This window comes from Teleopsis dalmanni, chromosome 1, assembly GCF_002237135.1.
Source record: "Teleopsis dalmanni isolate 2A chromosome 1, ASM223713v2, whole genome shotgun sequence".
Taxonomy (NCBI): Eukaryota; Metazoa; Arthropoda; class Insecta; order Diptera; family Diopsidae; genus Teleopsis; species Teleopsis dalmanni.
The window spans coordinates 74,073,588-74,139,358 of NC_051846.1; the positions used below are offsets into that span (position 1 = coordinate 74,073,588).

At 28.5% G+C, this 65,771-nt stretch overlaps 2 protein-coding genes, 1 long non-coding RNA gene and 2 other non-coding genes across 7 annotated transcripts; 2 read left to right on the forward strand and 3 right to left on the reverse strand.

Moving 5' to 3' along the window:
- The first annotated feature begins 17,707 nt into the window (after positions 1-17,707).
- LOC119667944 (guanylate cyclase 32E) lies at positions 17,708-42,073 on the forward strand. Its single transcript, XM_038077297.1, has 20 exons — positions 17,708-18,338; positions 18,406-18,670; positions 18,748-18,986; positions 19,067-19,189; positions 19,349-19,535; positions 22,238-22,488; positions 27,716-27,787; positions 28,060-28,205; positions 30,175-30,322; positions 30,636-30,726; positions 30,817-31,004; positions 33,107-33,286; positions 35,170-35,274; positions 35,476-35,547; positions 35,752-35,926; positions 39,632-40,332; positions 40,391-40,702; positions 41,401-41,705; positions 41,763-41,977; positions 42,043-42,073. The coding sequence occupies exons 2-19, from the start codon at positions 18,466-18,468 to the stop codon at positions 41,965-41,967; spliced, it is 3,705 nt and encodes a 1,234-aa protein (XP_037933225.1). The 5' UTR covers positions 17,708-18,338; positions 18,406-18,465; the 3' UTR covers positions 41,968-41,977; positions 42,043-42,073.
- Positions 21,469-22,023, reverse strand: LOC119667945. The gene is made up of 3 exons (XR_005251449.1): positions 21,982-22,023; positions 21,777-21,898; positions 21,469-21,691 (listed from the first exon to the last, which is right to left on the reverse strand). It is a non-coding gene; the product is annotated as an uncharacterized LOC119667945 (long non-coding RNA).
- Positions 38,576-38,657, reverse strand: Trnas-aga. The gene has a single exon. It is a non-coding gene; the product is annotated as a tRNA-Ser (tRNA).
- Positions 39,061-39,142, forward strand: Trnas-aga. Its single transcript has one exon. It is a non-coding gene; the product is annotated as a tRNA-Ser (tRNA).
- Positions 42,074-47,890: 5,817 nt separating the features above from the next.
- On the reverse strand, positions 47,891-53,405 carry LOC119670247 (tyrosine-protein phosphatase vhp-1). 3 transcript variants are annotated; one of them, XM_038080427.1, is made up of 5 exons: positions 52,667-52,873; positions 52,484-52,600; positions 51,968-52,418; positions 50,309-51,053; positions 47,891-48,071 (listed from the first exon to the last, which is right to left on the reverse strand). In XM_038080427.1, the coding sequence occupies exons 3-5, from the start codon at positions 52,395-52,397 to the stop codon at positions 48,041-48,043; spliced, it is 1,206 nt and encodes a 401-aa protein (XP_037936355.1). In that variant the 5' UTR covers positions 52,398-52,418; positions 52,484-52,600; positions 52,667-52,873; the 3' UTR covers positions 47,891-48,040. The 3 variants fall into 3 exon arrangements, with proteins under 3 accessions (XP_037936355.1, XP_037936353.1, XP_037936354.1); XM_038080425.1 differs by having other exon boundaries at positions 47,892-48,071; positions 52,671-52,873; XM_038080426.1 differs by lacking the exon at positions 52,667-52,873 and adding an exon at positions 53,327-53,405 and having other exon boundaries at positions 47,894-48,071.
- Positions 53,406-65,771: the final 12,366 nt, after the last annotated feature.

The window sequence follows — 65,771 nt, forward strand, 5'->3', positions numbered from 1 at the left end:
GAAGTCTGTCGGGTCCACTAGTAGAAAATATTAGAATACTTTTTTTTCAAACCCAAGTATATAAAATCGAAAGAAAGTGTCTAGTTTAAAAGTATTTGGCATCGAAAGACAGGTACAGAATATTGACTTTTATTAATGTTCTTCTTTTTAGTTTCAGTTCAATTAGGATTGTACATTCGAAACAAAAAAACTAAAACAATCATTGGTACATACTGGAACATTGGACATCGTTCTTAAAAGAAAATTGAGATTGTGATATTATGATATCTAATAGTTTTATTTATCATTTGCTTAATTTAAATTTACAATTTATGGATATAATTTAATCATTTTATGGTAATAAATGAATTTGCAAATATTTCATTATTGCTTTATAGATAGATAACAAAATATTTTATTCTGCCTCCACAAAATCTGTAGACATCATTACTCTTTAGTCCCATCTCAGGAAGGTGCTTATAAAAAACATTAGCATTTAGTCTTTGTAAATTATCTATTATTATAGGTTCAGATCGATTTCAACTAAACAATATTTTGACGTTTTTATATTGCTTGGGACTGGGGTCCCAGTCTTATTTTCTATATTCTTAAAATTAAAACTTTATATGTTACAGCAATAAATGTTTCATAAATTTCTCATTAAAGTTTTAAACTCTAAACTCTAAAAATTTTTAAACTCTATGAAAAATACTCTAAAGAAACCAAAAACCATTTAGGTGTCTAATATGTTTCAGGAGAAGTAAATTTTGACAGTTTTTGAGATTTTGAAGATGTCAATTCTCCCTGATGTTCAGTGTGTTATTCAGTGTGTTAATTAAAGACATGCCTAATAGCACTTTAGGATCATGGTGAGTGAATAAGAAATTCTATCAAAGTTTTACAGATTCTTTTTAAATATCCTATAAAAAAAATATGAAATATCGTTTAGGTGTTTGATATATTTTAAGAGGACTTAATTTTAATAGCTTTTTAGATTTTAAAGACGTCACTTCTTGGATGGAAATCGAAGAATACTTCACATTTTACAATTTTTATTCAGCGTGTTAGAATTGTTGTAAGTGGGTAAAAAAATCTGTAAAAGAAGCCAATAACATCTACAACAAATATAAAATCGTAGCTATATATTTAAATTTTGCATCATTAAAATGATATTAACGTTATTGTTGTTGATTTTCTATTTTATAATAGAAAATTTCATTTAAAATATTTTTCATATGACTAAGATTTTATGAAATCGGAAACTTTCCGGCAATAAACTGGTCTTGAACCGAAACTTTTGACTTTTTAGTGTAATGAACTGATCTGGAGTTCGAACCATTGTGGGTCTGCACATCCAATTAGAACCGCAGATTTGAAGGTTAGATATGTTGGTTTTTACAACGAAGCAAACATCAAAAATTATTAAATCGAAGTGCTTTAGAAATGTGTAGAGCATGTACTATATATAACGGTTTATATAACTTATGACAAAATAGTAGGGGTATTCATCTAAATGCCTTATAACCCTTATAAACATATAAATTTAACTGTCAGATAAATAAAGTGTCAAATTTTATATGAACAATAGTTTACACAAACTTGATAAATTTACACCAAAAATTGTACCGAATAAATTTATATCGTATAAATTTATTTGTTGTCAATACAAAGTTGCCAACACAAGCAAATCATTTACAAAAATATCTTTGTAAATACTTATTAGTTTGGAATTTTCGCTCAATTTAGGTATTTTATTTTATAATTTATTGATAGTGGCACAGGTATATAAATAAAGTTTGCACAAATATTTGAAAATGCAACGATATTGGCTAAAAAATTGCACTGCTGAGCATTGCATTTTGTGCTGCCATAATTATTACTGATATAAATAGTGTTATCATAGAGCAGATTGATAAATTTACACAAATATTACACTAAGTGCGTTTATATAACCGTGTACGTAAACGCATAAAGTTATACATTTGATAAATTTATATGCTAAGATGAGTATCTCTTATATTTCGTAACTCTGTTTTATAAATTAAATTTTTTTAATTTTACTGCATTTTTTTATTTTTGTTCCGAGCTTAAAAAATTATTTACATACTTTCAAATACCTTTTATTATCCTTTTATTATTTTTATTTTTTATTAGTTTTTCACTATTGAGTTTTATATCTTTTCGAAAAATATTGAATTGACACAAATATTTTTATTTTTAAGTGAAGTATATATCATCATGTAGAAAAATATTAAATATTCTCTAGTTTCAAATGTACTTTTATAGTTTCTTTTTTATGATTATCTTCAATTATCGAATAAACTTAAAACGGAAATCGTCAACGTTATGGTTTTAAAAATTCATTTCATGCTTTTCATTGCAATGATAATCATAGTAATGCATTTTCAGTTATTTTTCTCAATCATTGAAAATCCTTGCCAAATTTTTGTTGTTAAACAGTTTCATTTTTGTATGAGAAAATTACTTTTCAATTAAGAATCTATTTACACAAATAAAACGGTTGGTATTCTCTGAATTTTTGAATGAAAAGTAAATAAAAATAAAAATTTTAAGCTACGAATTTCAAAGAATGCAAAGAATAGCTTTTCGTTTTCAATGAAAATATTTAGTCTCAAAGATAAAGATACTCCCTGGCATTTAAGGACAACGCGGTTTGGTGAACGTTTACAATAAATTTATATTTTTATTTGCGTTACCCTTTTAACATTTTAAGCACTTAAGAATTATTATTGAGGTACAACTGTAACAACAAAAATGGAACTTAACTCATGAGTCTTGACACAGGGAATATACGAGGGAAAGGTGAACAAATAAAACGTTTACTTCTTGCAGGTTCCCCTGATTTCATTTTCTTTAAGTGCGAGTTTAAAAAATAAATAGACGGAGTTATTTCACGTTTCTATTATTTGAATTCCTTAGGGGATTAGCCCCATTTCTTTGCATTCGCTTCATTGAAGTGAAGTCAAAATATTTAAACATTTAAATTTAGGTTATGTTTATTTTAATTGCAATAAACATTTTTGTACAAAGAAATTTGTAAATAATGAATTTTCTAATAGATTAATTTACATTTCTTGAATTTTATTAATAAAAGGTTACGTGAAATGATAGACAGTATTTTAATTAGATATTTATTTGAATTACGAAATCAAAAAATTTAATATTCTAAATATTAAATATTAAAAATACATAAATTTAGAGTAAATGCCGTTCAATCGATTTAAAAGTAATTTTTATTTTTTTTTGAGAATATTGAATAAATATTTATTATATTGAATCTATTTGAGCCAGTGCACTTAAACACTTTTACCCTTTCTTAACTCGAGGTATTTTCAAAATCCCTTTTTACGCCTTGACTAGGTTAATGTTTATCCCTTCATCAGATTAAGCAATAACTGACCTCAGATCTGTATACCGCCACGAGGAGCCTGTAACCATTCTGAGATTTGATAACGCGGAGTTGGTAAGTCTGTCAGTTTTCGCAAATAATTTCAGTGCTCTATCCTTTATGTATTTTTTGATCGGATAAATCTTGAGTTCTCTGATGATGTCATTCGTCCTAATGTACCATGGTACTTTAAAAAATCTTTTAAGAACCTGACTTTGTGCAATTTCAAGCTGACGAATAGTAGTGTTGGAAGCTTTGCTGAACGCTACACATCCATATAGAAGTGACAGACGAACTATTTAGTTATATATAAGTTTCTTGTAATTTATATAGTTTATATATATAATTTAATAATGTTAAATTAATAATAACACAAAAATGAGATGACTTTTTCTTTACCGAAGATTACGTACCCTTTACACAGAGTTATTAAAAAGGTGTTCATAATAGTTTTTAGATAAAAAACATATTTTCGTAATTCCGTAATATTTATAACAGAATCATTGTTTTAACACATATTTACGTTTTCAGTAAAAGTGCTATAAAGAAAAATCATGCTTATAAATATCACTAAAAATTATTGATAACAAAAATTAAAGTATATAAGACTAAATTAAACAACACGTATAATGTTCTTAAGGATTTCATTAATATAGTTCTCCTTGCATTGTATTTGGATATGAAGCACCTATTTTGATCATAGTCTCGGTTATAGTGTTTTTGCAATAAATCTTTGAGTGACTATGTGTCTAGCACTCAGGCTCGTGTGGTTATATGGGTACTTTGAATTGCTTTTTTATCACAATTTTGATACTCATTCATATAAGTTTTTCTTGAAGCACTGCTAAGGCTCAAAATCTTCAATTATAGAAAAAATGTAATATTAAGGGAGTTTTTTTTGTTTATAAACAAACTATTCAGAATATCTAAAAATTCGGAACTCAATATCGACAAAAACATTACCTCATATATTTGACTCCAAGTATAAAGTACTCTTCACACAAAATTATTAAAAAGGTATTCATAATAATTTTTAGATTAAAAACATATTTTAATAATTCTGTATTAAAATGTATTCAATCAATGAAATTTTTCAATGTCAAAAGAAAATTTTTTTTTTCAACAAGTACAAGTACAATTTGTCTTTCGAATATCACGATTTTTGTAGTTAATCAGGCCGCACTGAAAGCAATTGAATCTAAAATGGTTGAATCCAAGATCGTATTAAAATGTCGCGCCTCACTGATGAGCATCAAACATCTGGACATAGCAATATTGAAGGGAATGAACTAGCAGATGAAATGGCCAGAAGAGTTTCTGAACTGCATACAAGAGCGGCCGACCTCTCAATACAAACACCGATATGTGAACTGTTTAGGATAATAGTGGAAATCACCAATACGGTGACTAACAATTTATGGTCTAACCACGAAGACTGTGAGGTCGCTAAAACCATATGGCCTAGTTTGGACAAAAATAAAACGAAAAGCCTTTTAGGCTTCAGCAAAACCTTCAGTTCGTGTATTCACTTGTGTACTAATGGGGCATTGTGCCATTGCGCCTATGCTTTAATTGTGGCGAGTTCCAATAAGTGGATTATGCAGGAGTTGCCAGGATGAAGAGGAGGTGGAATCCATCAGCCACTTCCTGTCTCTCTCTCCAGGACTGCAGACAAGGCGACTTCAATGTCTTGGCGATTGCTTTTTCACTGGCTTGGAAGAGATAATGAAAGCAAACTTGTCGAATCTTCTCAATTTCATCTGGAAAACCAAATGTTTTAACAAGGATAACAAAGGTTAACAATTCTCCTCTCCTGGCAAAATTTTTTGAGGGCATCACAATGGGCAAACTATGCCTCCGAGTGGAAGTGGAGGCATACGCATTCTGAACCTAACCTAACCTAGGTGAAGATTAATTTGATAAACTCATCAAAAACTATTTGAAAGTTCTATTTTTGCATTTATTTATGATTGGCTTGTCAATGCATCTCATCAAAATTATATTTCATTCCTAATATGTAGTAGTTTCAATTAGTGTAAATATACTGATTAATGTTCTATTAATCAATAAAAATTAGTCTGTTATTTATTTTTTTATTGAATCTGTAAGAAAATATTTTGAATTAGTTATGAAATTTTTTTTTTTATTTTCGACTAAATACTGAATATTTCTTTTTCTTCATTAACTTGTCGTATTTTATACTTCAGCTGTTTTTTTGTTTATAAATTTAATTTTTTAATATTAATTTTATGTTTGTCTATTTATTAAAAATTTAATACTGAAATGCTTCCCCATTTTCCCCCATCTAATTGCCCCACTAAGCATAAATTAAAGTAGATTTTAAATTTCACTCTGAATTAGAAATGGAAATCTTCATCCCTTATTAAATAATTTCGGCCACCATTGTGGCAGCAAAACTGGCTTTATTGCGTTTGAAACAGATTTAAAGAGAATAAAAAAGATACAATTAACTTAGCTTTATAGTCAAACGATGCGCTTTTAGATTGAAGAGGTGCTCTGAATTTAATTAAGAAAAGTCAGCAATAATGTATCTAATTGTCGAAAAGTGGAAATAATTTATAGCATATTTCTAGGGGGAAATTTTTGAAAGAAGAAGACTTGCATTGGATTTTAACCGTGTTCGGCTATAGCTTAAAGGGGAAATGCAGATAGAAATATTTCAAATTTTATAATTTATCAATTTTAGAACTGAAACAATAAAAAAAGGTTGTCTTAAAGCTACTACATAATTTTGTTTTCTTCTTAATATTTTCTTTAATGTTATCTTAAGACTGACTTCATCTATTGAAAGTACAAGTACTTTAATTCCAACAACTTATTTTCCAAATAGATCAAAAAATTTAATTGTCGATTTCTGTGATAATAAAAAATCCATTAACGTTTTAAATGTAATTTATGAATTTTTAAGAAATTCATATATATTTTATTTACACCAAATGTAAAATAATTTAACCAAAAGCATTTTATAAAATTTTCACTTTACATTGAACAAAATTAAAACTCACGCCATTCTAATTTATGGTTAAACATTAGTCTTGTTTTCTTAGCTTGTTCTTCTTCCTGCTACAGAACGCTTTCGAATGTTCCTAAAATTAACTACAAGAAAAACTCATTTTGTAAGAAATTCTACTTCCTTAACCACTTCGCAGACTTTGTGGGCGTATAGCTAACACGAATGTTTATAGAACAGAACAAATATTAGTTGAACGCCTCCGAAAGTCGTAAAATTTTAAATTTATATTTTAAATAGAAGTACGCAAACACTAAAGCGAACATATGTTCAAATCGGCATGAACCAACAATAATATTTGCGTTTACACAGTAACACTCAATAAAAGAAATACCGCTTGAGTGTATTTACATATGAGTAAATCACTTCGTAAGGACGATACCAGGAAACCATATCTGTTGATGTCTTCAAATTTGTTAATAAAAAAAATAAATAAAAATCACAAAATTAAATCAGCTTCCTAGCTGCCAGTGCTAAATTTTAATAATTCAAATTGATATATTCTGTTCAATTTAAAAAATATTTAATAATTTAATATCAATATTTAAATGAAATTTGATTCGGTAGCAAATAAAAGGAACATCTCCAGAATTTGTGAAAATCAACATATTTTGGTTAGTTATTTAGTATAGGCTCAGTGTGTCTTGTTTCAAAACGTGTCAGGGACTGGAAACATGTTCAATGTGATTTACAGGGATCTGTAAAATATTCAATGTATTTTGCAAGCACTGATAATAATTTGTTCCCAAAAAAAAAAGGATTCTTACAAAGGAAAATACATTATTTTATGGACATAAGAAGCTAATGCCGTGGACAGGCGAATGTAAAATTCAAACAAGTTCAATGTATTCTGGCTTTATTTGCTTGAATTCATAAAAATGTTCTGTGTAATTATTTATTTCACATACCTTAAATATGAAAGACAAGTTTGCAAATTGATGAATACACAGATAAAAAAATAGATGGACAGTAAAACTGATAGATAAACTGATATACAGACAAAAAAACTCATTAACACAATTTGACGATCAGTTCATGTAGTAATAGTGCCAATTTCACTGCATTACAAACTTAATATCACTATATGAGTATAGGATACATATATACCTTTGTTACTGCTCTTTAAGAATTACTTAGTTTACAGATAAAATTTTATTTTTCGGTGGGTAGAACCCACGAACTCACAATGGAAGATTACGAAAATCTTCTTTTGGTACTTATAGTCTCGAAAAATTATTTACGAATAATTAAACACAAGAATTATTTCCAAAACTACTAATGATGGGTATTTGGCAATACTCGAAACAGTTGTAATATCAGCCAAAAATTCAATTAATTAAAATAATATAAAACTGAATTTTTTTTTGTTGTAGCTCACTATTTTCCGAAAACCTCTGTATAAAATTCTATAATCAAAAATAAACACTAAATCAAGCAAACGACGGATATAATTAAATTACCACCATTCATATCATAAATTTATATAAAACAAAATTGATTAAGAATCAGGGTTATTCTTGCTAAGCATGGAATGTCGCATTTATGAATAAACTCAGTGTAAGCATTGCTGTAATCATGTTTGTAGGGTGGGCTTACTGGAGTGGCGTCAGCAATGTCATCCAAATAAAGAGTTAGGAATAGAGTAGGTTTTAAATTCAAACATGGCTCGGGTTACACTAAATAAGAGTTAATGTAGCTTAAAAAAGCGCTAATATCTATATTTCATCCATAGAATTTAATTATTTTACAGAATATCAATGACATTCCGGCATCCAGTGTTTATTAATTTCATTAGAATATTTCAAAGCGTTTAAATAGGTCACTACAGAGCATTCTAAAGAAGTTAGTATATGTTGAAAATCATGAATCTAATCAACATCATATAAAAGTATATCGGATTTAAGTATTCATTGCTATTTTCAGGACTAACGTCAATTTAAATAACTACAATAGGAAAATAAATGCAATTACAACATTTTTTTTATTTATTTTTAGTGTATTTATTTACACTTTTTACGATTCTATATGAATTGTCTTTAATTTTATAAATATTAAATAAAAAAAAATTATATCTCATAAAATTTTTCATTTATTTCATTTCATTCTCTGCACATAATTGTGAAAAATAAAAACCCATAAATTGCAATTTTACTTAACATTTAACAAATACAATATACTCCATTCCTCATAAGTACGTAAACGGTCATCTGGTGTCCATAATGTTTCAATTGTAAATATACTAAAGCTTAAGTCAGCAGCTGCTGCAGGACGAAAGTTAATAATTTGTACCAGTGAGGAGAATGACAAAACTACAGCTATTCAAACCGTGGAGTTTATTGAAACTTCTTAAATGTATTAAATTTCTTTCAATAAAAATAATAATAGAGATTGTATATATAGAAAAGTGCAAATCGTTCTATGTGCACTTCATGGAGGATATGTGATAATCAAGTAACTCTAATCGTTGTGCCAACACAGCGATGTCAAATGTGTTTACAAAATGACTGTTCAAAATCCTCCCATATTGACAGTAATCTCAAATAATTGATTTAAAATGACTTTTAAAATTAATCTTTATTTAATAAAAAAGAAATAAAGGAGTGAGTTGTATACAAGTATGACACTTGAGTAATTTAATTTGTTTTCTCAATGATTTACTATATACGAGATAAATTAAAAATTCAATTAAAAATAATTCAAAAAGTAAATTAAAATTTTTTTACGGACTTAAATCACAAACTTATATTATGTTAGTTGTAAATAATTACGAATTTACTATAATAATTTTTAGTCTACGGACATCTACTAAATTATAAATGAATGAGAGTAAACCGGAAGGTACATTTTCTGTGAATATGTGGTTAAGCAATGTGTTCTTGTGCGAAATAAGAGCCAAGAAAAAGATAAAGAAACAGAAATAGTGGTAATAAGTTATTAAAAATAAAATAAATAAATGTATGTGCTGTTAGAATGCCCTGGGTTAATGCATATACGGAATAGGCTCCGGGGAATATAAATTCTTACGAAAGAGGCAATAAAACTCTGTAATGTAGGTTCTGTACTACTTTTTATTGACACAACAGGTCTTAGAGACCTACTCTAAACCCAGAATGGGACACAATAGATAATAATAATAATAAGAAATATCCTGAATAAATTTTAACTCTAGGAGGTTGGTTAACTCTTAACTTATGGCAGAATGAACTTAGGTGTGAGTGTTTAGACGTAAATTTAAACTTCTTAGCTAATTTATACGAATTGTGATTACCCTATACTTGAAGATTTTTAAAAATATTATCATTTCTCATGCTCCTTCGTAATCCTGCCATTACCCTTAATATATTTTACTTATATATTGTATATATTTACTATATTTTTTATTTGATACACTTGCATTGTGATATAGTTAAAGGCCATATAGTTAAGACCATATATTGAAACAGGTTCAATCATACTATTTATAATCCTAGCTTAAAAAACATACATTGACTGTTGATTAGTCACGGCAGCTTAACAACTTCAAATTTTATTTTGGATTATTTTGAATCAATATGTATAGGTGATGTTAAGATTTTATGCAAGTGAACTCCCAAATAGGTTTCGTTAGTAGACTAAGACATGGGAACACGGGTTAATGTATATGCTGGAGAAACACCTATATACTATAAATACTGAAAATACCATATAGCATTTTCTTTCCTTAATTTTGATAACCCATTGGGCTAGCCAATTATTTCAATAAAATTGTTTTTAAAGTTGACTTGAAGTTTTGTAAAAATTTTTATGACAACATTAAATTGCTCTGTTGTAAACTTATCATATAAAAAGAGCCAAAAGTGCTACTCTGTACAATACTAGCATTTTATATTTAAAATGGTTGAGGTTACTAAATTTTTATGCTTTATAAAAAAATGCTTGGAAAAAGGTAAGATATCAACTATGGGTGTACATTAAATACTAGTAAGTTTCTAAAGTTATGTAAAAGTTCATTATGCCGACCACTATCCTAACTCTACTTAACGTAGAGTAACACTACAGAATAATACTCTTTATAAATTAAATTCAAATGAAATTAATTGAAATTAAATTAGTTGATGTATAATAAATAACACATGCACATAATTTAGAATATGTTATATATTCGTATCTTCAACATTCACCAATTTAAATGAGTGTCTCTCATGCATTGACTTTGTCTCTGATACTTTACTGACAAAGTACCTACAGTATATTATCCAAATGAATAAATTGCAATGTATTTTAAAATGTATACGTACTGTATATTAAATTCAATGCAGTGTTTGTATAATCGTATCTTTCATATATACTTTATCAATACTTTTGGTATTTTTATTGCATTTCTGCCCTTTTTAGCTTGATAAGCCACTGACTCGGATTCATTGTGCAAAGCACCACTTGGCATCATTCTCAAAAGCCGAATATTTGTTTTTCCTGAATTCTATTCAGTATTATTCCTTTGAATTTTCTCATATGAAATATTTCCGTTCAATTTTCTTTTACTGTCAATTTCACGCATAAAACTGTCAACATTTTCTTTTCAATTTTTGCATATTTTTGCTTTAAATTTAACCCCGTTCCATATCTTTATGCGTTTCTTAAATATTTTGCATAATATTTTTTTTTTGTTTATATGAATTGTTTTATTTTTATATTTTCGAATATAAATCTCAATGTAATTCAAGGTTTTTTTTTATTGAAGAGTTTTGACATTTTATAGTTTTTGACAATCTCCTGCAATAAGCAGAATGCATGCAGATGAAAGGTAAATAATTTTACATATTATTAAATTTTTTAATAAAAAGAAAAAATATTAATAAATATTTCCAAAAAAAAACTATTTATTTGTCTTTATTCTTAAAACTACTGTAATTCCAAATAACAAGAAGTAATTGTTTGCTAATAATAACTAATAAGACTTATATGAATTATTAAACACCTTAATGATTTATTTTATTAAAAAGTATTAACACTTATGCACTAGAATTCGAGAAATTAATATACTTAAACAGTATTAATGATCGGACAACAGTTCTTTAATTTTTGTATTTACCTAAAAAAATCAATCAGATTCTTTTGAAATTCAGTTTTTTACTGTCGTCCTTCCAGATTTTACGGCAAAAACCAGTATGGGGGTCACTATTTATATTTTATGCCTTGGCAACATTAATTATAAATAAATAATCCATATCTAGATTATTTATGATTTGTAAATTGAGTGTTCGCGAAAAAATGGAACTAACGCGAGAAAATTTTTTTTCGATAATTTATTACGACTTTCGACGTGGATTATCAAGACAAGAGTGCATCAAACAACTTAATGCCACATTTGTCGATGAAACTCCATCCTTTGCCACTGTGAAATGCTAATACAATAATTTTATATATATAAAATATTGCACGATCATTTAGCCGTGAGAAAGGTTTATTCTCGTTGGATCCCCCATCATTTGACAACATCTCAAAAGGATGCTTGTGTCGATTGGTGCACACAGCACACAAATGTTCAAGAAGTACAATGGCGGTGTTTCAAAAGAGATTGTAACAAATAACACATCATGGATATATGCATATGAGCCAAAATGTTAACAGCAGTCGAAGAGTGTTTCAAGATGAACGAATTCCAATAATAGTTGTTTGCGCCCGAATCACTTCGAAAGAAATGGTCGCTTGTTTTTTCAGGAAAACTGATCATGTGGCAACTACGAGTATACCAGGAACGGACAATTCCGATTGGGATATAACGGAAAACAAACAAGTGCCGTAGGATTATTCCCCATCAAGAGAATAAGAGTGAGAATGCTCACGCATCTCGTCTAACAACTGAGTATTTGAACATTCAAAAAATGAAGTTCATGCGTTATCCGCAAGAAGAAGTTATTCAATGACTTCTTCTTGTTCCCGAATGCCAAGAATAAATTGTGTGGACAACGATTTTTGTTGGCGGAAGCAACAACGAAGCCGCTGTTACATTTAACAACCATGTTTTGAAGGTGTCTGAAGAAGATTGGGAAAATGCTTTGACAAATGGTTCGAATTCATGCAAAAGTGTATTAATCATAAGGGAAGTATTCATAAGTTAGTATTTTTTCATTATTAGGTTCAAAATAAAAATAGTGACCCTCGTATAATGTGTTAGTACAATATTCTTTGCTTATTTAATAAAATAAAATAAAACAAAAGTGTAAAAAAACATATAAAATTGAAACAAATCTCTACATATTTCAAACTTTAAAATAATTTTCATGAATATATACAGTAAATATTACTCTTTGTATCTGTTCCCAGAGCTATAATCTTTACTGATGAATATAATTTTAATGAATATTCTGCTGAGCAATACAGAATTACTAATCGTAGTAACTTAAAATACAACTTAAAATGCAATTAGTATAATGCATGTATATTAAATAATTAATTAAAAAATTTACTTGAAATTTTAAAATATTATAATATGTCGTCCTTTTATGCAGATTTACAAAATGTGTACGAAACAGTTTGTTTCATTAATATATTCTGTCGTTGAAAGATATTGCAAATTACTGCACTATTAATCATTGGAAAATTTTAACATATTAAGGAGCACATAAATTTTAAATTAAATATTCGCTTAATATTCGTTACTCAGTGTTTTCTTTACCCTTAAAGTTTCTTCTGAGACTTTGCTCTTCCAGTTGGGGGCTGTGTTGCTCTTAGTACGGGAATATTTCATTAAAAAGCCATAAATGCTTATGACAGGCAGATTTAATTTGCAATATATTTTAGCACATAACTACATTGTGAAGGAAAACACTCTGCGGCATATCCTTGCTCAACACATTATGTTATCCTTAAGCAAACATAAACACTCGGAATAAAATCGAGCATCATAAAAGCATAAAAGCGTTGGATAATAAATTTCCGCTGAGTGTTGTCGTCGCTGTAGTGTGTAAATAACTTAAATAACTGAAATAACTGAAATTTTTGCATATATTTTGTTTATATATATTTTTTTTTAATGAGAAATGTTTAGCTTTTCCCATATTTAGTGTCAACTTTTTGACATGCAGACTGTGAAGTGGAATGGGCCACTTAAGCAACGCCGCCACTCTTTGCTTTGATGTACTCCTGCTTCGAAATTTATTTCCGAATGGCAAACTTTAAAATTTTGATGTGAAACATTTTTGCATTTGACAGGTGCGAGTTTTATAGTCAATAAATTAAAAAAAAATTTTTTTTTAAATAATTTCCAAAAACTGTGCTGTAATTATCAATAAAAAATATTTTAAAAATTATAAAAACGTAAAGAGTGCAAAATTGATTTATGGCTTAATTGTTGACAAATACATTAAAAAATAAATATTTAAGCAACGACTTTCGCATATTAATGGAATATTAAATTACTTATATTAAGTTTATAGTTGGATAAAACTTAATGATGTATGATGGACGTTTCAAATGACAATAGAGCTAATCCCTTGGTATTTAAGTAAAAGTACATAAACAAAAAATCGTAGCTTCTAATAAAAAATTATATATTATATACTAGCTAATTTTTTTTATGGTATATAAAAAAGGGTTTGTTAGTTAAATATTTATGTTACCTACATAACTATTAGTATCACTAACTAAATTTATAAAAAAAGAGGTTTTTCGAACAGTAGTGAACGACAACAACAAAAATTCTTTTTTTATTGGTTGGTTGGTTACAGTAGCAGGCCATTTGGTGACTTCAAATGTACCTCAATTAGCGATTTTCGCCGTTTTGTTACCATATTCCTCGCAAGAACCCTAGCATAGAAGAGTAGAGACTAAATCCATCCCGTTGAATTTAGGTAATTTAATAGGTCTTTCATCTTCACCGTTGAGCAGTCTGACTTTTTTTATTATTTTAATTAATTAAACTTTCGAATATTGTTAAATATCTATCATTATCAGTAGTCTTAGAATTATTTTTTATATTTAATTATTTGTAAATAATTTTTTTTTAAAACTGCAAGTACAAGGAATCGAACTCGTGTCCTGCCTAATTTGAAGCTTAGAGTCAGCGTTCCTTAACCAACTAACCCAAAGCCTTTTGGGTTTTAGTTGACTTTTTGTCTTCGCACATTTTTTTTGGAGTTTTTATTAATTTGCTGTGAAACTTTTATTAACAATTTTACTTGCTGTGTTCATATAACATATATTAGAACGAAATCATAAACCAGCTGTAGAATAATTTAATTAAATAATTATATTTTTATTTTTTAATTGTTAAATTTCAATACTATTCTGTTTGTAAAGGCATTATTTGTTGCATGATTTATATATTCTTTCTTATGTATGGAACCTAATCTAGGAACGTAATACGGAAAAAGTCATGGTAATGTTACTACACGAGTCGCATGGGCGAGACCAATATTTTGCGAATATAAGTTGTAATTTAACGTTAAATTTTTCAGACGGAAGTAACTATTATATTTAATAGAAATTAGTATATTTCATAAAGAGGTTTTTCAAACAGTAGTCCACTACAACATCAAAAATTTATTAATTTATTATTTTAATTAATTGAATTCTTGGCTGATGAAATATATTTAAAATGTATAATTAGTTAATAAACTGTTAATAGAACTACATTTTAATATATAATTACACTAGCATTCATCCCTTAAATTTATATTCGTTTCATAAACATTTATCTATATAATAGTTACCATATCGTCGACGTATAAAACAGTATAAATAAAAAGCAGAAAAAAATTTGTATGTATTACTTATTATTTAAATATATAATAATATAAATTAATTATAAATTTCTATAATAAAAATGAAATTTTACAGCAACATTTTTATGATATACAAAAAAGTGCTTGCTAATAGCATTTTCATGCTCCTTAAAAATTATAACATCAATAGTAAAAACCTATAAAGGAAAAAGGTTGGTAGGGTAAAAATATTCTTAACGTTAATATATAATCTTACGAATATGCATACTTTAGGACTATTATTTACAATTCTTCGTTACTTTTATCAAAACTATAATCTGTTTAGAATAAAAAGGAGCCAAGCGTTCTGTAAATTTTAATAGAGAACTTTATTAATTGTTTGAAATAAAATACCTAATTGCCTAATTTTCCTCAATTTTTGAGGAATTCTATTTGAAAGCTGTTAGATGTCGTCGGCAAAGTAATTTAATTACAAATCGTGAAAGCTGTAGTAAATAAAGTAACGATTACACAATTATCTATTTAGTCAACATCTATGATCTAGACATCGTAACTTAAAAAATATTTCGACATTTCCTATGTACAATATTTTAAAACACCAATGCCTGTTACTTTTGGTTCATTAATATGGTGTGCTTGCGATTATTATAATTTTGGGATTAATTGTTCGATTCATGTTGAATGCAAACGTCATTAGTATGTTTTAAGATATATTTCGACAAGCTAGAAATTAGTTGCGGTCCATAAGATTCTGTATTGGAACCGATTTAACGGAATAGCCAGAAATCTATTGATGGGCTGAGTATATATGTCTACCAACACACTTTAAATCACATTTGCATTCAATATGGCAAAAGGACATATACTTAAGTTCAGAATTAACTTTTATGAATCAGTTTTCAGAACTGAATGAATTTCGGTTTTTACCTACAAAATAACAAAATCGAATTTTATAAATAAGTTTTTTTTGCTACAACTAATCAAAAGTATGTTTAACATCAAGAAATGGAAGAATATGAAAGGGTACTTTGTGCACTTAAATCGCTTTTTCACTGGCGTGGATGAGATAATGAAAACAAACTTATCGGATCTCCTTAACTTCATCTGGAAAACCAAATGGTTTAACAGGGATTACAAAGGTTAGCAACTCGCCTCTCCCGGTAAAATTTTTTGAGGGCATCACAATGGGCAATATATGCCTCCGAGTGGAAGTGCTGACCACGGTTGCCACTTGAAAATTTTTTCCTGTACCAAAATTGGTTTAAAAAGATACCATTTCTGTCCAAAACTTTTTTGGACCTTTTTATTTTTTCGTTCTGTGTTTTTCATAGTGTTATAAATTAACAAAATATAAAATAGTGCAAAGTTGCATTTATAAAACAAATTAATTGGTAATATCCACAATAAAGTTGGGTCGTCAAAACTGTACCATTTTTTAAACATGAGTACCAAACGAAAAAAAAAGTACCAATTTTGGTACTAAAGTACCATAAGTGGCAACCGTGGTACTGACAACGGTCAGCACGCGCTTTCCGAACCTAACCTAACCTTGTGTACTTAAATGCATCTTTTGTTTTTTTTTTTTGTTAATTCTAATCATTTGTCTGAGGTAAATTGATTTACAGCAGTTTAATTAATTAAAAAATTTGTAGTAATTAGTTATTTTTTTGCTTGTTAAGAAAAGTAGCATTTCATAAAAATATAGATTTATAAATACGTATAGGTTGATTTTTTTCGAATATCTCAAAAATGGATTATAAAAAAATATCCAGCAGCTAGCCAGCATTTGTAACTAACTATTTACAAGTTGGTCACTATCTTTTTATAATTAATAAAAAAAATATATGCTTGTATTTTTCTTCCGCATCTGAATGTATTTAAATAACTTCAGAAATGATGAAGTTTTGCACGTTTTTCTATCAGAGGTGATCTACCTTTCGTACTCGTAAATAAGTCACAATCCTTATATATATACTATTAAGGCCGTGTGCGAGTTCCAGTAAAATGAGGTAAAGTAAATTGAAATTTCTTAGCATTTTTTTGCACTGTACTTATATAAATATTTATTTAATTATTTACTGCATTTATTTATTATTTTTCGTGAAAGTTTTCAAATTTATTTATTTATTTATTAAACAACTTATAAAATTTTCAGAATGGTAACACTTAATTTAGCTAATTTTTATCTAATTTAGCCTACTCGAAATTCTTGCAAATACCAACATTCGCTGCCATACCGGCATAATTTACTATTTCCCTCAATTTACCATCAATTTACTCGAACTCGCACACAGCCTAAATAATACTGTAACACTATTAAAATTATGAAAATAAAAAAGAATAAAAGAAAAAATTAAAAAGGAAATATAACATATTATAATAGATTTCAATCATATGTAAATTTTTAAATTGACTAATATAAGAATAATTTTTTGTTTATATCTTTAATAATGCCTTTAACAATCAGTTTTAAAATTCACTGTAAATTTCTAGTGAAAATATTACCCCAAATTTATACTTCAATATTTTGGTTAATTTAATTTTGCAATAAACAAAATTATTTTTCTCCATTTTTATAGAATTTTCAACTTAAAGTCAATCAATCCTCACAAGTAAAGCAAATATATTCAGAAAAATGCAGGGCGTTGAAAAAATGCCAATTAAATTGAATAATTACATTGAAGCGCACAATAAACAGAAGCTTTCAAAGCATTCTTCCCCAAATAAATGAAAATATAAGGCGATCAAAAGAAAAAGGCCCACAGTATCCACATACGGAGTAGCAGTAACTCAAAGAAAAAGACTACGACGTCATAGCCAAAGGACACTATATATTTAAAACAAATGATATACCAAAAATTACTAGAACAAAACGTACCGAAATGCTATGAAGGACAACCAAAACCTTAAAAGAATAATGTAATTTATGTGCTGTTAATAAGCCAAAAGGATATATTGTGTGAAATAAAGATATATTGAAAAGGCACAAAGGAAAAATATGTTGAGATTATGAAGCGAAAAAAAATATTTTGGGTACATTAGAGAAAAAAATCTAAACACAAAAAGTGCTTCAATTGCTTTCTAAGCATCTACAAAGGATTTAAAGCAAATCAAAGTATTTTAAAAATTATAATGGATAAAAGGATAAAATGACTCTAATAAATTTATGTATATAAGCCAGCAGCACTATTAAATTTTTCAACAAATATAAAAGGTAAAAAAGTATATTTAAGTAAATTTTATTTATAACGTAATTGTATATAATTTTATGTTAAACCTAGAAGCCTCAACCTTTTCCAAACACTTAAGTGAACCAATACTGATTTGTTTCTACGCACGTAATGAAGACATTCCCTCGCACTCTTGCGCTGCATTTAAAGTTTACTAAATTGCTTCTAATTATTGTTTTCTTATTATTGAATATTGATTCCATATTATTGCCCCCAAGGCAAATACAACTACATCAAGTTAAAGCTGAAGTTTTCACTTTGGGTTATTTGACTGGATCAGAACGCAGCCCGGGTAACTTGGACTATCAACGACCAGGTATGCCTACATAAAATACAATCTAATTTCAGTCAAGCTTTTAGGTTCTCGTTAAACTATTTTTACTTTGGCTTAAGGTAAAACCATATCCGGTGCAATTTCCCTTGCCGTTTCCCAAGTTAATCAGGGAACACTACAACAGCTTGGACATAAATTGGAGTTTATTGTTGCAGAAACATTTGGTGATGAGGTGTCAAGTATACGCCAAACAGCCTCATTGTGGACTAAACAAATAGCAGCATACATTGGCCCACAGGAAACATGTGTACACGAGGGACGCATGGCTGCTGCTTTTAATTTACCTATGATATCATATGTGAGTAATATTTGTAGTAAAAGTTTGATGTTTTTTACTCAACTGAAACTTTGTTAATCTTTTATTCTTTTCCATTTCAGTACTGCACATATCGTGATACTTCCAATAAACAAAATTTTCCCACGTTTGCTCGCACCCGTCCACCGGATACCCAAATATCAAAATCGGTTGTGTCACTTTTACTTGCTTTTAACTGGACTGAGGTAATACTCGTGCAAATCATTTTATGCTTGATAGGATCAAGTAAAATAGCGTAAAAAAAACTATTTAATTAGTTTAAAAATGCAAAAGAATTACTTAAAAATATATCTACTTACATCTCTTTCATGTCTTTTGCCATTTCGGTTTATTTGTATTTGCAGGTGTCCTTTCTGTACCTTGATAATCCGAATACACTTTACAATCCTGTAGCGGATACTATTCTCAATATACTTCGAAACGCTGGAGTTAATGTGCGTGACATACAAACATGGAATACAATTTATCATCATGGTTTCATGGCCAATCCTTTCGACGAATTGGTAGACCGCACTTATGTCAATACAAGAAGTAAGTTTTTTATGAATTGTTTATATACGAGTATTTAATACTTTTAATATCCTTTAGTAATGTATTAGAGCAGTGAAATTAAAAATTTAGTTAGTTTCCTCTGTTTTTATTAATTTAAATGTAAATTACTTACATCGATACTTATATTTATGTAATAAAAATAATACATTTCAAAAAAAATATGTATATGTAATATGGTTTCAACTTTCTGAAAAGAAGTATATTGAAAGATTAAAATATTTATTTTAGATTTATAAATATTATTTTATTATATTATATATCTTTACTGCTACTAATTATATATACTATCGTAGTGTTTAAAAATTACATATTCAAAGATTACATATTCTTTGAAAATGACCACTTCCATATTTTTTATTTAATTTTCTTCAATATTTTTCAATATAATGGCCACTAGCAAATATAAAATCAATAACCATGTTTATGACCAAAATCAATAATATTCTATTGTTTGCAACCAGTGCGTTCTAACTCCCACCGGTGAGTTCTAGCCTTTGCAAAGCGTTGAGTAACTATTCATAGAAAATATTTTATTGAGGACCATGAAGAATTATCAGAAATATATTAATATAATATATTAATCCTCATAAGATTCTCAAAGAAAATTAATTACTTAAAATGATACTGGTAGTTTTTAAATAAAAAAAAAACGTATCATAATACATCTTGAAACAAGAGCCCTAGGCGGTCTAGGTGGAGTCTTGCACACCCAGTTTTTAAAATGTAAACTATTACAATGGCCAATTTACCGTCGTACCGTTTACATTATTACTAAGTATGTGAATCAGTTAAGGATTCATAGATTAGAACTCTAGAAATATTCTTAAAGATACTAAAAGTTTTTTATTTGTGTTAAAAGTAATTAAAATTTTGAATATCCGAATATGAAAATCACTTACAAAAATATGAAACTGACACCTAAATACAATGTAAGTCGTACAGAAGATAGCAGATGTGATTAGAAACCTTATGAACTGAAAGGCAGTTATGTTGAATGAAGAAAAACGATTTGTAAATTAAATACTCGAAAGGCAAATCGAATGGTGGATCCATCAATACTAAAATGATAGACTCATATTAATACGATAAAGATCTACATTTGGTGCACCATGAATTATTGGAAAGAAAAAATTGTCACTGAAGATCGCTACCGAGTCTTCTTATACTTATAGAATAAAGTTAACCGAGTCAACTTATACAATTAAATCAAGATTTAGATGGAAAAACGATAGCAATTTGAAAATAGATACGTCATGGTAGTACATATATTGCTAACAATTCTTTTGGAATAAGTTACTGTAAATTTATTCCACAATTATTGTATTCGCCAGACATTTCCCTATTTTTCTATTTTTTTTATTTTTTTAGTTGTTATTTATTTAGTTGTTAGTAGATAGGTTTCGAAAAGTAGTGAACTATAACAACAAATATTATTTTTATATTATTTTAATTAATTGAATTTTTGGCTGACCATACAGCTGTTTCGAGTATTGCCAAATACTCATCTTCAGTGGTCTTAGAATTATTTCTTGTATTTAATTATTCGTAAATAATTTTTTTAAGACTGCAAGTACCAGGAATCGAACTCGTACCCTGCCAAATTTGAAGCTCAGAGTCAGCGTTCATTACTCAACTGGCCCAAAACAGTAAATTCACTTGCTGTGTTGTATAAGAACGAAATCATAAACCAGCTGTAGAATAATTAAATTAATTAATAATATTTTTTTTTATTTTTAATTGTTAAATTTCAATATTATTCTGTTTGTAAAGACATTATTTGGTGCATATTTTTATATTAGACCTATGTATTTAACCTAATCTAGAAACGTTATATGGAGAAAGTTATGCTAATATTACTCCTTATTACTAACGTTTAGTTCTTAGTACTTTTTTTATAATTGAAAACAGTTGGTAGTGGTAATTTCGATTTATTATTCAAACATGAATTCTAAATTAAATTTAAAAGTTTGGTAAGAACAAAAGTAATAAGATATTGTTAGGCGCGATCTCGACAAAGCTAATATTTCTTTTATTATGGAACGATTATTTTTTTCAGTACCGCACTCCTTTATAACCATTCCAAGCTCAGCACCGTAGTTACTTTATGGGGTTCATTTTTTGAAGTACATACGGAACTTTAAGCAAAAAAGTAGTATAATTATTCATAAAATAATTAACTTATCGGTTTATAATCATCATCTTGAACATGTAATTACTTACCCATTTTAATGGCAGCAACAGCACAAGCAAAAAAAATGAAGTTCTTTCCTATGGCACTATAAGCACGCCTCTTATCCTCCCCAGGGTCCATAAAGATGGGTGGACGATACATTTTAATTTACCTAAATTATGCAATTATAATTATTGATTGGCATTTGATATTAACTTAGTTATAGTTTTAAAAAAAAGCTAATCTAAGACTCACAGTTTGTTCACAAAAAAAAAACAAAATAAGTAGAGCTTAAAATTTTGTACTAACTCTAATAAAAAACAAAAATTTTATTTAATTTGATAAATTTTTTCCTTAATATTGTGATTTATATTCAAGTTACAATTTTTTGACAAATTTCTCAATGTTAAATAAATTTATTTTTCAAGCAAAATTATTTAAATTTAAATATAATTTTAGTGTGTAAACCACAAACTGATTTCAAATTCATTTTTTCATCCTTTAACTTCAGTTTACCTCATATTGGGTCACTATTATGAACATATCGGCCTCATGGTCAGCCTTCAGCGAAAAGGTTTACTTGCCAAAGGCGAATACTTTGTTGTCGGAATCGATATCGAACAATATGATCCCTCGTCGCCAGATAAATATTTTCGTGGTTTATTGCTGGAGAAAATCGATAAAAATGCCGAGTTAGCATTCCGGTCGTATCTGGGGATTTATCCTACAGCACCGGTGTCGTTTGAACAATTCGCTAAGGAGGTGAGTATCTATGCGTGAAAATAGCTTGGCTACGGACTTAATGCGTTGCTTTAATAGGATTTGTTTTGCTTAAGTTGAGTACTTTTTTAAATTTGTTTTTCTTTTTTGTTTGTCTTATAAGATTTGAAGCGATTACGAGGGGTGACACTACATCTGCTCAGTAGTTAATTGAGTTGTTTGATTTTTTCGTATTAAATTTGGGGGTAAATTTATTATATTTACTTTCATGGAAACTGCTGCGATTGATAACAGAGTTTAAATAGGATTTCTGTTAAGAATAGGTAATGTCGAAAAGCTTTTAAAGAATTTTTATTATTTTTTATTCAACAAAGAAAAATTTGCTCAATAAAAACAAATTAGTACTGTTTAGGGTAATTATGTGAATTAAAAAAAAAAAATATATAAATAAACAGTATAAACAGTTGATTTTAATATATATAATTATTTATTGTATATTTAAAATATAATAAAATTAAAAATAATAACAAAAATTTGATTATTGTGTTAAAATAACATTTGCAATAATTTTAAACCGAAAAGAGAACGCCAAAGTCGGTCCAAAATCAAGGTTATGCAGACTGTTTTCTTCGATACTCGTGGTGTGGTGCACTATGAATTCCTTCCGGGCAGTCAAACGGTCAATAAGACCATTCACAAAAAGAGCCCAGATTTATGGAAGGAAAAGTCATGGATTTTACACCACGATAACGCACCGACTTACACGGCGTTGGTTGTGTCGCAGTTTTTGGCCAAAAACTCCACCAATATCATCAACCAAGCACCGTACTCTCCAGATATGGCCCCGTGTGACTTTTTCCTCTTCCCCCGACTCAAATTGCCATTGCGAGGAACGCGTTTTGAGAAAATAGAGGCCATAAAAGAGAATTCGCTGCGTGAACTAAAGGCCATACCTTCGGCGGCCTATAAAACTTGTATGGAAATTTGGATCAAGCCTTGGCATGCATGTATTGCCGCAGGAGGAGAGTACTTTGAAGGCGATAATAAAGAAAATTATTAAAAATTAAAATTTTACGTTTTTTTTAAATTCTCATTCTTTTTTGATCATAAGGTATAAGTAGTAATGTTAGAAATCTAACAATAATAGAAATTAGAACGTTTCACATAGCAATGAATGCTCTCAATAATTCTTAGAGCTTATTTTAAACGATCGAATTATATTATTTGTCACTTCTGACGGAGATTCCTGCCTTTACCATCCATAAATTTAATTGATATTTTCTTTTGACACTTAGAAATGTATGACGACGATCTCAGCATCAATGATTCATAAGTTTAGTTTGTATTGACAGTACCGAATATCTTGCGTTCAATTACTTTTTTATTCACCAATATAATTTTATCGACCTTGGTATGTCTTATCCATTTTTATTTCGTACCGAAAAACTCTTAAAAACTCGCAAAAGCCATCACAAATAATTTACATTGAACTTTATCAGTTGCGATTATCCCAGTTCTTCCCCTAAACTGACAGTTTGGCTTCTATTTACCTTCGCAATATGTTGTGTGGACAATCAAGTTTTCCGATAACTTAAGTATTATATTCCAGAATTTTTTAGTGATATCTTCAGCCACTCTGGAAAGAATGAGCTCAATACACTTCTTTTTCCAAATCATTATTTCCATTTTAAATGAAGATTGTTTAGTATTCAGCCATAACTCGATCTGTTATATGAATCAAAAACTGAGATTGAGAAAATTCTTATTATAATTCAGTGCTCGCTGTTATGATGAAGTGGAGTTTTAATGATGGTTGGTTGGTTGCAGTGGCAGGTCATAAGATAACTTCAAATGTACCTCAATTAGCGATTTTTCGCCGTTTTGTTACCACATTCCTCGCAAGAACCCTAGTATAGAAGAGTAGAGACTAAATCCATCCCACCGAATTTAGGTAATTTAACAGGTCTTTCATCCTTACCATTGAGCAGTCTGATAAACTATCACAAAAGTATTTTCCTAAAAACCTATATCTTCTGGATGCTAGAGCTGGGCATTCACAGAGAAAATGTATTATTGTTTCTTTCTCCCGCGGGTTTCCACAACTTCTGCAGTGAGAGTTATGGGGAATACGCAGTTTCTCTGCGTGAGTTCCTAACCACCAATGACCGGTAAGAACCGCAATAAGCCTTGCAGTGTTTACGCGATCTTTTTTGATGAGTTCCAGAGATTTATTTTTATTATAAGTGGGCCACGTTAACCTGGAAGTTGCACATGACCTTAGTGCTTTCCATCTGTTATTGGCGAGTTGCAGAAAGTAAAGAAAGGTACTTCTTTTGATGGTCTCCAGGGTAATATAGACTGATACCGCCAGTGACGCATCTAGGGAGGCACCAGAGCGGGCTAAACTATCAGCTTTCTCATTCCCTACGATGTTCCTATGCCCAGGAACCCAGATGAGTGTGATATCGGCCAACCGGTTTAGCTCGTCGATTGCTTCTCTACATTCTTTTACTATTTTTGATTTTGTTATAAAGGATTCAAGAGCTTTAATTGCTGCCTGGCTGTCAATATAAAAATAGCAACACTAGTTTTAATGATAGTGCTTAATGATTTGATTTCCATACTTTATGAAAATTTCTGATTTTATATGGAAACATACTTTACCATGTATTATATAGAAGTACTAAAACATTTTTTTAGTATAATTGAGATGGAAACAAATGTGGATTATGTACTGTTCAGCTTGATTTTTTGCATTCTGGCTCAAGGTTGTGTATTTTAATGTCTATCGACAATTTCTTTTGTACCTGTTGTAGATATATCATTACCCGTATTCTTTAGCAATGTCGTAACAGTAATACAATAGCGTTTGGTAAACAAATGGAAAATAATCGGATAGAATCTTGACCGAAACTTAAATGAACAACAATTTTGCCAAAAATAGACATTATGCTAAAAACTATGTTGCATTCTCTACTTCTCTTTATTGAAAATGGTTTAATTCATTGAATATAAATATTTCTAACCAATGTTTCATAATTGAAATAATGCTTGTTTCATTCTATTTCTCTAAATATACTTCATTTTGTCTCCAACTCTACATTATATATATACATATATATTAGTCTCTAATTCTTTATACGCTCTTAAATTATATATTCGAGAAGACTTTTTGTATGGCAGCCGGTTTTCAAACGGTGGAATTTCAATTTGTATTTAATTCCTATTACACGTCTTTTACGTATTTGACCCAAAATTTCTTAAATTACTATTTAAAATTAGAATAATAATGATGGGTAATTAATTGAAAAGAATTTCAGTTATTATTATCATTATTATTATTAATTAAGTGGGGAATACCATTACCCTGCGATTCAGATAGTCTTCTGTACTCGCATTAGAATAATACCCAATAGAATAAAACCGAAGTGAATTAAACGTAAGCACCTTTATTTCACGTTTTTCATAATATATTGTTTCATTTGTTTATGGGAAGTAAAAACTCTATTCTCCAGATCGATAAATGTGCCGGTACTCAATTTAAGCCGTTCACATTAAAAGTGTTTAGAGATCAAAAATGGTTATTTAACAAAAATGGCACATGCTAGGCTCTAAAACACTCATTTTGTTAAAATGGAACCTATATTCAGTGTTCTGTTAAAATCTTAATATCATCTCTGTTCAGTATACAAACATTATTAGGAGACTGCCTTTAGATGGGTTAATAAATCTCTTGGCCCGTCTTTGGCCAATGTTTTAATAAATCATTTATTAATTACTTTAATTGCAATTTCAAAAATTACTAATATATTTTTTAGACCAATTCGAATTATAAAATAAATGAATAAACCCATACGAATTAAACATCCATTTTTCAAAATCATAAATAATTCTTTAGTAGATTTACCAACTACAATTAATATTTCTTCTTGATGAAATTTTGAATCTTTATTAGAATTATGTTTAATCATTCAAATTTTAAGTGGATTAGTGAAATATAATTCTTCTTCATTCCATTGTGTTCAGAGGGTTTTTACAGTTGTATCTAATGATAAGATTCTGTTTAAACATGAGTTTCGCACCTCCAAATCCGTTGTGCATGCTGCCGAAGTATGTGGATTCGCCGTATATGTATAAGTACCACTTGGTGACTGTGATTCCATCGGGTTGAGACTCATATTTTATTTCCAGAAAATAGTTAAAGAAAGGAGCAAAGCACTGACGATGGATTATAAGCGCAATGTCAGTCCTTTAAAATAGGCCGCTCCTAACCTGGAGAACCTTTTGCAGCCGCTCATTATGAGTACCAACGCTACCTTGTGGACTGCGCTTAGATTCATTACTTTTCATTCGACCTTACCGGCAAGGAAGGTAGCATGCCCTACTTTAGCATGCTACCGCCGGCATCACTCGAAGATTCTACGTAACTACTGAGTCTCCTCATCCCGTGAAGGTGGCAGTCCTTTTTATTCATTTATATATTTGTGAGTTAACATTAAAATTAATTTGAAAGTTAACTAAGAATAAGGAACTGGATTGCTAGGTCCTTCCCCTGATAATTATATTAATTAAAAATATTTAAACTTAAGAAAATTATTTTATCTGCTTTACGGAGAAGTCTCAAATAAGCAGTACTTTTCTCGTATTTTTATTTATTGATATTAGTTTCTCAAAGTTTATAAGTTGATGTCCTCAAATGGCTACAAAGTTTCAAATTGAAACGGAAATGAGAATTGTGTCGGATATGTGGAGACTTCCTTGTCATTTTGAAATAACTACGTCACCTGAAAAAACAAAAATAAAAAGCAGAAGCGATTAAAGTAATAACGTCAGAATGATGACCCAGAGTACAGATGCACAACTTCGCTTTCCACATCATCAAGAAAAGGACATTTGTTAATATTTCTATTTTTTAGCTTGTTTTCTTGTTTGTTGTGGTTCGGGGAAAATGATTGATGTGCAAATGTTTTTCAAACTAAAAAACCAGCCACACTCGTCGTATTGGTAATTTTATTTGTTTTTTGTGTGAAAATATCTCAACACACCACAATCTTTTAAAATGAAAATAAACGCCTTTGTGCCACCGAAAATGGTTAAATGTACAAATAATGACGCAATAACAATTTCATGTCACAAAAGTTTAAAGACTCATGAACAATTTAAAGCAATAAAAAGGAACTTAAATTGCATGTCCTTAAATTGTATAAAATTTTATTTTATTTTGTTTTTGTATTAAAAAAAAAAATTTTATTTTTTTTTTTCATTTAAGGTAAATAGATACATGGAACAACCGCCATTTAATTTTCCCAATCCACTCGGCTATTTTGGAGGCTCCAAGCAGGTTGGTCATAAAACAAGATATTTTTTCTAATAGATACAAGAACAATCTAAAATTTTTGTGTTTTTTGTCAGTGTAAGAAAATATTACATAGACTGGAAACTTTCGTACTGCGTTTAATTTTGCTTAAACTAAGAGATATTTTGATAAAGGTTCCTATTTTTTGTGTTGATGTTTTTCACACTTAGTTTTCTTTTTTTTTGTTTATGTGAAAACGTGAAAATGCTTGCCTTACTCATGATTTTCATACCAAATTTTTTTTTGTTTGGTCCTAGATAAGCGCTGAAGCTGCATATCTCTACGATGCTGTTCATTTGTATGCAAATGCCTTAATAAAAGTTCTTGAATTAGGAGGCAAACCCAAAAATGGCACCGCCATTATTGCGGCCATAAAAGGGTCTAAATACTTAAGCGCAATGGGGTGAGTATTCAATTTAATAAAATAAATAAATATGCGTAAAAATATAAAAATTTATTTTAGTTAAAATATATGTATTATCTTATCAAGAGATTTTTTATTTTTTTTAGGTTTAATTAATAAAATTAAATGAAAATAATTAAATATATTTTTCAAGATAGAGTTTTGAATCGCAAATTAAAAATTTTTTAAATTAAAAATAAAGCAGCAGTGTATTTTAACAACAACATTTTATTATTTATTAAATAATTAATTTTTAGCTGACCATGTTTTGTATTTAGGAATATGAATAGGAATAAACGGGGTACTAGCTCCTAACGGAGCGGAGCACTGCGACCATGATTTTGCGCTGCAACAGACCTTAATCGAACAGAAGACATTCTCCGCCTTCTGAATGATGGCCAGAATGTCGGTCATTAAGGACCTCCTAATGTCAGACGGGGAGAGTAGTTCTCGGCCCAGTGACCTCCTCTTTGCCCAGATCAAGGCTGGGCAGTCACAGAGAATGTGACTGGAAGTCTCGTCTGCTTCTATGCAGGGTCGACAATCTTGTATTTAATTATGCGTAAATAATTTTTTAAACTTTAAAAAATTCAAATTATCTTTTTATTAAAACAAAATAATCTCTATAAAGAAACATAGAAACAAAAAATAGTTTAATTTGTCATAATTGACCTTTTTTGTGGTGAGGACTTAACAGTTATTCACCCTCGCTTTCGCATTACTTCGAAAAGGGGCTCTTTTATGTTGGCATTTCAAGCCATGCTGTTGTTATTTACGATCTACGTCCAGACCTCCACTTTTTCACCGCATTTTCTTGGTGTCTGCACTATTCTTCACATTCTAGTTTCAGCTTATCCTTTCTAGGTCTAATTTCTTCTGGTTTGAAGTCTTGAATTACATATGAATCTATCGTTTGCCAGCTCTTTGGATTCGCTCTCATCGTTTCCACTATATTTTCGGGATTTATTGCTCCAATCTGTGTTATTACCTCTTCTCTAAATGTGAGTCACAGTCACAGTAAAAGAAGATGTGATCTGCGTTGTCACAGTCTACGTCGCCATAAATGCAGTCGGTTAGATCCGCCTTACTCATGTCGTACAGGTACTTACAAAAGTATTTATGTCCGATTGGCACAGATTTAGAATGGAAGTGTTTATAAATGACGAGTGACTGTTATATGAGACTACATCTTGATCTTATTTGGGCAAGGACAGTTCATTCTGAAATTGTTGTGTATTTATTATTGGATTTTTAATATCATGACTTTCTTATTCCCACGAAAATTGAGTATTCCAATTGCTTTTACGTAGCACTTATCATTTGCTTAAATTCATGCGATTTTTAATGTATAGGTGTATACGATAGTGGTTTTAGAATTCCAACTATCGTTAAAATATTTCTAATCATTCTACACTAGATACAACAGATACTTTTGAATTATATGTTTGCAAATGCACTTTGAATCAGTTTTTTAAATTTAAAAATAGGTCTCCTCTTACGCTACTGCTTTATATGCGGACAAATAGAATCCTTTCCTTTGACAAATAGAATCAAAATAGGACATATATAGTAAAATAAATTAGTGTTCAATCTTAAAATTGAGGTGCTTCATTTTAGGATATTGATTACATTTAATAAATTAGGAAAAAATAATAGATATTATAAACATTTTCTCCTTGGGGAGGTATGCAGATCTGAGGTCAATTATTGCTTAGTCTGATGAAGTGATTAACAATAACCCAATCATGGCGTAGCGAGGGGTTATGAAGAAACCTCGCAGTTAATAAAGAGTAAAAGTGCTCAAGTGCACTGACTCAGCTAGCCTCAACATAATAATATAAACATTTCATTTTTAATGTATTTTTTTTTATTGTGTAAGTGATATTTCTTTCTTATATGCCAAGAATTCTGCTTTCTCAAATGAGATATGGAATTAATACACATATTAATAAGTCAAGAACCTTTTCAGTTACCATGTCTATGTCGATGAAAATGGTGATGCAGCTGGAAATTATACAGTATTAGCGCATGGACTAGCGCGCAATCATAAAAACATGACCACTCCCGGTCTGGTACCGGTAGGAACTTTTAGTCAGTCACAAACTGATAAATTGCCTGTAAGTATAACCTTATATGGTATTCTCAACTCATATGTATGTTTATGTAAATAAAACAATTTTTTTATCATTGCACCGCTTTGTACTATGTAAACGTGACTAATCATTCTCATAAACACACATCTAAACACCCTGTAAAGTGTTACTTGCAGGTGAGCAGTTTTTCAAATTATATTTTCCAAATTTTAATTATTTGTACATTAAATAATTTACATCATAGCGTATCCTTGTGCTCGTATGTCATTTGTGTTTTGCACTCAAATTTTATTCTTTGCGAATATTTCGTAAAACTTTTTACATTTTCAATTTGCAGGATCTCAATTTATATGGCAAGATTCAGTGGGTTGGCGGTAGGCGCCCCGCAGCCGAGCCAAAATGTGGTTTTGCGGGTGAAAAGTGTATCAGTGAGTTTGGAACCTTTCATTTGGATGTTTAATTATTAAAACTTTTGGAAGTCAACCGTTTTTGTAATTAAATATTTTATTATTCCGCAGGTTACACTGGTGAAATTTCAGCAGGTATTGCCGGTGGCGCCTTGTTGCTCTTGGGTATCGTTTCATTGGTTTTATATCGAAATTGGCGTTATGAACAGGAACTTGATAGTTTGCTGTGGAAGATTGATTTTCGGGAAGTACAAATGCATGAAAATGAGAAGGAAACTACAAATCAAAAGCAAACTAGAGTAAGTTTTATGATTTTAGATTTTTAATAAATGCTTTATGAATGACAATTTTAAAACGTGAATTTCGAGCGGATCAAATTTTTTATAATGATTGATTAAATTTGTAATAGTAATTCAAATTATATATAGAATTATATATAGAATTCAATATTTTTTAAAATCTTTAAACTCACTCTGTGATCTAACAGATAATCATTCGTTTGAAAGTTGATAGGGTTCAATGCTTGGACTAAAAAATTTATTGTCAAATTATGTACGACTACTTAAAATCAATAAATATAACCATAGACTTAATAACGGATTAATAGATATAAGACAATATCTATAACACAGGTATAAAAACACAATTTTCTACAAACAATGATTTTCAAACTTCATAAAACAACCATTCACAATGTCTTAATCACTGTTAACTTATAACTTAACTTATATAGCTGTGGTTTATGCTTTAGTAAGGTGTAAGGTTTATGTGTAAATAAACAACAATATTTTGAGACCCTACATTTGAATAACGCGAATTAAGTGCACGTTGGCTTTATATGTTAACACACTACTCCATTGTTTAAAATTTGATAGGATTCTATTCCTATAATTAAATCAATATATGTTTCGAAGAACTACTGATAATAGATATTTGCCGTTATCCAAAACAGTTGTATGGTCAGCGCAATAATTGAACTGATTAAAAATAAAAATTTTTTTGGTTTGAAAATTTCCCTTTCCTATTTAAAGTAGTTTTTTTATCATAGGACAAAAACTATTTTCAACTAAATATAAAATGTATATATCAGGTTAACTAAAAGGAAAACAGAAAAAACAAATTTAAGTTAACATGCTATTTTGTTTTTCGATCTGCATCCAGACTTTTAGGTTTAATTTCTTTGCTTTGAGGAACGAAATCAAATATGACTCTATCGTTCGCCAGCTCACTGGGTCCGCTCTTATTTTTTCCACTATATTTCATTTAGTGGATTTATTGGTCCAATCTGGGCTATTATCTCTTCTCTAAATGTAAGCCACCTAATACAGTAAAAGTCATACAGTCATCACAGTCCACGTCGCCATAAATGCAGTTAGGTAGATCTACCTTTTCCATGCAATACAGCCATGGAAATATCAATCGGAATAACGCTTGCTATTACAAAAACTGCTTCCGCCGAGACAGCGCGATATGCTAATGTGATACATAGTGCCGCCCTTCTATGCGCCGCTATTATTTCTTTTCTGCGTGTTGCAGTGTCTAGTGCGTTAGCCTACATTTCGCTGCAATATAGAAGTATGTTTACTGTTGCAATCAGCGATTTCCGTTTTTCCTCAATGGGGTCTCCTGTTTTAGTCATAAGTTTGCTCAAAGAGGCAACGTCCAAAACGTTAGTTTCCCATCGAGTCTTATTCCAAGATAATTAATCGTTTTTTAGGTCCTCAGACTATCATTATTTACTCGCATCTCTATTTCTGTATTTTTTTGTATACCATATTGTATAATAATACATTATATTTATATTATTTTCTTTTTATATAATTTTGTTCAATTGTCATGATTAGTTATGATGTAAACATTTTTATTAAACATAATTCATTCAAATATTAACTTCAAAAACCCTAATTGAAGTACACAAAACTCATATTTCCGAATGGATTAAAATTGTTTCAAACAAAAGAAATTTTCCGCAGATTTGAACGTTACCATGAGAACATGGAAATTAAATTCCATATTCAATTCGAAAAGTTTCAACATTTTAATAACTTCTCTTACCTCTCTAGTTTTGCACAATTGTACCTTCGGCTGGAATAAATACATTTTTATGTCTATCTTAACTTCACAAAAGCTTTAGAGTTTTATGCAGAACATAATCATTACAAAATATACACCACAAATCATTCTAATAAGCTTGAAAAAGAAAATCTAAGAAGCCTCCAAACCACAGGAGCGACAGTTAATACAGACAGACATGCAACAAAACAAATAAGGAATTCATTTTTTAATGCCACATTTAAGGACTCTGTTAAAAAAAGTTCCCTGCGAAGGACTTACTTCCTTTTCAATACACAACATTTTAGTCATTCGTTATTAAATACTTTTTTTTTATTCTCTTACATAGTCGACACATCCTTTGATACGCACGAGCCAAGTTAGTCTGAGTTCGAATCCTGATGCAGACTTCCGTTACACAACTATTTTTACGCCCATCGGCCTGTACAAGGGTCAATTGTACGCTATTAAGAAAGTGCGCAAGAAATGCGTTGATATCACACGCGAAATGAAAAAGGAATTAAAATTGGTGAGTAAAAAACACAAAAAGGAAGAAATCAGGAAATTCCTTAATGGGGAAACAGAAGTTCGGAATGCTTTAATCAGTGCCTTTGTATATAAGAACTGGGATTTAATATTATTAGTATTAAGTTCTTGAAGTATTTAATACATTCTTGTAATTTATTCTTTACTTAGTAATCAAATTATTAAAAATTTAAAAAAAAAATCACATTAGAAACAAACCAGGGTTATACATTTTATATTAAATTAAAGGAATTATATTAAATTCTTAAAAGATACAATATTTAATTAATTTAAACTATGTACCATATATGGACAGCTCTTGACAAATCTTCATACTGTTCGGTACTTAACAAGGTGCAGTGCAGAGCTGAAGTCTGTAGCAGTGAGGCTACAGACTTCACACCATCTATTGCACTAGATCTAATGCTTCATTTACTGTTACTAGATATCATTAGTAAACAAATTGCCGCTTCATCTGCTCTTAGACTCAAAGCTCCAGAGGCTATGGACATGCGTCCATTATTAGTCTCTTCAATTTTACTCCTAACAAAATTGACTACATCTCTCCCATTCTCAATTTCCACGGAACATTCAATGTCGAATTTCCATCTAGAGATTATGGACGTCAGCTTGTCTCTCTTTAGGCAAGGGTTTAACCATTTTTACTGACGGATCCAAAACAAGTAGTGATGTAGACAGTGGAGTTTTCTCAGAGGAACTGAATTAGTCTTCTTACTACAAGGCTACGCATCATTGTAGGATCAATTTACATCTAGGACGGTTTCTGACTGCTACGAGATGTCGGCGTAGCTCAATATTTCTCTAATCTGAGTTCCCGGTCATAAAAACATTTTCGGCAATCGAAGAGCAGACACTCTAGCCAGAAAGGGTGGTTCAGGACCTCACTCGGAACACCTAAGCAATCTGTGGATATTGTTAACATGATGCAAATTGTTACCGAGTTCTTTCTGTACTGAACTTTTTAATAAAGAATGGGAAGATTCAACGATATGTAGGGAACTGTATGCAATTTGGCTACTCCGTAGAGATATCAGTCTCATGGTAGGTTTACTGTAGATGACAGGCCACTGTAGATTCGGAAACCATGCTAGAAGATTGAATCTCCCAATCAATCAAACTTGTCCCAGTTGTGAGGAATACAATGAAAGTGCCTCCCATCTACTCTGTGTTTGCACAGCTCCTGCACGGCGGCGACTCAATACTTTAGGAGCCTCGTTTCTTGACGATCTTAATCAATTACAAAACTTCCCACTGAACAGCATTCTAAGCTTCATCAGAGAATCTAGGTGGTTTTAAACCCTGAGTTTCCTTTATATACGGTAACACAATGAACCAATAGGCCTTTGTGGATCTCCTAGGGATCTCCTTTATAACCTAACTTTACCTAGAATGTGGGAAGGGCTGAAAAGAAACAGTTTTTGTAATTATATTAATATTTATTTATTTATTCATTCATAAAAATTGAAAAGCAAAATAAAAATTGTGGAATCATCACTAAAGTTCTTTTCAATCCTAACATCATTACCTAAAATTTAAAAAATAAATTAAGTTTTAGTAATGTGGTTTTCAGTGATATGCTTTCGCGTACTATCCATAATATTTAGCGGGAAGTGTTATTTTATTTATATTTAAAATTATTTTATAAAATTTTTATAAGTGTAACATATAATTAAGATTTTTCTTAATAAAGGTTATACTTGTAATAATTAATTGTGAGTAAATTTTTTATATTTTTAAAGTTAATTATTTTTAGTTTATATTTTTAAAGACAATTTTATTTTATATCAAGTTTTGTTGATAAAGAGAAAAATATTTTAAATAAATATATTTTTTTATGTCTTTAATATTTTCCATGATTTATTTAAGCTTCGGGACGCTCGCCATGACAACATTTGTGCATTTATTGGTGCCTGCACCGATCCACCGAACATTTGCGTCATCACCGAGTACTGCACACGGGGAAGCTTAAAGGTAAAATAATAAAATCGTGTTTAAGTGGAGGAAATTTTTTATCTTTAATATTTTTTAAAATATATTTTTTAATTTATTTGATTTACTTAAAGTAAAGTTTATGTTGCTGTGAAACAAACACTTAACTTAAACAATTTAAATAAAATGCAATCAAAATTTTACCACTCTCACCTCTTCTATTTTTCTTACAAATCCCACAAGGACATACTCGAGAATGAGGATGTTAAATTGGACAACATGTTTATCGCTTCAATGGTAGCTGATATTATTCGTGTAAGTTAATCGAAAAGTGCTTTCAGAATAGGTTTTTTACTCATACATTCATCCAGATACAAATGTATTTATTGTATCTTTATTATGCCTTAAATGGGAACAATCGAATTTTTTGTTGTTAACATTTTCCATACCAAAAATTATTTTACTTTTTGAATGCTTGTCAATGCATGAATTACATTTTATTTGTTGTTTATTCTGCAGGGCGTCATTTACTTACACGAATCTCCCATTCGATTTCATGGATCACTTTGTACTTCAAATTGCCTCGTCGATTCACGCTGGGTCGTTAAACTCACCGATTTTGGTTTGTTCGCCTTTAAGAAAGGCAGCGAGGACAACTCAACGGATATGCAGACCATGATTGCCAAGTGTACAAGTGAGTTTAATTTATTTGAAAATAATTTGTAAATTAATTGAGAAATAAAAATTAATTAACATTGAAGGAAACTGAACATTAAAAGAATAATTTTGAAAAAATTCTAATAACAATAAAAACAAGGCAAAGGGCTCCTTGTACATTACAATTATTATAATTGTGTTTATTATGAAATTTACTTCAAAGGGTAAATTAATTTTATAAAAATTATATATATTATATATTATTATATGTGGTATTGCATATCATAGTTACTTTTAAAAACACAAGTAAAGAAAGCTAAAATTTGCTAAATATTTAATATTAAAAATGTTGGTAATTATTAATTGCTAGTTGCTGTCTGAATTTCCTTTTAAGAACCCTAAATTTTGATTAAAGCCCGTTCACATATCAAAACTTAATTGCGGTAGCTAGATTAAGATAACATCGCCATTTATACGACATTTTTGCTGATTTAATTATCAATTAGTAGTTGACATCAAAACATAAAAGTAGTTTTAAAGTCGGTTTTGTTTTTTGGGATTAAAGATTTTTAGGATAATATTAGGAATTCTCCTGATAAAACCAAAAGCAAATTTGCCGAAATACGTATAGGAATATACAAAAAAGTTAAAAAAGTTAGTTGATCGAAATAAAAGTTAAACAACTCAAAAAATTTTAAACAAAATTACATAAAAGTAGTATTAAAGTACACAGCCCACTAATACATACATACAAAATAGCTAACTAATTTCGAAAGCCCACAATAAAAAAATCTATTACTAAAACTATATTTTAGTAACTATCTTTAAGTAATCGGTTTAAAAACAGAAAGATACGTATAATTAAAATAAGAGGTTAATTCAAACAAGCAGTTAATGAAGATTAACTCATGCTGTGTGAATAGACTATTATTTAAAAAAAAAGATAAACCAATATAAGCTATCAAATATAATTTATATTAAATATATGGCAGTATCCGAAACTGTTGTCTTAAAATTTTATCGCAATAAATTAAATTAAATAATTATAAAAAAAAATATTTATAAAAATTTTTAATTTTCAACTTTTAGTAAAATCATCTATTTTAACTATGGTCATTAATTAATTTTCTTAGTTTTATTAAAATTAGAATTCATCCCTACTTTTTTGATACAGTAGGATAACTAAATCTTCAAATTGGAAATTATCTATAATGTCTGTTTGTTTTAGCTGCTTAGTCCCAAAGACAAATACTTTAGGTCTACATTGGTATAATGATTGTTTTATATATAATTGAGGATTTTATTTTCTAAAAATGATTGAGGCTGAGCACAAAACATAGCATAAAATTTCAATAAAAAAAAAAAGAGTAATAACAACATGTTATATATTATATATTATATTATATAAACCGGTTATGATCATATTTTTAGTATGTAAATATTCCTTATTCAGCAGCGTTTCTTAACGAAATGGATACGAGTATCAATTAGTAGAGTGATAAGAGTTTGGTCACCATCTGCTTCTGGTTGGGAATTCCTAGTAAAATTAAATGCCAAGTAAACATACCTGTCATTTTATAGAACAATTTGTATCTCAATTATATGCTTCGAGTTAATTTAAAAGGATTCATTTAAATACTCTATTTATCGATCCAATTCCGCACTTTCAGCAGATGGTCTTGTATATTTCACGTTTAGCTTAATTATTAGCATAAATGAATAGTTGTAACTATTTTTAATATATTTTTATTTCCAAAATGACAATTAACATAACTTGGTATATTACTTTGAAATATTTCCAAAATTTTAATAAATAAATAATATAAATAAAAATAAATACCAATATTAATACCGAATCGGTACTAAAAAATTTAGTTTATAAATTGCGCACAAAAAAACAAGAATATTTTTTTCTCTACCAGCTAAAAGCAATTCCGGACATTACTTTAATATATTATTTATTAAACTATTAAAAAATAAATAAACACATAAATTAATACAAAAATACACAAATAAATAAAAATTACAAAAATAAATAAATAATAAATTAAATAAATAAGGAAATGTGTAAAGAAATAAACAAGCAAATAAATAACTAAATATTGAAATAAATAATAAACTTAAATAATTAAATATAAATTGATATAAATAATAAATAAATATAAATAATTAAATATAAATAAATATTTATTCATAAATATAAAAAAAATAATACTAATAAATAAATATGAAAAAATAAATATAAATAAATAAATATTAATAAATAATTATAAATAACTAAATAAAAATAAATATATATAAATTAATGGATATAAATAAGTATACATAAATAGATAAATAAAAATTAATAGATATAAATAAGTATACTTAAATAAATATAAATTAATAAATATATATAAATTAATAAATATATATAAATAAATATGAATTAATAATTATAAATAAATATGTGTCAATAAATGTATATAAATAAATAAATATAAATAAATATATTAATATTTATAAAAAACTTTTCAAGTTGTTGTTACTAAACTTCCAAATAAAAAGAACAGATATGGATTTAAAACCAAACCCATAATGATTTCTATATAATATAACTTAGAGTACTTACATCAATTAAGTTAATAATTTAATATAAGTTAAATTAAAATTAATTATCAAGTAATAAAAAAGTTGAATTATACTTCGCAGTCGGTAGGATTCGAACCTACGCTCCCAGAGGGAATCTGATTTCTAGTCAGACGCCTTAACCGCTCGGCCACGACTGCTGTTGTTATGTGTGTCACGTATACATTTTTTTTCAGTATTGAAATATGTATTATTATTTATCATATTACGTATTCATATGTTGATCGACAAAATTTATAAATATAAACATATCAATCTTTTAAAAATTTTTTCCAAAATTTAATGTGTCCGCATGCTATGCTGTAGCATATAATATATAATATAATAATTAATTAAAATTATTATTAATTAAAACAAATTTATTGAAATATTAAATTTTTTGTTTGTTCAACGAAAATATATTTTAATTATCATTGATTAGTTTTTCGTCATCAGCGTTTGTTAGTAAAATAGTATAATTTTGTCGTTTTTAACTCATAGATTACTGTTTAATTACTCACATTCATATGGTTTTATTAAATTCGTGACTAACTGTACCAAGAAGCAGTCGTGGCCGAGCGGTTAAGGCGTCTGACTAGAAATCAGATTCCCTCTGGGAGCGTAGGTTCGAATCCTACCGACTGCGAAGTGAAAAAGTTTTTTTTATTAATTAAAGTTGAAATATAATTATAGTTGTTGTTTAATTTTTAATAGAAGAAATCCAAAATTATTAAGTAAATTTCGCAAAGTATTTTCTGTTACATTTATGTTATGTTATTTACATAGTTCTGTTAAAGCTCAACTGAAAGAAATTCATTGCTTTGAGAATGACTGGTATAAAATATAAGCTAAAAAAAAATAAGATTTGTTTTAATTCATTAAAAACTAAATTAAATCAAAAAAATTATAAAAAATTTTCAAATGTTGCTTATCGCCGCTTTTTTATTGTCTTTACTCTAATTTAAAAAAGGGTCAATTACAACAATGTTAAATGTTCTTTAAACGTTACCTTACATACTTCAAAACTTTTTAACCAAAATAGTCTCTACTGAATAGTTTTTTACATTGCAATCTCTTACGATTTAATTGTAAATCAAAAAAATTTATTTAATTTATGCGTTATGTTTGCTTACAGAATTACTTTACCGAGCTCCCGAATTATTAAGACTGGGTCCTGCATCTTTAGTAATGGGTACACAAAAAGGTGATGCTTACTCATTTGGAATTTTGCTCTATGAAATACATACACGTCATGGTCCCTTCGGTGAAACTGGTCTAACCTCCATGCAGTGTTTACAAAAAGTATTACAAGTACAGGATCTTCTATATCCATACCGACCATCACTTCAACCACTGGAAACGTCTTTTGATTGTGTGCGAGAAATATTACGTGAATGTTGGTCTGAGCGACCAGAAGAGCGACCAGATTTTAAGACAATACGTGCTAAATTACGTCCACTACGTAAAGGCATGAAACCTAATATATTTGACAATATGATGTCTATGATGGAGAAATATGCGAATAATTTAGAGGCTTTAGTAGATGAGCGTACAGATCAATTGCAGGAGGAAAAGAAGAAGACTGATGCATTACTTTTGGAAATGTTACCACGACCCGTTGCAGAACAATTGAAGAAGGGAAATAAAGTAGATCCGGAAAGCTATGAACAAGTATCAATATATTTCAGCGATATTGTCGGCTTTACAGCAATGTCCGCTGAAAGTACTCCATTGCAAGTAGTTGATTTTCTAAATGATTTATATACTTGTTTTGATTCTATCATTGGGCATTATGATGTGTATAAAGTGGAGACAATAGGTGATGCTTATATGGTCGTAAGTATTGCTAAGTAATTGTGCTAATTTTTTTTATATTACCTTCATTTTGTTTTAGGTTTCCGGCTTACCAATAAGAAATGGTGATTTACATGCAGCCGAAATTGCATCTATGTCGTTGCATTTACTGAATGCAGTTTCAGAATTTAAAATACGTCATCGACCTACAAATAAATTACTATTGCGTATTGGCATTCATACTGGACCCGTTTGTGCTGGAGTTGTGGGTTTGAAAATGCCACGTTATTGTTTGTTTGGTGACACAGTGAATACGGCATCACGCATGGAGTCCAGTGGTGTACCGCTAAAAATTCATTGTAGCTGGCAGTGCAAAGAGTTATTGGAGAAGTTGGGTGGTTATCATTATCAGGTTTGTTATTGTAAAGAAAATATATGTTTTGATTCGAATGACAATTTTTTTGTTTCATTCCGAAGTGATTAAATTCCAATAAATTCCAATAAATAAATAAAATTAGTTGTAAGATACTAATAATAGCCTTCCGCCAAAGCGAAGAAGCTAAGTTTGATCTCATGATCGATACCTTATAAAAATAAATATAGTTTGTCCATAAATTAAACAGAACATTTGTAAAATCGGGCCAATCGGACATAGAGTCATCTACTAATTTTAATGTATATCACCATCTTTGTGATCATCATCCATTTTATGTCATCCACCCTCAAAACCCTCAATAAAAAAAGGCTATACATTTATACATCCGGTAATGCTACATGACAATATATAAAGTTGTTGTCAATAGCTTGGCACATTTAACTTCAGGTGTATCCAATTCTTTGACGTGCTAAAGTTAGCTATGTTGCGGGCTTTAGATAGATTATAATGTGTTCCATTGCTCTTTAAGTCTTAGTGTATATAAAGATACTTGTTCTGGTCATCATATTTTCACGGGACACGCTTTGTTTATATATGATAAGAGTTTTTACTCAATATTTTTCGATATTTTTTTTTTTTTGAGAAGTATTTGAACTAGTATTAGACATTGTAATTATAACAAGTGTTTACAAAAAAATTTGAAGTTGATTACATTTTCTATTTTCTTACAATAGGAACGTGGTTTAATATCCATGAAGGGTAAAGGTGATCAACGTACCTATTGGTTGCTTGGCGAAGATGAAGAGGCGCGCGAAAAACGCACCTATGAACGCTCACAAAGACGTGGTTCTCGTGCTCTCAATAAATTTATACAAGGTACCATTAAACAAAATCAATCAATTAGTGATAACGGCATACGCTCATCACTGAAAAATAAAGGTTTGCCGAGAAACTCGTTAACACGTTCTTCGAGTCTAGAATCACCAAAGAAGCTAAGATTCGCTACAGGAACTCTTCTGGAACATCATAGATACCATAGGTGAGTTAAATTCAATGTGTATTTTAAATAGTTTATACATAGTTTTATAACATTTAGTGATGAGGCTTTGTTGGAAATCATAACTGATGGTACAGGCATAACTGTCAGGCGTTCCTCAGGTGCTTCCACACATTCACGTTATGAGGAGTCCACATTATCTTGCCAAAGCATTGACGATTTCACCACCTTACAACGCAAACGTCGACCTTCGTCCTATCCGACTGCCAATACGCCGCTGCTAATAAGTCACATAGAAACTTGACTATAAAAAGGTAAGATCTGATTAAGGCAATGTTTTGATTAAAAATGATTGAAAATTAATTAATAATTATTAAAGGTTACAGGAAATCTTAAAAAGATAAATTTACATAATATAGATAAATAAAATGAATACAAATAAATTATTTATGCAATTTTTTATAGTGAAAAAAAAATGCTTTTATATTATTAGTTTTTTCCATAATTTTTAATACGTGTATGTAAAATGTTTTTATATTAGATAAATTTAAATAATAATAACGAATTAAATAAAACGTTTTTAGTCAAATTTATCGAAATAAATTAATATATTTTATGTTTTAAAATTTAAGTTTTTAAATTAAAGTGCATAATTCTAGTCGAATTTTAGGAATTGAAATAATGCAAATTTATTAGTTAATAATTTAGCTTTTTAATATTTTATTTGTTATGGAACAAATTATATTATATACATATATGTGAAAAAGTCTATAGTTAAAAAAATTAATGACATTAATTATATGTGATTAAACTAGAAAAATATTTAAACTAATCTTGCTCAATATTAAAACTAAAAATTATTCAAATTGAATTATATACTTCCGAATTATATACTTAGTAAAAATTCAATAAATATTGCATTTAAAATCAAGTGTTCATTAATATATAACTGAATTATATGTAATTTATCTGTGAGACATGTAATAATATTAAAATATATAAAACTAAAATTATTATCAATGTTGTAATTAAATAAAAATATTTCAAATTAAAAGAATAATATTTCACTATTAGCAAAATTATAACTTTAATGGTAAAAAGTAATAAAAAATCGATTATAAAAAAATATATATTCAAATATTTTATTTTAAAGCAGCGTTGGTTAAATGAATGTTTTAGGTCAGACATAAAAATCTAAGAGTTGTTCTATATAATAACTGACAGTTATGCCATTAATTCTAGTTAAAAATCCAACACCATTGCATTGAAAACATTCCTTAATTATTGATCCAATGCAACCTTTCTATGAAAGTCTACGAACTGATTCGCAGCCACTAAAAGCATCCAAACAAATCTTAAATAAAACAATTATTAAATTAATTTTTAACATTGATATTTTCCTTCATTTTGACGTAAGAAACTAAATTCTTAGTATAAACTATTATTTTCAATAGCGGGGTTTTTATCTTACAATAGTGAAATTGCAACAAAAAAAATTTTGGTGTATTATTTTTAATTAGTTAGATTTTTGGCTGTTGTTGTTGTTGTAACCCGCTGGGACCTGTAAGCAAATAACACGAAAGGATATACAAGACGATTACATAGGTAAGGAAGTGGATGGGTAGTGGTTGGGGAAGATGAAGGGGGTGAGAGGATGGGGAAAGTTAGGTGAGTGGGATGAACTTGACGTTAACCTAGATCCGACCGGAGAAAACTGGTCACTTCAATGGGGCACGCCTAAAGATCAATTGGACGAAGGTTTGTGTGTGTGGTAGGATAGGAAAACAGATGGGCGATGTCATGGGAGAACAGCTGCAGTTAGGGCACACATTGGGAATAGACATGTTTATGCGTGACTCAATTTTTGACTGACCATACAGCTGTTAAGAGAATTACCAAATATCCATCCTCAGCGAACAATAAAACAATTATTTTAATATAATGCAATAAAATATATATAATTTATTAAAATTTTATATATTGTTTCCAATCATCAATAATATTTTTATGTGATTTCTTTAACAATTTTCATAAAATCCACATATTGCTTCAATTATACATAAAATAAAATATTTATCATTAGTTAGATTTATATAGGTAGGTGTCCTTTGTTTCATTTGTGTGATTTTAAAATTCTTTATTCTCAATAAAATATATTTCATTTTTATAATATTATTAGATTTATTATTATAGAACAATGTATATTATTTTATTCCAATATATATTGTGGGTTAAATTTTTTTAAATGCTATTTTTGCTTTTTAAACAATTACTAATCAACAAAATGCAATTGCTTATGCTTTTCTATATTATATATATACATTTAATCCAATTATATAATTTTAATGCAAAATATATATAAATACTTTTTTCTTATATATTGAGGCCATTTTAAGCTATAAGCACACTTCTTTTGTTCAACAATTTATTCTAATAAATTTTAAACTTAACATATATTTATAAACGTTTATTGCTCATTTTTATTATAGTTTGAGCATTTTTTATTGTTTTAGTTCTCAAAATAATTAAGCAATTATTTTTAAAAAAATTTTTATATCGGTTTTAATAAAAATGTAAAAAATTATTTATTATATACGCAACAATAATATATTTAACAACTTCTACGGCTAAAATTCAATACTAAACAATTATGTTTCATTTTAAGCAACTTATCAATGCTGTTTATAAAAATAAAAAATTTAAAATTACTTATTTTATTTATTCACTAATCGCTTGGGTATCTAAAATTTCTTTCGTATTTACTACGCATGGTATAAAAATATCCTTAATTTAATAATTTTAAAAATCCAACATTTTTAATTATTTTTGTTTTTTTTTTTAGAGAAAAACTTTGTAACAATTTGTGCTAATTATATATTAAATAGTATTTTCTATTAACAATATTTATATATAAATTTATTCGTTTTTATATATCTCATATGTGGTTGCATTCAAATTTCAACAAATTTTTAATAAAATTTTAAAAATATTTGAAACCAATTAACTTTTATTTTTAAATGTACAACAAATTTAATTTTTCTTCTTAAATTTGATATCTCTATTTTAAACTTTAATAGAAACAACACATTATATTAAAAATATTTAATTATTTAAATCAAAAAATCAATTGTATTTTTAACAAATAAGACAATTAAAAAATTGGGGTTCGAAAATTTTTTTTAAAATAATTTAAATAAATTTTTTTAAAAATAATTCAAATAAATTTTTTTATAAATAATTAATTCATTTATAGTTTTAATGAAATAAAACAAAATATGAAATTTTGTAGAGTACTAAAATAATAAAAAAGCAATATATAATATCTACACATTTTTTAAATTTTATATGGTTTTAAAATAAAACAAAAATACAAAATAAATAAAACCAACACTAAAAAGGAACACAAAATATGAAAAAACTCAAAAATAATAAAATAAAAATAATGATATCTAAATAAATAAATGTATTATAATAAATAAATATAACAATAAATAAATATAATAAATAAATATAATAATAAATAAATACAATAACAAATATATATAATAATAAATAAAAATAAAAATCTTATGTAATTTAATATAGAATTTTATATGGTTATGAAATAATAAAATTAAATATTACATTTTTGTCATTAAAAAAAAATAAAACAAAAACATAATATAAAATTTTATATAATTTTAAAATAATGAATTAAATAATAAATAAGTAATATATGAAACTCACATTTTTAAAATTAAAATATTTTATATAAAATTTTTTATGATAATAAAATAAACTATAAAATTTTATGTAATTTCATTAAAATAATATAAAAATTTTAATATTATATAGTTTTTAACTTCGAAAGCATGAAGTATTTCTTCCTTTAATAAAGAAAGTATGTCAGACATTTTTATTAGAAATTTGTTAATATAGTTTTCCAATATTTATATAATACTTAATATATATTTTTTTTATAACATTCATTTGATATTTATCAATTAATTATAGTTGGAATTGTACAGAGTTGATTGCTTAGTTTAATGAGGTGATATTGCGGTATTTTAAAAAATATAAATGAATTAAAATTAATATGACATATTTCAAATATGACAAATTTTATATCTATACATATGAGCAGATATTTAGGTATTCTCCATAAAATAATCAGTTTATATTATTTATGTTTTTAGTATAACATATCATATTATTTCAAGTAATTGGTAAAAGCTTTACATAATTTATTTGATATATATAAATAAATAAATAATAATACAAATATAAATAATTTTATATAAAAATAAATAGTTTTACAAGGATATCGGTATTACATATTTATAAACAATATTTATAAGAATAATTCATAATATGTATAAAAAATATTATATATTTATATTCTCCTATTATAATTTGATATAACACAACTTAACCAAATATATTTCTAATAACAATTTTTAAAAAATATATTATTTATAACATAACAGAGGTATTTTACTGTAACTCTGTAATCAATAAAGTGATAAAATAATAAACTTTTAAACGCATCTGATATTATAAAAGCTAGAGATGACTTTAAAAATTAATCTACATTCATCGACTAATTTTTTCCACACAATATTCTTTTTTTTCAATACAACAAAAAAATAATTTTCTTATTAATTATAAAATGAAATCAATAGCATCAACGGAAATGAAAACGTTTTTACAATCTTAAGTTTGCCATTTTCCATAATAAAATTAAAATTATTGAACGTTGCAATAACACTCCATATGAATGTTAGAAGGAGTACTGCTCCATACGTATAGATATTTAAATATATTAATAAAATTACTGAAAAATTATATATAGCAAAAAATACTACATAAATAAATAATATAAAATAATAAATAAAATAAATAACATAAAATAATAAATAAAATAAATAATATAAAATAACAAACAAAATAAATGATATAAAATAATAAATAAAATAAATATAAAATAAATAATATACTAAATACGCTAAATTTACAATTGTGTATTATTAAAATAAAATTAATATTTTTTTAATTATTTCAGAATTAATATTTCAGTTTCGCTATGCTTGATCTTATTTTTATGTAAAGCACAAATAAAAAATTATTTTATTTTATACTTTTTTCACTTATATCTTTACTTAGCAAAAAAAAAAAAATGGCTCTTCTATCATTTGATTTGTGGTAATGTGTTTTCTATAAAAAATATATAAATAAAACTGTAGAACAAATTTTGTGAAATAAAAATAAATATATATTTTTTTTATAGTTTTAATCACTTATTATACATCTTTACTTAGTAAAAACAAAAAATAAATACAACTGTGCGCCTTTCATTTAATTTGTGATAATATTTTTTCAATATAAAATATATAAATAAAACTAGTAAAATAATTTTTGTGCAAAACAAATATAAATATATACTTTGTTTTATAGTTTTGTTCACTTAATATTGTTTTAATCATCTATTTGTAAAGATATTATTTACGTTTAAATTATAGAAATCAGAATACCAGATATAAATTTTTATATATATGATTAATTATTGTTAAAAAACTTATTGCAACAGATTTAATAACAATTATAGAGTAGAAATTATAAATATATATTTATGTTATATGTTAATAAATTTAAAAATAACACACGATGTTTTTAGAAAAACTAAAAAAAATTATGAATATAAATTATATATATAAGCAATACAAATTATTGAATTTAAATTAATTTATATAAGAAAAAATTAAGAAATAAATATTTTATGTATTATGATATGATAACGTTTTGGTCGGTGTTTTTCAGCAGGTCATAGTTGTTGTGTTGTAAATATAAGTAATCTTTAAAATTTATTTAATTTTTAATTACTAATTTTGTTTTCATCTTATAGTATATATAGTATGTATATATAAAGTATATATATATTTGTGTTGATGTGTTTTTAAAGCGTTGGATTTGGTTAATAGAGTTTTAAAATTTTTTAACAATATTATGAAAATGCGAAAATAATTTCTTAGTCTAGAGGAAGAATTAGGTTGCATTATAAAAGTTTAGAAACTAAATTTTAATTGCAAGTGTAGAGTTTTAAGATTTTAGAAATCGTAATTGCTTTTCAAATTTTCAAAATTCCATTATGAATATCAATTCATAATATTTTAAATAGTAACAATACTTTAGTTAAAAAGCTTCTTAAGCTTTTATATACAAAATACTTTTGTTTTTGTTTTCTCATTGACGTCATTCGCGACTATTCAAAACAACAAAAAAAAACAACAGACAAAGTTTTTCCAACATGGATTTTCAATTAAAATGAAAAATCGTTCAATTTCAATGTGAAATTAAGAAAATGCATTAATCATTTACGCACAGCTCCGTATCCAATCGTTTCATCTTTGCTTCTTAACTAAACTTGTCGATCTGTAATATAGAAAAAAATTACTTTATTAAACTGTCGAAGCATATTTCCTTAATAAGCTTATTAACAACATCTATTTATAAAAACAATTTAGATTTTATATTTCATGCATTCATTTTATTTTAGATGAATGACGCTAAATATAGGCTGTTGTTGTTGTTGAGGCCCGTGGAGATCTTTACAGCAGATAACATGAAAGGAATTATAAGTATGTATACATGGGTTAGAATCTGTTTGAGTAAAGAAAATGTGACAGGAAAGGGTAGGACTAAATAGAGTACACAGTCCATGCTCTAGAGGTGTGCTATATATGATTTCAAGAAAACATCTCTGTACTATTTATTTAGTAATATTCTATGATGACATATATGTATTTAATATTTAATTAAATAAATCTTTTGTACAATAAAATTGCGGGTTAATTAATCAATATACATAAATACAATATTCGGTATATAAATTTTATAAATGTAAACAATATATATACAAATAATATATATGCAAGTATGCAGAGTACTTGAATTTGAGGACGTGGACACAATTCTGTCATTTCAAAAAAAAAAAAAAATTATTTCGTACCTTATAGAGTAATTTACCTGAAGCCTGGAATATCTCCTTTATATATGTTTACTGTTAGTATGCGTTTTAACCGATTTTGCCCCAGCGGTAACTTAAGTTACTAGCACTTTTGTCAAGCATTTGGTCTATCAATACACCAGAAATAGTTAGTCTAATGGATTTATTTTGTTTTTTGGTGTATTTAAAATAAAAACAATTGGGACGAAATTGGACTAAAGTTGTTATTTCATAAATGCAGTGCAAAATCATAGAGTTCCAAATAGCGAGCAATTTTAAATCGATTTTATTAATTATAAAATCAAATAATGTAAATGAAATCATTACAATTTCTACTAGTAAATTTAAAATATTTTAAAATACATAAATAAAAATTTTCGATAAGTATTTTAAAAAATCGAAGTATAAGAATAAAAATCAAACGTAATTTTAGTTACTAACGGGCCGAGGTTACCATCTCAGAGTTAATGAGCTACTAGTTCCATTATAAATAGAATATATATACGGATATATTAATAGTGTTTGATATGGTTACTTATAATGATCTACTACAAGAAAAACGTTTATATTTCAAAACAAAATACCACTTATCGACGGAACAGACGTGAATATAAAAATATCTAAGATTATTTCATACACAATGACTGTAAACTAAATGATAAACGGCACTGGGTCGTCGAATTTGACGAATGGTTCTGAGTAGTAGAATTGTACGTTCTTGGAAAGACTATGATTCGATTTACTTAAATATATTAAGATAGAAACAGTTTGATATAGAAGTGCTTCTCACTAACAAACACTTTTTCCTTTCAATGGAATCTAATTGTAAAAGACTTCAGATTATGTTAAGTAGAAAAGTTAATCGGTAGCTTGTATATTCGAGTGGCAATATAATTATATGGATATAAATTTATTAGACAGAAAGACTAATAACTAGTGTAATGGAAAAGTTCTCTAGTACTATCGGGAAACTTCTTAGCGTTTCCAAATGAAAATGGTTTAATGAGTAGATAATGTATAGGATTAAGTTAACATATAATAAATATTAATACACAAGGCCTTAGATATATTATATATCCACAAAATTTTTATAATTCCTTAATGGGAAAAATAAGCGTTACGGAACAGAGCTGTTTTGTTCCAAAGCAGATGCAAAAATAGATGAACACACAAAATAGCTTTGCTAAGCCAACTTATTCCACATAGCTTATTTATTAAGGTTGATCGCTTATAAGACCAACAATTAGAATGATGTTTTCAAACAAATAATAGAGCAAAGTACTAGAAGATTAAGGCGATAATTGCTTAAAATACCAAATCGAGCGCAAGGATACTAGACAGTAAGATGCTCAAAGCTTCAATAATGTTGTCTACGAAGCACTACTTTGAAGTAAGATGATATGGTAAGATCTAATGTTATGTTTATCTTCACTTTTTGTAAGTACATTTACGAGATATTTTATATTGCAATGTAGAGATATCACAGTGATTCCTAAAGGTGCACTAGAATACACCTTAAACGCTTATATTATTAAATTTAACAAATTAAGCAATTATTTATTCTATTCTCTATGTGATAATAAATTTTAAAGTCATTGTTACGATAAACCACATATAAACGATACACAAATGTCTCAGTAAGTGACATTATATATAATATTACCTTCTAACACCAGATCTAGGACTAACTGGTGGAGTGCGAGCAGGAGACGGAGGTGCAGAGCTGCCAGATGAACCGCGAGATGACAATGAAAGTGTAGAATTGCGTGGTGCTGTACAGCCTAAATAAATAGCTGAACCTTTATCGCTATCACGTAAATCAACACGAGAACCATGGACGGATGATGGAACAGAGCCTACCGTACCTGTATATGAATGCAAACCAGCAGGGCTACTGCGTGGACGTACACCTAAACCACTAATTGTGCTAGCACTACGTTGTAAGTGTGTACCTCCTTGTTCATCACTGGTAATACAGCTGCTGCCATTTGTTTTTTCCGAATTTTGTCGTGTTGTATTTGCAGTTTTTATTGAGGTCGTTGTTGTAGTTAACCGAGATCCAGCACTTCGAATACGTGGTGATCTTGTTGGAGAGTTTTCTAACATTTCTTGTTTTTCATTTTTTGATGCAGTTATTGCTGCTGCATAAGCTGCAGCTTCCGTTGAAGTCGTTGGACTTAAATTAGTTTCTTCATCTTCAGGTATTTTTTGTTCGCCCAGAGAAAGTCGTATTGCCGGTGAGTGATTCGGTGAGGTCGGACACGATTGTACGCTGGCTGCTAAGCCAGTTAAACCAGCAGCGGTGGTAGAAGTAGTTGAAGATGATTGTGTTAGTAGACGTGAACGCGTCGATGCAGAGGACGGTCTACGTCGAAAAAGACCTTTAGCGGGGTCCATATTACAAACACCTAAAGAAATTAAGATATTTTTTAGATATTCAGGGCAATATCTATTTTATAAATAAATCACATTTCTAATTTTAAAAAGTAGTTGCAGTCATTAAATTTAATGATAAAACTAAGGGTAGTTTATTACTTCAAAGAGTATTTATATGCTTAATAAATTAAATAATTAAGCATACCAAATAAATAAATATACTTTAATTGAAATGTTAGGTTTATATAGCTAGTTTTTATTTTCTTATAATATTAACAGTAATTTCAAGAGGAAAAAGAATTTAGAAAAAAAAATATTTTTCATTTCGTTAAAAAATTTATTCAAACAAACATGAAATTAATAAATATACTTCAATTGCGATTATTATTATATATAGCTTTTTAAATTTAAGATATAACGTTATAGTAACTTCAGAGTTAACTTAATGGATATATATAAATATATATAAATGTTCGGGCTTATAATTACAATTTAAAGTTGTTAAAAATTAAAAAATACAAGCTCCTTTACTGTACGATTTAAAATAAGTCTTCTAATTAAAGCAGATGGAAAGTTAACTTTTTTTATAATTTAATCAATTATATAAATAAAAAATAATTTTACTGACAATGTGACAATGTATCACAAATTTCTTATTATAATTTCTTATTATAATAATCTTTTATTTCTTCGATATTTGCAGTGTAAAGTACACAGTTATTCATCAGTTCTAACCCGCCAGGTTCTATAGGAAGCAACGCTTCTAGAAATTTTTTTGAAGTTTTTCTTTTTCCAATTAAGTTGCTTTGTGAGGCATTTTCATTAACACCGAATGTTATATCATAAGCCATACCATCTTTATTTTCATTAGTATTCATGACAATGCCCGTTTCACAACTTTTCATAATTTTACAATCGACACAATCACAATTTTTGTTTTCAATACCTGTTGGACATTTTTCACTGCGTGCACAATTTCCTTCACAAATGTCCTTCTTTTTTAACAAAGTATCATGTAATTCTAATGCATCTACACACTTGCTATAATCCAATTGTTCAAGTGCCAGTGATGGAAAACGTTCACGCAGACGACGCCTCTCCTCAATCAAGCGAAACGCTTCAAATTCATTTAATTGTGCTTGAAAACCAGTATTTGGATTTGCAATCGCGCGTCCAGCTCTAACTACTTTTAAAGCTTCCTTCCAAGTTAAATTTGTTGCGGTCATTATGTATGCAACAGCAACTGTTACCGAACGAGACATGCCCGCCAAGCAATGTATAAGTACATTGCCTTCACGTAAACGTGCTGCATGTATAAAATCATTACAAACTGAAAAATATTGTGACAAATTCTGATCCGGTGTATCTGCCGCCATGACGCACAAATAATGTTTGTCCTGCATTTAAAAATTATTTATTGAATTAATTTAGATGAATATATTGAAACCAAACTAGTACTCACTGGCAGCAATCGCCTAGGACTGTCATGTATGGCTACTATATGCGTTATTTGAAATTTATCCAATTGTTGTACGTCCTTCGAGTCCCTGTAATTTCCCACGTATAATCCAGGCAACACCTAAATCAAAAAATAATTTTATTTTACTTTTACTACATAAAAGGGTTTATGTTTTAATTTAACAACTTTCCAAATCCAATTCTACAAGCCATTTTTTACTATTAGGCATATACTCTTCTACGTAAAACTTAAAAATATTAATATTAAAGAACACAAACAAGAATTTAAAATCGACTAAAAATAATGATTTTTCGCCAAACGTCATTGAAACGTCATAAGAACTGTCAAAAATCGTACAGCGAAGTGTGCGCAAAGGAAGAAGTCAAAACAAATATTTTGAACTGTCAATTTTTTTTATAAATATTTCATTTAATATTTTGGAGCGCAAATAAAACATAATATGTTCTTTATATATTTAATATATTAATTTATATAATTTATTGTTATATTAAAACAAATAAATTATGCTTATGTTAAATTTGTAAAGTATATAAAAATATTTATAACATGCTTCTATGAATGAATAATTTTTCTTGTAAAATTAATGAGTAAAGTTATTTAGAAGAAATATATTTATATAACTTTTAGTACATATATATTTTAGATAATAACCGATTCTAAATGTAATATCTTGTACATGACATGAAATACATAATACATTCAAACATAGTTTTAAACAATTTATATGTTTGTAATTCTGTATATTTCCGAGACGTTAATTATTTATTAACAAATTCATAATTATTAATCCTAAACCCATAACATATAATTATTTATATAACTTACTTTGTTCATTCCATTCCCCATATTGCTTCATATATATTGCTCAGTCACTCTCAGTGCTATGCTCTCTCCGATTAAAAGATATAATCTGTAATAAAAACAAGATAGAACTATTAAAATTTCTTACAAAATAAATCTGACTTTTTTATCTCAGAATACAGGATAAGATTATTAATAACTGCATTTTACAAGTTAAAAAATAATAAAATATTTTTTGAATAATATGTGTTGACACTTAAGTATTGCTAATTAAACAATATCTATATATATAAATAATAATATCTATCACTTATCACTTATAATTATTTATAAATTGTAAAATTAAATAACTCTTTTCAGTGAAATAAATTTTATTTTTGCAATTAATAACAATTTTGTTTCTTTGGAACACATCTAAACACCAAAAGTGATTGATGTTATGGCGCGCAGTTTAAAACTGTGAACTCTACACAGAAACATAGTGCTTCATCGTTCGCTGCTGATTAAACAACTTTGTTATTTTCTGTATATTGATGCACGATGCTGGTTTGGACGATTAACACATTTTGTAGTTTCCGCTGTGTAATTATATTTTCATATGATATAATAAAATGCGCCACAAATCTCTAACAACGCATAAAAAATGTCAAACTTTCATGTATATAAAATAAGTTAATATTTTTGAAAAAACAATCATGAATCTTAAAGTCAAGCAATAATCTTTATAGGCTACTCAATAATCATTTGTCATAAGAAATCGAACTATATTAAATTCCAACAATAATTAAAACAAAAATAGAAGTTTCGGCTATTGCCATTTTTTTATTATTTTATATTGTAGAAACAATTAACACTTAAGTGCTAAAACAGCTTACACTAGGTTTTATTGAACTAACTTTAGAGAAACTTTAAGTTCATGGAACTTATAACACGTTATGCTATTTGTGGAACTAAGCGAAAACCGTTTAAAATTCCGCAATAACCCGTTATTTTTAAATACGCTATTTTCAAATAATATGTAATATGCTAGGAGTAGTGATGTAAAGATTACGATCTGCAGATTATCACAATTAAGTTAGGTACAAGCAGGAACTTTCTACTTTAAACAATCATGATATAACGGTTGTATATTTATTCATTCAGTGTTTGAAAATTAGAAATATATGTTGTGGTACAAATACAATAAGTGAAAAATAATTAACGCTTACGTGAACTATTCCTATGGCTCTAGGAATGAAATAGCACGTATTCATATATAAACTTTGGTGCTCAGCTCCTTTCATTCGCACCACTCCATAGATTCTGATCAGTGTGAAGTTATCAAAAGTAGAGTACTGTGAACAGTTTATTCGATTTATACCATAATAATAATTGAATATACTCTTAATATAGATAAGACTTCTATATACTCTTATTTAATATATTTTAAAATTATAGCAATTGAACAATTGAGGTTTGAGCAGTTGAATAGCTCTCTCAAGAAATTTCTCCTTCCTATTCCTAAAGATCGAATTACAAAAAAATTATTGTAAGAAAATGTTTAAGAGTATAACTGGTTTATTTTGGCACTAAAGATACAAATTATATGGGATGCCAAAACTAGTACCAGAGTACCTTAAGTTTCCTCAAAATTAACATATATAAAGAATCAGGTCTGGATCATGTCGGAAGATGTGACATGAACTTAGCAGATAAATTTATCAGGAAACAAATAGTATCTCTGTTTAAAGGTACAAAACCTACAAATAAATAACCAAAATGAATTTAAGAATCATTAGAGATAATCTGAAAGGACAGTATAGTTTGAATTAACATCTTACAATGCTATGAAATTATTTTAATGGATGTTATAAATTTTGTATGTAAAGGAATAACACCTCACCCGCATTTTATGCATTTATGCATATAAGCAAACTAAATACCAAAATGGGTTTGATTGTACAACTGTTAAGAAAATTGAACTCGGAGAAAAACTCGGTCGCAATTCAAAATCATCTCAGTTCAATAATTCTATATATTATCTCTTATTTAAGAAAATCAAACTCGGAGAAAAACTTTGAATCCATGAGGAAGACGCTATAGATCTCTAGGTCGCAATGCAAAATTATCAATTCTATACACATATTATTTCTTATTTAGTCAATAAAATATAATAAAAAAAGTTTTCATTTTTAAAGGCTTTTAATTTCATGCTCCTGGTTTATGAATAATGTTTCAGTGATATATGTCAAATAAAATCTTTTTATATATTTTTTATCTGGAACAGTGACAGTAACATTCGAAAAACCACTGCATCAACAAAAACTTACTGTTTAGTGTGGATTTTGGTCTGCATGAGTAACAGGTGGGCACTTATTTGGAAATGACGAAATTGAAATATAAGTTGTTAATTCTGTACACTGCAGCTAAATAAATGGTAATTTTTTTTGCCATAAAAGTAAAACCAGGGATATGAAAGATATGTGAATGCGGTGTCACAGGTCACATAACATGTCCTTGCGTGAAAAATTTTCCGGATGTGTAATATCACGTTTTGATTATTAAGATCATAAAGATTATTTATTTTGTCATCACTGTAAGTTTCTTGTGAGGTTACTCAAAGGATCGGGTTCGCGAACAATTCTTAAACGGTTACCGCTTTGAAAATGAATATCTGCCAAGTTATGGCCAAACTATTACCGGATATGTGCTGATAAGTGATCGAAAATAATGTCAAAATTGTCTGTTGGTACTGTATGACGTCCTTTGGAATTTAATAGAATGATATCGAATCAAACATCTAATCAGAAGGTTCAAAGTTAAATATTATAAAATAAATATTTATTCTCAATCATTGGCATTATCATGCTTTTAATGTACTTTCGGTACTTCTAAATGGATAACCCTGAAAAAGTTGAATGTTGTATTAAAATTGTATAATAGATATTAAACATATCTTCATATCATTCACAATACTTTTAATTTCGATATATTACTCCATATTTAAACGCAGAGAGTATGTCCTACAATCTAGTATTTTATTAGTTATGAATTGTTTGTGATCCAATGTCAACAAAATAACAGTTTTAGCTATTATTAAATTAATTGTTCTTGTGGCAAGAGAGATATGCCAGAAGTGGATAATCTATTCAAGCACTTTAATAACAATTCATGGGGACAATGCCAGCTAAGCAATTGAAATTCTTTTTGAATAAAAAGCAATTTACTTTCGTACCATTTTTCACATGTTCAAAGCATTGAAGTCCTTGAGATGGCAGTGTCGAAATTAAATTAAATTTAGGGGAAATAATGTTATAACTCATATAAATAAAATAAAAATAATTTGAATACTGAATACTGAATAGCAAACAAATCTTTCTGGAGCACTAAAATTTAAATTTATTGCCTCCATGCAACACTCCTTCTTCTCGGCCAACGTGCAAGAGAATTGCTATTCCTACTAGAATTGCTATTAGTACGTTTATGTGATTGTGGTACGAGTATGACGTCAGTACGAGTGCTTTTGACTTTGACCTACAGTTTTTACTACAGATGCACCCACTAACTGGCTCTTCAGTCTACTTTACTCGTTATGGTCTAAATGTATGCAATCAAAATTTGTTGGCACTGAAACCTGCATTTCTGTTTTTGACAATACTTTGCGCCTGTGTTCAGTTAATACTCGCCAACATTGACATTGTTGTTGTTGTTGTTGTTATTGTTGCATATTTAAATTGTAAACAATGTTTACATTGCTTTGACAGTGACAACGACAATAAAAGCCAACAACAACAACGTTAAAATAAATATTGTTTGTTTTTTTTTATATTCAATATATAAGAGAACATACATATCAAATATATATTCAGTTGTGCTCTATGAAATAAGGAAAACATTGTTGACTTTTAGGCGCATGGAAAAACCTGCTTTGTTTTATTGTTGAGTTATTATTAAAAAATAAAACAAAAGCTAAATAGAAAAGGCAAAATGTAAACAAAAACCAAATTGCTTGCTGACTCAACAGTTTGTTGGCTGCTGCTCTACTTATTGCTCGTTAGTGGAGAGCTCGTAAGATTAGAAGTGTAAGCCAAAACGGAATTAAGCGAATATCAAATAGAAAGGCATGAACTCTTAACAGGACTCGAAGGTTGAGTAGACTTAGAATATGCAAAAGAGAACCAATATCTTTTAATTAAAATTTTAGTTAGTAATTTAAAATTTGCACATAAACAACGATTTTGATATTACATTGTCAGTTAAGTAGTTTTTTTCCTAAACAAATTCTTTATAATGGTTTTTATGTATTTTTTAATCCGGCTATAGGTCCCTTTTTGTTAAATAATTCTACGTTTAATATTTTTTATTATATTTTATATTTCGGTTTTCCTTGAGAGTCATCAACAGGATCACGATCTAACATAAATTAATATTACTAAAACTGTATATACGTCATCCTCTTTATTCTATCGTCTATATTGCATATGTATATTATTTATATATACACAAGTTGTAATTCTCCGATGGACTATAGGATCTGGGCATACCTTATTCAATTTTAACTGTTTCCAAATAAAATTTTTAAAATTCTTGCAATTGTTGTAGCAAACAGATAATATCTAAAATACAACCCAAACAATTACAGAATTTTTTGCTTAATAAATTTGTTAACTAAAAATATAAACTTTACCCGGCACTGTTTATGTCTATAGTCCCCTATATACATATAGTTATAAAAAAGAAAATTTTGGTAACATTAATGAAATAATTTAATATTGAATGTTAATTCATGAAGATTTTTTTTACCTTCAAAGGTCGAAAATTCACTCCAAATCAGCAAACTATGATATCAAAGTCTAGTTTGGGATCATTCACTTATTTAGAATTACTCTAAAGCTGGTAAAAGACAGTTTGTGCGTGCCTCATGTGTTGAAACTGATAGACGGATATTCGAAAACTAGTTGTACTGATAACACTGGTACTATGTTCCCGTCATACAGTGTGACAAAACAGAAAGTAGCCTATAAAAATTCGATATTTTCGGAACCGTAATATCAAGCTCTATCATTACCTTCTACATTTCCAGAAAGAGCATTATTTTTAGTCAGCAATTTCTACAGAAATTAATTTCTCTAGTCAATTCATTAGTAGATTAGGTCAATGTAACTGGATGTAAGCCACATGTAGACCTATGGGCTTCTAATGACGTCAGATTGAGTAATTAAATTAATATCTGTAGGTAATTATTTAGTAGGTTAGGTTAATGTAACTAACTGTAAGTTACGTATAGTTCTATTGGGCTCTAGTGACACCAGATTGAATTGAATCCATATTTCGATTTTGAACTTTATTTTTTTGAGAATTCAAAGAGTGTTTAACACTCTATTCTTAAAATGAACCCCATAAGTATTTCTTAAAGATAATTTAAAAGCATCTTTTTGCACCAGACCTTGCGAACTGTAGTTCTACCATATATGTATATGCATCGGTCCAATAAAGCGGTCCTGTCCTTACTTACTTACTTACTTATGTGGCCATAACAACCCGTTACCGAGTTTCGGCCTGACGCAGCATGTCTCCCCAGGCGCCTCTGCTGCGTGCGCGCCTTCTCCAGTCTCGTATATCAAGTCCAGTTAGTGCTCCCTCAACTTGATCATTCCACCGGAGACACGGTCTACCTCTACGTCTTCTTCCGCCAACTACTGCTTCAAACACCTTTTTCGCCGGAGCGTCTTCATCCATTCTCACGACATGACCAAGCCAGCGAAGCCGCTGGATGTTGATGCGCTGAATTACGTCAATGTCGTGATAAAGCTCGTACAGCTCGTGGTTCATTCTAATGCGGTAGTCGTCGCCAACTCGTAGAGGACCAAAGATCTTACGAATAACTTTTCTCTCGAACACTCCCAGTGCTGCTTCATCATTCTGTGATAACGTCCATGCTTCTGCGCCATACAGAAGCACAGGGAGGATGAGCGACCTATAGAGCGTAAGTTTCGTTTGTCGAGAGAGAGCTCTACATCTCAATTGCCTACTGAGCCCATAGTAGCACCTATTAGCAATGGTAATTCTTCGTCTGATCTCCAGACTGACATCATTTGTATTCGTTACGGCGGTGCCAAGGTAGATGAAATCCTTGACAGATTCGAAAGTATAGTCGCCAGCCACTAGCCCGGTGTCCGAGCGACGCACATTTCTACCAGTAGCCGACATATACTTCGTTTTTCCCTCATTCACCGCTAAACCCATTCTTGCAGATTCCTTTTCGATAGCAGCAAAAGCAGCTGTAACATCACGCTTGCTACGCCCAATGATGTCAATGTCGTCGGCGTAAGCAAGGAGCTGGACACATTTGTAGAATATTGTTCCATTACGATGAACACCTGCCCTGCGCATGATCACTTCCATGACGAAATTGAAGAGGTCACATGATAAGGGATCACCTTGTCTGAAGCCTCGCACGGTATCAAAAGGTTCAGAGAGACTTGATCCTACCTTGACGGAGCTACGGGTATTACTTAGCGTCATTCTGCAAAGCCGAATTAATTTTGCAGGGATACCGAGCTCAGACATTGCGGCGTAAACGCGATCCCTAATGGGGCTATCGAAAGCTGCTTTATAATCGACAAAAAGGTGATGAGTGTCGATGTTATGTTCGTCGGCTTTTTCCAGGATTTGTCGCAGTGTGAATATCTGATCAATGGTGGAGCGACCAGGTCGAAAGCCGCACTGATAAGGTCCAGTCAGTGAGTTGGCATGTGGCTTCAACCTTTCACACAGTACAGTTGAAAGAACCTTGTACGCGACAGGTATTAGGCTAATCCCGCGATAGTTGGCGCAAATCGTCGGGTCACCTTTTTTCAAAGGTGTCCTTACTAGCTTGGGGTTAACTTTGTACAAACTTAGAGATCAAAAGGCAGATTATCTGTGAGATTGTAGGCTATATCCCTTTTCTTGTAAACTCTATATGTATTAAATTACTCACATTTATGATGACGTATATTTCTGTTTAAAAAATGCTGAAATATTTTAACAAGGTTTTGCATATATAGTTCTTGCTCCAAATAATAGTGAAACTAAAACGACAACTAAACAGATATAACATATATACAGATAGATATTACTAAATGTATTCGTTTTATGGTAATGAGGTAGAATATATATGGTCTCTAATATCTCTTTAACAACATTTTATACACTCTATTCATAATAATGTGAAGGATATACAAATAAAAAGAAAAATTGTAATGTTATTTTATTTTATTGAAGTTGCAAGAATACGTGTAAGATCCATTGAAGCATTTAAATAGTTTGGAAAATAAATATTATCTTTTTTATTGAAATTATGCAATTCCGTCTATTTATGTGTATGTATATGTATATATATTATATGGTACTTTTGTGTATTCCATTTATTTTTATTTCGAATAAAATTGCTGTAAATGGAGTCCCTTTACATGAGCAGCGAATTCCTTCTGGCGTACAAAATGCAAGCCAACGCGTTAAAATGAACTAAAAACATTTTAAAAAGTAAAATGTGTCATTATTTTCCATTTATTTTATTTTTAATTTTTTATTTTTTTTATTTTTTATCTGCACTTATGCTTAAATATATTTTAGCATACGCCAGTTAGTATTTCACTGACTTACTGACTTTGCTAAGTTAACATTTTTACTTTTTATGAAATTTCGCGTGAAATGTTGACAGTCACTTTTTTGTCGTCAAATTAAAAAGTAAAAATGATTAAAATGAAATTTGTTTTTAATATCAATATTTATTATATATTTAATAATAATAATTTATATTAATTATAATAATAAAAAAAATTAACTGTATTATTGAATAATTATTATTCTTTGGAAACGTAAGGTTGAGATAATGGTATAACTGCATAAACCTTATGGCGCTTTCGAGTGGTAAATCTAGGGTAACTTTTTTAATCAAGATTCGCTTTTGGTGCAATTTTTATTTTCGATTATTAAATCTGTATAACACTCGAAGTTAATGTATAACACTCGAGATCAAGTTGTAACACTATAGATATTTTGCGAGAATAGCAAGATTGTCATAAAATTAAAACGTTTTCGATTTGTAAATCTGGATTAAACTAGATTTACTCTTGATCTGTTAAATTTTGTTGCTCAATTGAACATTTTTGGAGTAATCTAACATTTCTTTTAGTCGTGTTAGTAAATATTAATAGTTTAGGAATGCCTCTAGGAGTAAAAATAAACTACATTATTAAATAATAGAGCAGGGTGAAGCTCTCTGCTCAAAAAGTATATGGATTTTTTTGTTTGTTAACTACTCTTTAAGTAATAGACCTTTTTCAAAAAAATTTTTTTTTGTTATGTTGGTACATAACAACATAACATATGGTATATTTCTTTCTTTCTTGACATATGGTACAAGCGCCATCTGTCAATTAGTTTGAAACAGCAGAAACCATTTGACACTTAAGTCTTTACTTAAGGTTAGTTTATATTATGTATAATTATATATATATAATTATATTATGTTAAATTTTAACCATAAGTACTAGCTATTTATTATCCTTGCGTAAGTGAAAAAAGGAATAGTATTAGCACTGATTATGTTGAAAGATAAAAATATCATAAAATTTAATGCTTACAATATAAATTTATGTGCTGTCTTTTAATTATGTTATTTAAATACAAATAACTTCATAAAAAAAAATACTATTTTCTCTACTATAAAAAATACTATTTCTATTTAAAAAAATACTATTTTTTAAAAAATATATATTACAATAGTGAAATAAAAAGTAACCAAAACGAAATAATGTTTCCTACATTTTTATTCTACTCATCACCTCCTTTAATAGATGCACCCTAAGTGCACTTCATCGATGGTAATTTTACAATTGTAACTAAAAAAGTTTATACGCCACTTGACAGCCAAGGCTTTTGGTACTAATTTTCATTTAATTTATGTTAAGTATTCATTGAACTCAGTAGGTGCTGACTTCTGCATTACCTTAAAATCCCCTTTAAAAAGATTGTATTCGATAAAACACGTACAAGCCCTGTAATTTCATTTTACTTGAATGAACTAAAATTTTTAGGTTTATTCGGAAATACAGCACAAAATCGCACATAAATTGAATTTTATATTAGTTTTTAGCAATTGCAGATGTATTTCATATATGAAAAGATATTTTGTATAATTTTTTCTTTTAAAAAAAAAAAATGTATTTTTTATTTTTCCACTGTAGAATCTTGCTCGTTTTAAGCTCTCCTTGACCTCACTTAAAATCGTTTCTATCTACTAAAATATTTTCGTCTGATGCCTTGAAACTATTTTAATTTTCCTAGCTGAGTAATTAGTAGGAAAATACTTACTCTTTTATTTTTTAAATATTAATTAATCGCCATTTTAATACAAAAATTTAACTACGCTTTTATCCTTCAAGTGTTCATCCACATGAAAAAAAGAAAATTTCAAAATTTTTCTACGTTGCTGGACAAATAAAAATAGCAACTTTTCTTGCTTAGTGGGAGAATGCAGTCCCTGTTTAGTCCTGCAAGAATGCATTTTGTAATCAACGGAAATAGCATGAAAATTGTTTTGAATTTTAAATTCCGTTTCCGTGGAATAAAAATAAAAATGTTAGTTTTATTTTGTTTGTTGAACTGTGATTTCCATCCGCCATTTTTACCACATCATGGCTCGGATGCTAACGAAACCCAACATAATAATCAGCAGCGACGAACAGAACCGGCATTCACCGCCATTGTGCTCATTAATAATAATGTGGCGGAAGTACGATAACGCCATTTTGCATTGTTGCATTTCCTTTGCACTTCATTAATTTGTACGTACATAATGGAATTAATTTAAAATGGAAAAACTCATTCACAGTAGATTAATATCAAAAAGCAAACAATGATACGAAAAGAATGCAAATGATAACGATATAGACTTTAAATTTTAGTATAATAAATTTAAATTTCAATATAAAAAATTTAAATTCAAATAAAAAATTTAAACAAAGTATGTGCACACCAAAAATGGTCTTAAATTTATATCTTTATTTAACACAAAAAAAATCTTTAGTATATACAAAAAAATATAAAAGGACAGATGTGCTCATAATCTGCTAAGAACATAGTTTATCTTATCACACTTAAATACAAAATCAATTTTATCGAGAGTGATCAATTTTTATGATGCCCGCAACCACAACTGCCACCATCCAAAACATTTCTACAAGTGCACATTACTAGGTCGGTTGAATGCCTTAGTGCAGTTCCTTAGTAAATAGGAAGAAATATTTCAAAAAATACCAAAATAATTCTAAATCAGTTTCATTTCATAGTTAAGAAGCATAAAAATCGACTGCGGCATCTTCCCCACACATAGCACAAATGTCACCAATCAACTATGCCAGGCACAATGGCATCAAAACTTCAGGACACAAGTGGTGTGTGGCAATGTGGAGGCATTTGTTTACTTATGAATTCTGTGTAAATAGCAAACCCATACCCTCTCGGTAACCCAAAATAGTTGCTTATCAAGCCACAACAGCGACAGCAGCATAAGCAAATATCACACTTAGGAATTATTTCTATATACGAGTACATGCTGGGACTGCTTAAGGGTATATTTGTGTTGTATTTCCGGAAATACCAATTTCGTTCGTATCCTTTATTTATGTATGAAAATAGTAGTAGTTACTACAGCTATAAAAGAGCTTTAATTTATTGTATGTGCCCATTTCGGTGTAGCTACTCATTTTATTGCAATTGACGCATGCAATGTAAATCGCATTCCCAGTCAACCACCATACAATATCGCTAGCGGCAGTTATCCGCAGTTTTATTTGTGTTTCAAGTAGCAATATAAACAAATCAATTTCCTATTGGTTTCATACTGATGTTTTAACATTTCATATAAGAAGATTGATAATAATGTAATAGTTTGTTATGAGGTTTGTGATGCAGTTAAACTAAAGACTAGAGAAATCGGCAAGTATGCAGGTTTTAATAGAATCGCTACTCTACTCCCACAACTCAGAAATGCCTTGTTTTGGTACTCACTGTGTTCTTTATTGTTTTATTTTAAATTAATGAATTTCAAAGAATTTTTGCTAAAAAATATGATTTTAACAAAAAACTTTTAAGAAATAATTGACATACAGATTAGGAATTTCCGCGAAAATCACACATTTTCTGTGTAAAAAGTGTCAAATAATTTTTAACAAATGTTCTTACTAAAATGTTGCTCATTCGCTACGTTGCACGATAATTTTCGCTTTATATCGCATTAAAATTTTATTTCTTTACTTAACTTTATGTTCTTCCGGTTAAATTCTGCTCAGGTTTCTCTCTCTTGGGAACTGAATGTCTAAAAATGATGTTGTCATATTGGCATTAATTCATAGTAACTATTTTAAATCCTATTTTATATATAGAACGATAAATGATATAAATATATTTTTGTTCAATTATTTATTAAGTGGTACTAACTATTTCGAATAAAATTTTTTATTTTAGCAGATAAAGAATATAAATACATTTTTATTTAATTATTTATGAAGTCCTACTAGCTATTTTAAGTACAATTTTTTATTTATAAAAAATAAATCATAAAATTTATTTTAATAATTTTTATTTATTTTTTATTTGTTTAATTAAATAAATAAAAATAAAATATTTAAATTATATTTTTTAGTTATTTAATTTACGAAAAATGAAATTTTATTTTTTAGTTGAGTTACAGTTTCTTCAAGCGATTGCTATATTTTATATAATAAATTTTTTAAAATGGATTTATTAAAATAATAAATTATAATAACGAATTTATAAAATAAAAGATGAAAAACTCGAAACATTTTGGGAAATTTTAAGTAACATAATATGATCAAACGTTCAAGGTGGTTTAAACCACTTGAAAATGGTGATTTAACGTTTTTCTCTTATATGATAACCCATTGGGCCAATACGGCTAAGTGGATCATTTTGGATTGCCAGTACAACGTAATCTAACTGAAGTAATACTTTTTGCTAAAGCATTGTTATCCATTCTCATGATATGACCATGCCACTGATGTTTAATCCCTGAGTTATATTAATGTTGTGATAAATTTTGTTCAGCTCATGGTTTATTTGGATGTGGTATTCGTCGCCAACTCGTAAAGGATCAATGACTTTATGAAGAACTTTTCTCTTCAAAAATCCAAGTGTTGTCTTATTATTCTGTGATAGCATCCATGCATCTGCGACATACAAAACAACAAATAGGACGAGTGACCTATAGAGTGTAATTTTTGTCTATCGAGATGCAGTTCTAGGTATATTCCAATTGTCTACTGCGCATCTGTTAGCAATGTGTGATTTAATCGTTGTTCTTTGTTATGTTGGTGCTAATAAAAATTAATTCTGTAACAGATTGAAAAGTATAGTCACCAGCCACTAGCTCAGCGTCCAATTGATATACATTTCTGCCACTACCATATATACTTCGTTTTGT

Excerpts from the sequence above, each read along its gene's own strand:
- LOC119670247 (XM_038080425.1), bottom strand. The coding sequence starts at position 52,805 with ATGACGTTTGGCGAAAAATCATTATTTTTAGTCGATTTTAAATTCTTG. Across the intron at positions 52,419-52,483 it reads GTCCTAGGCGATTGCTGCCA|GACAAACATTATTTGTGCGT; the intron begins GTGAGTACTAGT and ends TTTTAAATGCAG. Across the intron at positions 48,072-50,308 it reads CCTAGATCTGGTGTTAGAAG|ATCGACAAGTTTAGTTAAGA; the intron begins GTAATATTATAT and ends TCTATATTACAG.
- LOC119667944 (XM_038077297.1), top strand. The coding sequence starts at position 18,466 with ATGAAGACATTCCCTCGCACTCTTGCGCTGCATTTAAAGTTTACTAAA. Across the intron at positions 27,788-28,059 it reads ATTTTGGAGGCTCCAAGCAG|ATAAGCGCTGAAGCTGCATA; the intron begins GTTGGTCATAAA and ends GTTTGGTCCTAG. Across the intron at positions 35,275-35,475 it reads GCACACGGGGAAGCTTAAAG|GACATACTCGAGAATGAGGA; the intron begins GTAAAATAATAA and ends AAATCCCACAAG.